The sequence below is a fragment of the Dipteris shenzhenensis genome, chromosome 15, assembly GCF_047967505.1.
Source record: "Dipteris shenzhenensis isolate YYH24624 ecotype China chromosome 15, Dip_SZ_1.0, whole genome shotgun sequence".
NCBI lineage: Eukaryota > Viridiplantae > Streptophyta > Polypodiopsida > Gleicheniales > Dipteridaceae > Dipteris > Dipteris shenzhenensis.
The window spans coordinates 39,303,512-39,375,600 of record NC_141610.1 but is presented as its reverse complement, the minus strand read 5'-3'; the positions used below and the strand labels follow the sequence as shown (position 1 = coordinate 39,375,600).

The following is a 72,089-nucleotide window of genomic DNA, read 5'->3' as shown; positions in this document are numbered from 1 at the left end:
TCCTACTCCAAATCTACTAGTAGAAGCTGAGAAGGGAATACTTTTTAAAAATTCCTACTTCGAATCTGTTATGATTATGCAAGCATTTGAAGACATTTCACGAACCAAGTATACATGTTCCTTGTAATCTTGGCTCCTCTATCCTTTATCCTCCTCTATTATTCTTTTGGCTTTGTTATAGTAATAATAATTCTTTAATCCAATCAATAGTAGTGGTCCAAAAAATTGAGCCAATTAGTAGCAATGGTCTACTAATTTTTTAGATCTAGAATAGGAAGGTAGTACATCTCAATTGCCTGTGTTTGTAGATACTTAGAGGGTGAGTTTGAGTTAGGACAAAGTCACTCACTCACTCTACCACTTGATCAAGTCCTCTTGTTAGGATCTGCGTAGGCTAGAAGGAGTTGAGTCTGGCTACTCTCAATGGGTCTATCCTTAGCCGAGGTGAGTCTTTGGAAATTAACTCTATAGCTATGGCTGTTGTAACCGAGTGGTTCTATTTTTAATACAAGTACCATTTTACTCATTGTATTGTCTTTACTTACATACTTGTATCCACGATATACACTTCATCACCCAATATGATTTCACCCACACATCACAAACCCCTACGTTGTGTTTCCTTGATGTTTTATTCTACAACCTAGACATCGTAGAAATCCTACACAACTAGCAACCAACAGAGTGCAAGAGAGGGCATCTTCCTACAAGTATTGTGCAGACAAATCAACCGGAGCATTGGTCACTACTCAAGGAGTGAGAAAGAGACAATCGACATTTGGCGATTTTGTTGCATCATCACCCGTTGTTGAGAGTCATTGTAAGCTCGGAAGTACAGATCAGACCATTGCTTCCTGATGTGCCAATGCTAGCGCTCAGCCTAAAGTCAGTGTGTGTATCTAGCTTGGCTTTTGTCTGTTGCTTTGCACTACCAATCTTACACTTTACTCTCAACCCTGGGTGATGATGCAATAGGAGCAACAACTCAAATCCCTCACCAACCTGGTCAACTCTGCTACTAAGCTACAACACATTCGAGAAGAAAATAATACTACATAGTAAAGTTGTCACTTTGGAAATCTAGGCCTTGCTGTGGTAGCTAGATAGGCACAAAGAATACCTGAGCACTCAAGAGATCCTAGTGATGAAGATGATGTTTCTGGGTTGAGTGATAACGTAATAACAATAGAGCCACTCAAGTAGATGGGCTAGGCCATGCAAACAGCTAGTATCGAGACTCCATCTAAACAACAAGCCTAGACCATTACATAGGCAGTGAGTACATACTTAGAGGACCACACAACGGCACAAGCACTTCTACTATTTAACAAGAGTTTTGACCCCATAGCGGTCATTTGTTGTTCTAGACATTGGTTGGACAGAGGTACATAGACTTCACCTATGCATTATTCAGACACTATAGTTTAAACATCCTAGGAGCATTCTTTTTTGGCTAATCATCTCTTAGATGATCAAAATGACTTGCCATACTTGCCCCTTCATAGCCCAGGTGGCATTTTGGAAGTTCCTCGATCATCTCTTAGATGATCAAAATGACTTGCCATACTTGCCCCTTCATAGACCAGGTGTCCGTAGGTACCTCTAGGGTGGGACCTCTTGTGAATGGGACCTTTTAGACAAGAGTCCCTCCACTTTTCGGGGGGACTTCTTGGGTCTCTACCTATGTAGATCTTAATAAGACAGAACTATAGGACTTGATGAAGTAGCTGAGTGAGTGAGTGATTCTATCCTAACTCATAATCACCCTCTAAGTACCTACAAACTCAAGCAGTTGAGATGTACCCCCTTTCTATCCTAGAACTCAAAAATCACTAGAGTGCTACTGATTGTATTGACTCGTTGGACCACTTCTATTGATTGGCTTCCCTGTGCTGGCCTAAGTTGGCCTTCCCAATTGCTTGGAGTCAGACTGCTTCAACTATCAAGGTTGGTCTCGATTTGGGCTAGGGGTATACTTAACCTACATGCATGATCTTGACCCAAGATAGTTGAGATAACCCAAGGTCAACATCCCATCATGTTCTAGCATGCCCTTACCCTTGCACTCCCTAACATTGTACTCCCTCCTCCTCTCTCCTCCTCCTCCTCCTCCTCGCTCCTCCTCCCTCCTTCCTTCTTCTCTCCCTCCTCCTCCCTCCTCCTCCTCCTCCTCCTCCTCCTCCTTCTCCTCTCTTGTCCCTCCTCCTCAACCCTTACCCCTCAAAGTCATGAAGGAGACTAGCTCTCCACTCCTCAACATTAGACTCCTCCTAAACCCTGCAACACTCTCTGAACCCTAGAACTCCTAGATAGCTCTCTCAACCCTGCAACCCCCTTCTAAAACCTTGAACTCCCATGGAGGTGAGAGCCTCCATCCATCGTTGTGATCAAGCCCTCTTTCTCACCCATCCTTGCATGAGATCTACTATGCACGCCGTAGCCTACACCTCTCACCGGAATATGACCCTAGGACCTATGCCACACTTGTAAACACCTATGCTGCAATGAGCAATGACATGGGTCCAATGACTTTTTTTCTTCACCTAGTGTGCTTCCCTACAAATTGAATAGGTCTTCACCTCGTAGGCACTTCCAAGACATTGCCCTTCTCCTTTTCACTTTTCTTCTACCCCTTCTCTACATGAAAAGAGAGGATAATGCATACATGTATGCAAGAATTAGAGGAAAAACCCGTTTTCAATAGAAAGCAGCTCACTTGGAGTTTCCTCTCTCCACTTGCAGAATGTAATGTCTCCTTGTTTGGAGTTTTTGGTATGTCTCCTTGACCTTACATGGACAAGTATATTCCAATTCTTTAACTCAACAAACTTGGACATGCTAGCATAATGTGCAACAAAAAGTGATTTGGCCAACTAGGGTGAGGACCAACTGACCAAATTACTTTCTTTTTCACAAATTCTAGAACTAGAGTTTTCTCTTTCTTAGGTACAACATTAACAAACCTTAGTGACATCTTGAGGGGAGTTTCTGGCTAGGCTCTTCAACTTTTTGACAAGTGGATACCAATGTAAACAATCAACAATAATGAATATAATATGATGTTTTGCAATACAAAGCGATTTGGCCAGTTAGAGTGAGGGCCAACTGGTCAAATTACTTTCTTTGGCATAGAATTAAAAATTATGCAAGAAAGCAATTTGGGCAGCTAGAGTGAGGCCAACTGACCAATTGCTTGCTTGTGCACATATTTTAGAATTGGAATTTTCTCTCTTTTAAGAAGAACACTAGCAAAACTCAAGGACAACTTCAAAAGATTTTATGGTTGGCTCTTCAACTTGGCATTCACATTGCAATGTAAAAAACACTATGATGCCAAAAATTGATATTTTTTATTTGGCATTGGTATTGTTTTCCTCTATGTTTGATAAGAGTTTGAGTATCAAGTGATAGCCTAGTGGCTCTCACTTATCTCTATTTTCTAAAATATTGTATGGGATCGAGAGGATGAGTGGAATGGATCACTGTAAATACCATGTGTATGAATGATAAATACCTTGGTATGGGGTGAGAGTTATTTGTGTATGGGATATTATGGGGTTTTTAGAAAATAGGAAGAGTGAGTCATATAAAGAGGTGGGCTCATGTCCATGTGTTCCAATAATATAAGAGAGGCCACATGCCAAGTGTGTGGAAAGCATGTGGAGGAGTGTGGAGTCAAGAGGAATCCTTCTAGAATTCCTATGTGGAATAAGGAGGACGTGGACATATGGAAAGGAGAGGGTCCCTATGGGCTCCATGTGGGGAGACTCTTGACTTTCTCAATATTTTAAGAGTCTTGAGCATCTTTTGATGGGACCCATGGCAAGAGTATCCAAAAAGGACATGGATGGTGACATATGGGCTTATGTGATTGATGGGAAAAGGAATCTACAGGCAGCAATTGTAAATGGGTGAAGGAGGGTGACAAAATCTCTATAAAAGGAGCCCTACTCTCTCTTGTTCAACATCTCTTCTACCATTAGGCCTCATGTTGCTGTAGCTCTAGTCTCCTCAAGCCTCTTCCATGAGCCTTCTCTCCCTCTTGTAGATATTCTCTTATGTAGACTCTTGAGTCCATCTCTCTCTAGTTCATTCTCTCTCTATGAGTAGTCTTGGAGCTTCCACTCCCTCTTGTACGTATGAAACCTCTTCTTCTCCCTTGTGTTTATAGTATTTTGAGTTGCATTGGAGTGGAGTCTCACTCTATTGGTAATGAAGGCCACTTCAGGTTCTCTCTCTTGAGTGTCTCTTTCCTTTTTCCATTGTTTTCTCTTCCAAAGTGCTCAAAAGTGTTGTCTATTCGGCCGCTCATTGCGCATACATGGTTTATCTATTTCCCAAGCCACAAAGGGAGCTCTTCCTTCCCTCCTAGGTGACCTCTATGGGACTTGGATCATTGATGAAGTCTCAGCATGGAGGTAGTATTCTCCCATGTCGGCACCAGTAGAAGGAGTAGGTGTTTTTCATGATAGTTTGACGCCCTGTCAGTATTTTGCTCATAACTTTTTGCTCTGTTGTTTGATTTGGACGAAGCTTATATCAGCGCGAAGTTCTCTTTAAGGAGCACCATCCTATGTCTTCAGTTATTGTATTAGATTTTAGACCAAATTTATTATTGTATTGTGTTTGAATATTTTATATCGTGTCTCTGCTAAAAGTTATGGATCTCTGTGTCTTATGACAATTTGGAGAGTGTTTTGAGCTAAGTGTAAAGGTGTCTATGAAGGAGGTGCAATGTTTCCTTGGAACCTACCCATCTAACCTAATCAGCCCCTTCAAACTCCTCGATATATATTAGTTCATGTCATGTTGAGCCATAAGATCTTCTTTCAACAACGTATTGCTCTTCTCTTTGGCGCAGACCGGCTTGCTGAGATTATGGCCTCCGCTGATCCTTTCCTTCTCCCTATGCTTGAGTACAACATCACTTGGGATGTTACCAGCTTCATTCTCATATAAGGGAGGATAGTATGGTGTGGTCTCTTGGTATAAAAGCTTCTTTTAATGTCCCCTTCCCAGTGATGAATATCTCTATCACTCAGTTCGAAAGTAGTAGGAAGTGAAGAGGTGCGTGAAGTTTATTACCCCCAACTTCATGTCACATATTTTGGTGGAGACACCGGGTATGTTTGGTATTGGATTCATCCCACCTTACTAAATGGTCTCGGGTGTACTTGATTGCATGTTATGCCTGGTATAGGCATGTGTTTTCTTATGTGATAAAGAAGATGCCCGGAAAAACTCCGTTAGAAGAGATTGCAGCCCATTTAAGAGAACTAGAAGATTGTGAAGGTGATGCTCAAGCTATTCGCAAGGTCATTATGATCATATCCTTCATGTCACAACACCAATAATGTCTATATTACCACAACATGCAATAGAAAGTGATTTGGCTAGTTGGTAACCGGCCAAATTGCTTTCTATTGTGCATTTGTGGGAGAAATGTATTTGTTGCATATGCTCCACTGACACTTTTGAAAGAACCTATAGTAGGCTTTGTTAAGCTCTTTCTATGCTAGGGATGATGGAAGGAGGGAGGTTTGGGCCACAGGGATGAGGGTCAAAGAGAGGTAGGGTTTGGGAAGATGGTGAAAGGGGGGGAGGTATATGTTAGAGGGATGAGGGTGGAAAAGGGATAGGGTTGGAAGATGGTGGAAGGTTTGAGAAACTAGTGGAAGGGGGGGATGATAGACCTTAAGAGGAGGAGTGGGAGCCAAAAATCTCAAGATTGTGGAAGGTGGGGAGCCAAAAATGGTTCAAATCTCAAGAAAGGTATAAATATTAACAGTGGTAGATACGACACGTAAGGCCTACCTAGCTATGACACATGCCAGGTGGCACTCGAAGTCTAACTAAATTCCACACGTGGAAATTACGGCATTTAACGACAATATACATGCTTTTTGAGGAGGTCCTAAAGGTGGCCTAGTTTCAGAGACCCATGCTATTTTGTCCCTTTGTTTTTAAAAGTTCCTTTGTTTTCACTACTAGTGCTCCCTTGTTACTTTCTTGCATGTTGTTACAATCTAAAAAGGAGGTCCAAAAAGCTCCATTAAGATCACCACCTTTGCATGCAACCATCCTACCCACTAAGTTCAACCACCAAAGTCGTTCTAAAGGAGACTCTTCTCTAAACTAGTAAGCATGTCTATTTCTACTATAGCTAAGCTTTGTTCCTTTATTTTTTTCCATTCATGGTCTTCCAAAGGAACAAGTTAGAAACATTAGCAAAAACTTGCATTTTTCTAAAAATGTGTGATAGGAAAGAATTTACTTTGTTGGGCGATTTCCAAATTGCCCAAATCACTTTCTATTGCACAATTTCTCCAAGTGAGCTTTTTCCACATTTCATCCTTCTAAGTCTCCTATTCTACCCTGTTTTGTTGTTTCTCTACTTGTCAAAAATGGAACAACTTAGGCACATAACCAAGAGTGAGATAAGTGCAAAAGTATGCATTTCTCTATGGTCTTTGGAAAATTATGCTATAGAAAGTGATTTGCTTTGCTGGGGATTTTCCAACTCCTCAAATTGATTTCTATTTCCTAATTTATATAACTAAGTTTTTTGAAGATTTTCTCCTTCCAGGTCTCTATTTTGCCCTGTTTTCTTGGTCCTCTACTTGCCAAAGTGGTATTTGCATAATACTTACAACTACATGGAAGAATTTGGATCGGTGTGAGATAGTGCATTAGAAGTAATTTGGTAGTTTGGGCATGTTCCAACACCACAAATTGCTTTCTTGTGCATATATTATATTTATTGACCAATTGTCTCTCTATGTAGGCCTGGTGGTTGTCTAGAGTAATGGCAAGGACAAAATAAGCTGCAATATGAAAGGGAGAAGGACTAGGTGTGGCAAAAGCTACCACAACACCATCTTCTTCACCTAAAAGGAAGGATAATAGAGAGAGAAATAGGATAATGCACAAGGAAGCGATAGACATGGCAGAAAGGGAAAGCCCATGCACATCCTCCAACAAGAAAAGACAAGGATATTCAATAGAGCGTGAGTATTTTGAGAGAAATCAGGAAATCTCAAAGGACAATTGGATTCGCCATGCCGAAGGAATCCTTCTAGAGGTTGGTGAAGGAAGTGTGTGACAACTAGGATTTCATTATTACATCCTTTCAAGACACAATGCTAGTTGTTGTTCATGCCCTATGGGTTATAGTGATGGTCAAGGGTTGTTGCTCATGCTCTATGGGTTGCTCATGCCCTAAGGGTTATAGTGATGGTCAAGGACATAGATCCTCTCAAAAGAGTACATTATAGATATGACAAGCTATTGAATCCTATAGATTAGATAGATATTTTCCCCCCCTTTTTAAAATTATTATTGTTATAATTTAAGATAAGGGACATACTATATATACCACCAGCAAGGAAGCTAGTAGATGAAGAAATTAAAGTACAAGAAGGTTACACATAGAAATAGGTCTACCTAGTTCAATAACACATTTGGGTGTACTGACCAGTTCATTGAGAACATGTTTCACCTTATTGAGTAGGCTATTATAAAGAGATTTCAGCAACATGGTATTCAGCATGAAGAGATATTAAAGAGGCATTGCAGTGGTACTTCTGCATTTTGAATATTTAGCATCAAGAGGGACCAGAACTTGAAGATGAGATCTAAGTTCTAATTCAAAGAGATCGTCTACTATTAAGAGAAGACTATTTGCAAATTATGAAGAGGTGATGCAAATGCAGAAGTAAAAGAGAAAAGCATACACAAGATAAAGAGACAACATAGGATCCAGAATAGGATTTCTGCCCATTCAAGGAGGGAGTGTCATGACAAGAGGAATACTAATCTAGGATTAGTAGACATTAGAAAATTATTATATATTATTTGCCGATGTGTAGCATGTATTTGTATTTATGATGGTCATCATTGACCAAATTGTGATGGTGGTGGAGATAGGACTAGTTGAGTTGGAGCCACTTCTTTATATGGCATCAAATTTGGACATGTGACACTTATATTGCTAATAAAGATGTGCACCCACATGTCTAGGCCCTAGGGGAAATAGGAAGGGAAGGGAGCATTAAGGTCCATTGAATGGTAGATGCATGTATCATAGGCTAAGGGTAGGTGTAAATGGGAAGATGGAATTTGAGTGATCTTAAGGGACATTAATGAAAGGGTATCACCCTTTCATTGTGAATGTCATGTAGCATTCTCTCTATCCACCTTGCATTAATTCGACATCTCTCTCCCACCTTGCATGTAGGTCAAAAAGAGAAACAAGTATTCTCACGAGGGTGCTCTTTTGCCATTGGAGGGCCAATTGGCATTCAAATTCTGCATGCTTTACACACACCAACAACCACCATCAAGTAAAAAGTGCATGTGTATCTACTAATGTGCAGCTCATAGAGGAGGCCGGTTCTCAGTCAAAGGCTGTTCTTGCACTAGAGGTTGAACATTTGATGTACCTAGATAATTGTCTGAAGTATGCTCACCACTTGGATGATCCTCCTCTACTTGCTCCTCTACCATATCCTCATCCTCCAATACCTTTTGCTCCTCTTACCTTCTCCATTTGCACCATCTCCTTGAGCATGACCTCTTTATTTGATTTTGATGTTTCTCCCATTCTCTTCACTCTTGGAATAGGAAAAGCATACTAGAGAAGTTTTGATATGGGTCTAGCTCTAAAGTAGTACACATAGTCTAAATTGTAGCTATCCTCCTTCAGCTATCACAAAAAATAATGGGAAGTCAAATTTTTCATCTTGTATCAAACTTTTGTACATAAATTATCCAAGGTGGAAAGCTTATGGTTCTTACAACATCTGGTGGCTTCTATTGGAAAGAATTGTCCAGTATGTACTATGCATGGATCAATGCTCTCTACCCATAAGAATGTGCATCTTGTTGCTATGGTATCTGTACACATTGTAACAAACTCCCTTTGGGTAAGGTTAAAATACTAATTTTCAAAAGACAAAGAGGTCAATTCTTACATCTAAGTGAGTAGGCTCGATAGGCTCTAATAAATTGATTCGATAGACAAATCCAAGTTCAGGGTCTTACATCCAGCTGAGTAGGCTCAATAGACTCTAACAAATTGACATTTGGGGGGCAATGATGATCCAAAGCATCAAATAATCCCCTTAGACACCTACAATTGAGTCTCTTCTTGTAAAAAGTTGGTTTTAAACAAATCCTCTACAAAATTTCAAAGTTGATGTAACAAAGATCACATATAGGTCAATCTCTCTATGAATCCCCACGGGGGAGTTGAAACATAAACTATTTTTGCTGAATGTCAATTACTGCCAAACTCTATAAAATTTCAAAGCTAATGTAACAAAGATCACATATAGGTCAATCTCTCTATGAATCCTCATGGGGGAGTTGAAACATAAACTATTTTTGCTGAATGTCAAATAATGCCGAACTCTTGACTACAACAAAAGATGCACACATAGAATAAACTTTCATAACTTAAATGAAACTTAAAAGCTTGTGTGTAGCATAGTTAAATACTCACTTACTTTGACTGGTAGCAGATCCACTAAAGCAAAATCACAATATTAAAACCACTTGGCAATTTGATCAGCTCGTTCTCTTGGATTCCTAAACTTGAGGAAGATTGTATATTTATAGTATGTTGAATTGACTCTAGAAACTTGAACATGGTGCAAAAACAATGAGCTACTAAAACATGATATAAGAAAAACATGGCTAATTCACATGCTGCAAAATAAGGAGGGAATTACTAGAGAGCTACAAGGATGATGGAATTCGAGACTTCCCCATTTATATACATTAATGCCTTAATACCCTTGCCCATGTCAAGCTCTCTGATTGACATAAATCTTATAGATTTATCACAATCCTTGACCCTAGTTCTATTAATCTCAACAAAATCTTCATATGCTACCTTGGCTTTAGTGAGAAGTTCAGTGGAAAGCATTTATGGTGAAGCTTCTTTTGGGTTCTCTACACATCAATGCTAAGAATTGCTCACCTATCTTCCTAACTTTAATATTTGAAATTCCACTCAACCAACTTAGATGTGCTCAATGGCTTTCGCCGATTGTATGTTATGTTCATATGTCACTCTTGTTGCACGCTTATTGTTCTCTTCATTTGTTTCCTTTTCTGAGCAATTCTTTTCCATTGATTGTTACAAGAGCATGGCAGATGCAGTTGCAACCCATCATCGCTTGATTTCTCGTCACAAATGCTTGAAGGGTATTGACCTCAATAACCATGAGTGTGATAGAGGAGTGTAATTAAACATGATCACAAATTCACGATTTACCAAAACCATAGAAACCAAGAACAAGGAAACAAATGGGGGAGAGAAGAGAAAGAGAGAGCGACACTACATGGGGTCCAATCTGGCCCCCCTAGATGGTGGCTTTTACTTCCCATCTACAGTATTTATAATTGCGATTCCAAAAAGCAAAGAGCCAATAATAGTACATCCAAAAGCATCCCTTGTCCACAATTAGAGGGATTGCTCAACATAGCTCCACGAGCTTAAAATATCATAAGGCTTAATATGGCCTCATCCACAATTAATAAAATAAATTAGCCCATGGCTTACTATTCATTACTTTACAATATGACCCATGGCCTTTGGCAACCATTTGATACTTTGATCAATCCAAATCACCTTCATCATCTCTGTTCCTCGTTATCCTACTCATCATTTGTACTCAAGCCACCAATTGTGTTAGTTATTACAATCCATTGATGAATCATCACACCAACTAATCCCAACATAATTGTATGCTCAATATACAAACATCAAAATACACACCTTGTGACCAATTGCAATAACACCAGTAACACTAGCGACATTAGTATTAACGTGGAATCACCCACAATATTAAGCATCTAGCCTAGCGAAATACATGTAGTTAGGTATCCCCAACTAAACCCCACAAAGCATCCACTAGGACTGTCGTTGTGGCTGGTGCGCTCCTATGGAATACTTTGCCATAGTTACACTTGACTAAAATAAAATAATTTCCATAGCAAGAAATATTGGAAACACAATTCCATAACATCCCTCTTGCTTGGATTGCAACTACGCTCAGTTGTGCATCTAACTTTTTGGGTCAATGAGTAGAGATGTGAAGAGTACTCTCTTGGATGCTCATCAAGTATCATCATGGTCAAAAAAAAAATTTGAGAGATATTAAGATCTCATTAACCAAGAGATAATGAATCTAGCCAATTCAAAACTTATGAAAGATTATTTTTATTCTTATCCTGTACCAAGAGAAAGTACTATACCGCATCCATTCATTGCTTATGTTATTTTGGTACAGGTCCACAAGCACTATTTTTGTCTTATACCTCAATATCTATATCGTCCCATACCAGTATGATATTGAGAAATAATAACAACTTCTTTTTCCTTATGATGTGATAGCAATAAGTGACATATACTATTTTGTAATCAACAAAAGGGTATATGTATGTCATTGTCTAATCACACGTCAAAGTTTCTGATTTAACATGGTAGCTAGTAATGATCCAATATGTCTTTTCTTCACTACTAGAAAATACATAGAAGATATTATCTGACATACCAACTATTTTTCATTATCTATAAAAGCAATTTTTGTAAGGAAATTACTATAGCAAAAAGCTTGCCAATGAACAATCATGCCTACCCTCTTGCTTAGCAAAAATGTCATATGCCTTTTCTTCTCTTTAATTAAGTAGTAATTGTATTTCTTATTTCATACATACCACATGACATACGTCTTCTCATCCTTATCAATGTACATAATCATGCTTATTTAATCATAAATAACTCTTAGCTCACCTAGATTATCCTAGATCCTATATAGGCTATCATATTTTATTCTCCTTTTCAATATGATCTATCACTCTTCTTCAAATTCAATTATTCCCTTCCGTCACCATATCATTCTTTCTTATCTCTATATGAGTACTTCTATGAGAGTAAGAAAAATGAAAATATGGGAAAACAAAATATGGGAATAGATATGTATCTCCTTTGTCCTTCCAAATCTTTGCTTGCTTGGTTGAGCCCCATTCAACTTTATTTTGCTTCTCGTTCAATTGTCGATCTGATAACTTTGTGGTTCAAAAGAGATTCCTCTAGAGTCTCTCTTTCATCGTGACCTCATCATATACAACTTAAGAAAAGCAATTAAGTAAAAAGAAAGAAGAAGGATAAAAGATCTAACTAGACATGCCTTGGTCGTTGTGTCACAATGCCTACTAAGCTGACAAGAGAAATTACCGATTGTTGTCAAAGAAATAACATGCATATAGTGCATCTATTTGTCCTTGTTTCATCTGCAGCTCTCAATTCTTGATTTAGTCCTATTGCTTTCCTTCAAATTAAAAAGTCGTGTTCTTTTGCTTAGGAGAGCGACATCCTTGTTGTGATTTTCATGCGACTTCCATTCTTGAAATCACATGATGCTACTATTATGTCAAATACCATTCATTCTATAATAATATAGATCTTTAATGTCCTCATGCCCTAAGATTAAGTCATGTCTGGTCATGGTTGCTCATCTTTCTATCCAAAGACTGCTTCTACCAATTTATTGATAGTAGGCAACCAAAAGAAATAACCATTAATTTCTTATGTCAAGTCAAAATATAGTGATCCAACCACTCAAAAAAACCGGCGCATACCCTTTGAACAAGCTAATGCGAGTCATTTTTGTCAATTGCAATTGTAGCATCGATTTTCAAAGAATCTGTGATAACTTTTGCATATGAACTCAAAACCTAGCGATCAAGTAGTCGAAATGACCAGGAAGAACATTTTGAGAATAAAAGTGTCTTTAGATTGCAAAAAAATCATGTTGCTTGCCTCCCACAGTTAGGCTAGAGCGTAGCTAGGCTCTAATACCACTGTTACAAAAATCAAAATTAAATATGATCACAAATTCATGATTTACCAAAACCATAGAGACCAAGAACAAGGAAACAAGTAGGGGAGAGAAGAGAAAGAGAGAGTGACACTACATGGGGTCCAATCTTCCCCCCCTAGATGATAGCTCTTGCTTCCCATCTAGAGTATTAAAGCAAAGAGCCAATAATAGTACACCAAAAAGCATCCCTTGTCCAAAATTAGAGGGATTTCTCAACATAGCTCCATGAGCTTAAAATATCATAAGGCTTAATATAGCCTCATCCACAATTAATGAAACAAATTAGCCCACGGCTTACTATTCATTACTTTACAATATGGCCCATGGCCTTTGGTGACCTTTTGATACTTCAATCAATCCAAATCACCTTCATCATCTCTGTTCCTCGTTATCCAACTCATCATCTGTACTCAAGCCGCCAATTGTGCTACTTGTTACAATCCATTGATGAATCATCACACCAACTAATCCCAACACAATTGTATGCTTGATATACAGACATCAAAATACACACCTTGCGACCAATTGCAATAACACCAGTAACACTAGCGGCATTAGTATTAACATGGAATCACCCACAATACTAACCATCTAGCATGGCAAAACACAGGTAGTTAGGCATCACCAACTAAACCCCACAAAGCATCCACTAGGACCCCCGCTGCGTTCGATGCACTTTTATGGAATACTTTGCCATAGTCACACTTGACTAAAATAAAATAATTTCCATAACCAGAAATATTGAAAATACAATCCTGTAACAATGAGAGACTCTTTCAATGATACCAGTAAACGAAAAGCACATACCAATTCAATAGACTCAGCGAAGCACAATGACATGCCTTGCTAGAAGGCAAGACAACATTGCATCCCAGTTTGCTTGAGCGTCTAGCTCTGGATTCACATCTTGGAAAGTGATTCTCCTCATTTCCACATCCCTCATGGGTGTCTTATGCATCTTCTTCTCATTAAAGACCACATCATGGCTTTGTATGATTTTCTTTGCTTCTGGATCCCAGAGATGATAGCCCATCTCTTCACTTTCACCATAACCCAAAAAGATGCATTTCCTAGACTTAGGATCTAGCTTCTTCCGAAGTTTTTTGGCGCATTTGCATATGCCTCACACCCAAATATACGCAAATGAGAGTAAGAGGGCTTCTTGCCACTCCATGCCTCTTCAGGAATACCACCATCCAAACTCTTACTAGGTGATCTATTGATCAGATCCACTGCAGTCTTCATGGCCTCAGCCCAAAAACCACTAGAAAGACTTGCATTAGAAAGCATAAATTGCAACCTTTCTTGAATGAACGGTTGGACTAAGCTTGACTGTCCGATTGAGATATATCCATAATTGTAAAGTGTAATCCAAATGTTAACCAGCTACTTTACACGATTTCCTACAATCCAGTTAAAATCGACCGGCTACTTTACAAAATTCCCTAGTCGGACTATGGACGTAGTAGAGTAGGGCAGATTCGCGCGGACTAGCAGAGTAAACCAACACCCTTAGATTGCATCTAGATCTAACTGTTACATTTTGATCTTGATTCTTCGACGGACAAATGGCACTGCTCATGCGTTGTTAGAGCAAGTTTTCGATCGTGCAGCTAGAAAGAGGCGCGCAATGCACGGCATCAATCAATCCATTAGAAAATCCCATGAGCTGCCGGGTGTAATGCCACCTTGTGTCAGGACACGTCTGCAAGCCATAGACGGTCCGAAGTCGTCGCTGGGTGGTGGTCGAAAACTGGGGAAACCAGCTCCGGCCTACTGCTCAATTCTGGGTTGTCTATACCTGAATTCCTCGCCCCTCCATCATAGTCTAGACACGTGCTTGTCTTCATTCTTTGAAAATCTTCACTTCCCATTGATTTCTTTTAAGAGGCAAGCGTTTAGAACTATAATCGCTTTGAAAATTTTCACTTCCCATTGATTTCTTTTAAGAGGCAAGCGTTTAGAACTATAATCGCCAACAACAAATTTTATCACGAAACCATGGGCCTCCAGTTGCTTGGCACTTCTTTCGCTGCAAATGTTGCACCACCGTCCCACATTGTTGCGTTTTCAAATCCAACATCTGGGCGTAGCTTCAGTTTCAGCTCAACTCGCCAACCTTATAACGCGCGGAAAGTTTTTAGCTCCTACAGTTCTCACATTGCAGTCCTAGAATTTTCTGCCTGCTGCTGTTTCGTCTCCTCAAATGGTCTATCTCTGAAGCAGCGGAGAGTCAGCCACAGGTGGAACGCTATGACGAACTTCGAGGTGGAACAAGAGTCAGCTTTGTACGATGAATTCGTAGAATTCGCCATTCGGGAAGTTGGCCACTATGCACAGCTTGTGTCCTGTCCATTTCAGGTAGGTAATAACGTCATGCAGGCCAAGAAAACTGTACGTTTAAAAATATTCTTTTGTCCACAGAGACAATCCTTAATGTGGCTGTCAGTATAAGGTCGAGGTTCGGAGCCTTTAGGCGAACCAGACTACAGGACCTAATAAAAAAACACAAGTATCGTCCAGAGGCTTTCTCCTTATCCCAAGCTGGGGGACCATGAGCAAATTGTCCAGAGTGTGGTGAGTGAAGAAAAGCCAGTCTGGAGAACCTTATTATAGATCACTTTCAGTGATGACGGTCAAAATTTGAAAACTATTCTTTATCAGCAAGATTTTAGACATGGTCTTAATGCTAATCGCTGCTCTATCATGGGAGCATAGTCTTGGTAAATCCCTCCCTAGTCCGGCTGTTCCTGTTCTATTACCGGCTGGTCTAGTGGTCAAGCCAGCTTTTCTAATCAAATAGACTTTGCGTGACATCTACAACAGTGGAAATGGTGGTATAAAAGGAGGAGCAGGAAGAGATTGATTCGGTGCATTATGCCCAACAGGCTTATGAAAAGGAAGCAAAATAATGACCTTCCTTTGAAACTGGTCAGATCTGGCATAACTGCAGCAGACCAGTGGGGAAAGAAAGATCTTCAGGAGGCCTTGTGGCCCATGAGACAAAGTACGATCCAAGAGTAACTCATACAAGCCATTGTGGGCTGAGGCAAAGGGCTTTCTAGGGCCCTTCCTGAGTGGTAAGCTAAGAAGCTCAAAAAGAAACCCCCCCCCCTCAAAAGTCAAAACTAGTACTCAAAATGCATAACCAAGCTCCATGGCGGCTCTTTGGTAAGAGGCAAAGATATCTCGTATCTGTATCTGTTAGGTCGTCTCACGCTGTGGGGGAGGCATGGTCTCCGTGATCTTTGTATGTGCTGAGCCATATCAAGAGTGACACCTTGGCTCGGGCGGTCTCCTCTAAGAAGAGTTGGGGTGGGCTGAACCTCCATCGTGCATGCTTTGGTCGACCTTTGCATCGAGCGTGGTCTCTATGTCTCTGGCTCCACCACTTTGCGTCGTCTATCCCCATTGACCTATGCTGCCCTCATGTCAGCTATTCCTCCTCTATTCCACTATGTCCCGGGGCTGACTCAAATGCATAGAAATCTGAGACATATGGCTGTGCTCAATCTATCTCTGTCTCTTGTGGCACTGTCGATTGGTGTTGTCTGATCTGGCGCAACATGATCTTTCTATGTCGCCACATCTCCATCAGATGGAGACCAATGTAGAGTTGGTCCTGAAAGTGGATCAACTGAGAGAGTGGCCCAAAACCGTGTCCCTCCCAAAAGAGACAGTGGTACTGTCCTTGAATCTCATAGTAGACTGGCCAGGTACATTGGAAATGCTCCTTTGTCTCCACCTCCGCCATTGTTTATAACTTGCAGATTCGTTGCTCTTTAGGCATGCCAATGGCTCTCCTTGCCTCGATTCTTGGCTGATGGAATGAGACCTGCATTTGTCGGATGGCAATCCTCAATGCGTGTTAAACCCATCTGTCCTCCAGATAATGGGATTTGATAATCACTTCATCCTCTAATACTCTCAAGAAGTGGTTGTGGTAGAAGTGAATCTTGTGGGAAATTCCTGGTCCCCCCCAAGACTGGGATGTATAGAGTTGGAGTAGATCCAACCGTATAATATGGTTGATCTCATCTCGCGGGATCAGGAGAGACAGGGCATCCAAGCTGTACTGGAACGGGGAAGGCGGTCCATTTGAACGCGCTGATTGATAAACCATTTGAATATGCGTGCAAAATAGGCCATGCTAACCCCTCTCTTGGCAAGCCGTCTGAATGACTAGTGTGTCAACATCGGTAGTCTCCAACTAGGCAAAGTCCAAACCTATTGAAGATATGCTACGGCCTGGAAGATGGCATCAATCTAGAGTGGTGTCATGGCGAACTTTGTCTGTACAATTTGATGAGGGACCGAGGGCTTAGTCTGAATCATCTTGGACCCTATAATCTATTGTAACCTTTTGAATCTCGGTCGATAGGTCACTCCCCTAGAAGGATGCTTCATACATGGGTGCGGGTCTCACAAGTATATCAAGTAGCCATCCCTTCGTTTGAGGGTCCTAGAAGTGTGCCTGAAAGCACTGTCGCTCTAGCCAACCCAGAGCTCCCTGTCCTCGTTAAGTTGTGCCTAGGCTACATGAGTCATTGTGAAATTTGGCCCTGTGAAGACTGCCCCTAGCTAGGCGTATGACTACACAATCTCCATCGGCTCCCCTTGGTAAGTGAAGCTGTGTCGATGAAGTACTGCCCTTGATGTGTTGAAAGTCATAATCTTGGTCCTACCAAGGTAGACTGTCAGGTATCTTTTTGCAAAACCCCTCTAGGGCCTCTAGGTGTCTCTGTAGGCTTGCCGCTGATGAGGATATGAGAACTATGTCATCTGCGTACAACTGCATGATTGAACCTCTGCGTTAAGATCGAAGCCAAGTCTTCATGTCGATGTGCAAAATGCTCAATCCACAACCCCTCAGTTGTGGAGCCGGCACAAGGTAGCTCGCACATTTTGTGTAGTGAACAAGATGGATGTGGTGGGTTTGGGTAGAGAAGACATATTAGGTGATGCATGGATCGAGACGTCGTAGCACGATGTCGTGTATGTGCGAGACCCAGATTTGTGATGGGGGTGGGTGGCTTTCCCTTAGAGAGAAGGCCCCATGCAATAGTGGGGTCTCCTTGAAAAGATTGGGTGACCTCATCCATCATATGCGAGAGGAAAGCCCATCTCTTACGGCGTGTCAAGTGATGTGCGATCCACTGCACCTTAGGCGTCGTAAGGTGCCCCAACGCCAGCTCACGTATGAGGTGAGATCTCATCTCTCGGCACTCATTATGAGATTGTGGGTTCTAGGACAACTTCCCAGCCAGGGGACGTGAAACCGGCCTTCGGGATCTCCAAAGGGCGGTGAACAATTATTAACCAACAAAAACCATGATTTCAGCAGCTTAGAGAAAGCCAACCAGAAAATAATAACAACCAACAAGTAAATAGCAGAAACCAAAATCAGGAGCTAGATCGCCCCTGTTTGCACCCGACACCAGATTGGCCCTAAACTTAGTGCCCCTTATCTTTATCTTTTATTCAAAGGCTTGCAAATGCAGGAATAGCACCGCGGTGCATTAGCCAACAGACAGCCAACTGAGTAATCCGATCATAGGCACTTCCATCCTGATATGCAATAACAGAAAAGGCATCCTAGTCCAGTGCAACATTCCATGGTAGCCCTTGTTCCGAATCTGGCTGAGGGTTCTAACGTGGCAGCTCTGATACCCACTAGGGGAATCCTGGCAGGAGAGAAATTAGTGCAATCTGACTTGGTAGCTCTGAATACCCGTCAAGGGAGTCCTAGCAAGTCAGAGGCCAGCAAAACAATTCAATATGTCTTGGTAGCTCTGAACACCCATCAAGGGAGCACAAAGCAAAAGGATCTGAAGGTTCTGGGAAAGCTCGGGAAACCCTGGAAAAATCAGCAAGCATGGAAAAACGAAATTCCCTGGCAAGATCTCTGGCACGCTGCCAGGTGAAAATCAGCAAAAGCAACCTGGAAAACCTGCTAGAAGAGAATCACGAAGTCTGGAAGCAAATCGAGTTGCCTGGAAGCTCCAAACTGCTTAGAAAAGTGCGATTTTGATAGGCACCTAGCCTGGAAAGCTCCTGGAAGAAGTACGAATCAGATTTGGGCCTCTGGGAAGGCATGAACAGTAGGCATGCTGCAAAAACGAACTGATCTGGAGGCTCCTGGCACAAAAACGAATTTTTGAGCTTCTGGCAGCCATGGCAGCCTACCAACAGCCCCTAGACTGCCTTGGTAGTCAAAAATCAACAAACTGATGTGATAGAATGGCCCCGGAGCTCTTTCCCAGCCTATGACTTGCCTCTCCCTGTTCTTTTGTGGTCCCAAAAACAGCCCTGAAAGCAAAATTCGACTTTTCTGCTTGCTTCCAAGGCAGCTAGCCAAACGTGGCTGCTAGAGCTATTTTTAGCTAAAGGGATTTTACCCCTCTCTAACCTTCAGTCCCTTGCCTTGGCCATGGAATTAATTGCACTGAAGCGTCCTTTGAACTGTTTTAATCAGTTGGAGGCTAGGGTAGTCACCGTAAATTCCTAAAACTTAGAAATTCAGGTCCCCGTGACAGACCCTCCTTGAAACATTGCAAATGTCGCCATTTGCACTGAACTTTTTGCTTTGTTCCGTTAGAACCTGTAGCAAAAGTCTCAAAGCAAGTAGAAGGTCAAAGCCTCAGTTAGTTCAAAAACACAACCAGGCATCCTTCCACAAATAGTAGACATACAGGCTCAGACAGACAAGATGCTCCCTATGGCCATCCCGTAGGACCCACATAGATGATTTATCCTCTCATGAACATCCCGTATGACCCAAAGCACGAGGTACATCAAGAGCATACACAAACACTCAATGCATGCAGACATATAGTCAATGTGTACCTTCATATGGCCATCCTGCAGGACCCATACATGTTTCTCTCGATGTACTACCCACTTTCATATGGCCATCCCTCAGGACCCACAACTAGTGGTGCATCATGAGTATACACCAAAACACTTCATGCACGTAGACAAACATCCCTGCTTTTCACACATGTTCCTTTCAATTATTTACCCACTTCGTCTTATGGCGGACTGTCCAAATCTATCTTGGTAGCTCTAAAAGAGTCTTGGCAGGAAAGAAACCATCCATAATCCGTGGTATATCAAGAACATATCACACAAGTTCACAAGCCAAACCACTCATATTCACAAGAATTTATTGAAAGTGAACCAACCAGTTTGGCATCAAGTGCCATCAGAATCATGTGGCAATGACTGTAGTTTACCACTTCCTGTTTTTGTTCTAGCAGGTAGGCCATCTTGCTTCTCGACAATAGCAGTGACCGCAGAATGCTATAGGGATATTCCCTCCGATGACATGTCATGTAAGAGCGGCCATTACAAGAATGTGCCACGTGCACGACAAGACTGGTGTTGCAGTTATACATGATTTGCAAAGCCATGGATAGCAAACCATATCCAAGCACAAAACCATCTCAATAGATTTGGCAGACTATGCCATTTTCTTACATGTACCTGTTTATTCAAGATACAAGATAAACAAGATATACATGCAATATATGATTTGATAGAGCTGCAAGTAACCAACTCATATACCATGTACGGATAGTCTGACGGTGACTAGCACATTGATCTAGAAGTCCCACAACAGATATACTGTCAGCAAGTGGTACCTCGAGTGAGACTGACAATGTCACCAAGCGACTTCTAGATATTAGGAGCGGTCTGAACCAAGGGAGTGGAGGTGCTACCGCCCTCTTGAGCATCAGGCAATGCTCCAGAGGCACGCTCTGCTGAGCTTGAATGAGCCCCAACCGAAGTCGGCTCAAATTGAAAAGCAGAGTTGCATCAACTGAGGTGAATCTGCCAGTTCACCCTCCTCCATCCACATCACATCAGAATAGCAACGAGGAAACTCTACCACTGTGTGCCAATAACTGTTTTTGAATCAGCATGGAAAAACGAAATTCCCCGGCAAGATCTCTGGCACGCTGGTAGGTGAAAATCAGCAAAAGCAACCTTGGAAAACCTGCTGGAAGAGAATCGCCAAGTCTGGAAGCAAATCGAGTTGCTTGGAAGCTCCAAACTACTCAGAAAAGTGTGATTTTGATAGGCACCTGGCCTGGAAAACTCATTGAAGAAGTGCGAATCAGATTTGGGCCTTTGGGAAGGCATGAGCAGTAGGGATGCTGCAAAAACAAACTGATTTGGAGGCTCCTGGCACAAAAACGAATTTCGTTTTTGAGCTTCTGGCAGCTGTGGCAGCCCACCAACAGCCCATAGACTGCCTTGGTAGTCAAAAATCAGCAAACCGATGTGATAGAATAGCCCTGGAGCTCTTTCCCAGCCTATGACTTGCCTCTCCCTGTTCTTCTGTGGTCGCAAAAACAGCCCTAAAAGCAAAATTCGACTTTTTTGCTTGCAGTTAGCGAAACGTGGCTCCTAGAGCTATTTTTAGCTAAAGGGATTTTCACCCCTCTCTAACCTTCAGTCCCTTGCATTGGCCCATGGAATTAATTGCACTGAAGTGTACTTTGAGCTGTTTAATCAAGTGGAGGCTAGGGTAGTCACCGTGAATTCCTAAAGCTTAGAAATTCACGTCCCTGTGATAGGATGTGCCATAGATCGAGTTGTGGGGAAGGATCTGGTGGCGGCATCCTAAACCACTGATACTAGAGTGATTGAGGCATGGGTGAGGTTTGCATCATCTTCAAGGGAGGTCGTTAGCTCACACAGCAAGTGGCTCATATAAACCACATCAAGGGCATGGTCAAAGTGTTGTTGAACACGAGTGGGGATAGGAGGGTCCTGTCCTGTGGTTGGCATGGTAGTCAAGATGCTGAATGCCATATAGGAGTGGTCAGCACCAGTGGGGGGAGGAGGAACAATAAAGTCATGTACATGCAACATAAAGGGTGGGGAGCCCATTAGGTAGTCCACTATACTCGTTCCCGCCCCATGTCAGAAACAACTGGGCCCTCCGGATGATGACCATCTATGAAGATCGTTATATATGATCAAGTCGTGCACTAGTGTCGTCCATACCGTGTGACATGGGGGGCATTCTCGCTCTCCCAAGCTTAGTTGGATCTATCTTTGGTACTCCGAGGGTATCAAATCCAAAGTCAAGCAAATCCACATGTCTGCTCCTCGTACGCACTTTAAAGTTACCTAGGAGGAGGATCTCCCCCTGCCTAGATATCACCATATATCTTCTTGCATGGGCTATTACCCTTTTTGGTGTCCTCGTGTGCATATGATGATGTGCCAGGGGGGAAGTTGTTGGTCACGTGTCAAGCGACTGGACTCGTACCCACATGTGTCATGCATGCTCCTCCTTCCGCATCACAAATATAAGCTGTCTCAGATGTGATCTAAAGAGAACTGCCACTCTGGAGCTCGTATCCTACTGTCTCTCCTCATCTCCTTTTTGTGAGCTCCTATCTTGTCATTGTGGGTAGTCCCCTCTCTAGGCTCTCATGTGTCTCAGTGTAGAAAATCACATCTTTGTCGGTGTAGGTCTCTAAGAAACCCCCCCGCCTTCCATTCAGTGTTCTTGCTGTAGGACTGTGAAACCGGCATCCAAGAAAGTCCTGATTCCCTTCAATGTTGTTCTCATGCTCATGAGGGTCGACCTGTCCGTTATTGTCCGGAATCTCACTACCAATGGCCTTGTTTGCACATCGGCCTTGCACCCTCGAACCTGCCTCACAAGTAAGGTTGACACCCATCTTGTGAACAGGGCTTTGGCGTCTGCCATTGGGGTATCGCCTCCCGCTAGACCTCCGAGTAGGACATTTCAAGACTTGCTGTTTCGTCTCTTGTCCTCCTCGAGGGCATCTAATATGAACTCCTTCGTGGGGGCTGATGTGCCTTTTTTAAACCAGCTCTTTCCACTCCAGCATCTCCAATTTCCCATTGGTAATTTGCTGCATGAATTCAGCATGTTTCCCTTGAATGGTGGCCTGCATAGCTGCCATCTCTTTTCTGAGTATTTCAGCTCATCCATTGCTTTGCATGTCCCCTCCAGAGTCCCTTTCATGTCTCTGAGTGCTGCAATTTGGTTGCCATTTCTTGCATCTTGCCTTAGAGGCTAGTTTTGTCTAATTCTAACGCTGCATTTTCTTTCTCCCATGCCTCTCTCTCGGCCTTCTCCTTTCTCCATTCTTCCTGCATCTTTCCCCCTTGTTTCTTTATTTCGGCCAATGTCTTGTCCACGTGTGTTTTCTCAGCTAGCAAGGCCACATTTATGGCTTCCAAATTTACAATTTTCTCAATCAAGACTAGGCAGATTTTGTTGAGGCTGGCAAGGACATTGGATGCGGCCTTATGAGGTGTCCCTGTCATGTAAGCTGACATAGCATTCTCCAAGGCTTGTTTCCCGCAAGTATCCTCTATCGGCATAATGCACCATAACCTTCTAGAAGCTTGCAACAGATTTGCAGCAAGGTTAAGGGCAGGGTGGGGCCTTTTACAGGCTTAGATCTGGCCTGGATCTGGCTAGACTAGGTCGGTTATATGGATAGATTGAACCAGAGTTACAGACTAGTCCGTAAATGGCACGTACAGACCAGCCTGTGGAATGGACCTATGGGAGCTTTTCAGGCTATAAAGGCAGTCCTAAGCCCTCATTCAGGAGGACTAGTCAAGGGCATAGCCTCGAAAGTGGTCCCTCCCCACCAGCCCCTGCTGACCTCTCAACCTTCAGCTCCCAGTCAGATTCAGCCATGAGCAGCCAGCTGTAGCCTCTTCAGCCAATAGATCCAGCCTCTTCACTGGGGTTAGAGATGTTGAATTCAGCCCCTTCATTGAAGGAAGCCTACAGTTATAAGTGGCCCGTTGGTGATTGCCAAGGCCTACTAAATAAAGATAATAGTTAGCGTATACTCATTCTTCTGCTGTTTTAGAATCATGTGCATTATATGATGATATACATGCCAGCTCTCTCTCTCTCTCTCTCTCTCTCTCTCTCTCTCTCTCTCTCTCTCTGTTACGCTCTAGCCGAGGTAGCATGACCTCGGAAGAATCAGTTGACATTTCCCTTAAAGGATCTATCTTTGTAATATATTTGTTTGCGCTTCATGTAAATGATCGGGAGGGAATTAATGTCAAGGTCCTAGGTGAGGGCTGATAGCACCAGGCTAGGTAGATCTAAGGCCAAGGGCCTAATGCAAAGGTTGTGCCTAGGGGCAAAGAATTTAATGCATCCCAAAAGAGGGGTGAAATGTTGCATTAGAAAGGCCCTATATGGATGACATGTGGCATCTAGATCTATCTAGGGAGTTGGGGCTTGTTGAGGCTAGAGAGAGAGAAGAGAAGGATTTTCACGTATGATTTGTATCGGGATTTCTCTGTCTGCTCGTGAGCTTCAACAAGATTTGGCTGGGAGGTTATTCATGGTGCTGCTCCCGTGATCTGCAGTAGAAATTAGATATTAGTGCCTTACATTTGGTATCAGAGCCCAAGGCTACGAAGTGGAGGGGATTGCACGACGATGACGAAAGGGCAGCGTGAGCTCGAGGTGCAGGCCTGGACAGCCCTGGTGGCTGACGACGGATAGGCAAGGAATTAGACCTTCACGTGATGGACAGCAGGACTGGAGCATAGGTGGCGAGGCGACGGGCTGACCGCAACGACGCTGCGACGTGACGACGAAGCTGTTGACGATGCCCGTGATCGATGACGCTCCCGTAACTACAACGGAAGGGGGGGCGTAACAGTAATTCGAGAATTAGGCAGGCCCTTCGACGTTGACCGACCTCAGATCAACGGAGATTCCATGCGGTGTTAGAATTATAGATATAATTCAGCAGTGACCAATGTAATATAATAAGCTAGTTAGGGGCACTTTTCCCTCTTTAAGAGGTTTTTCCCCCTAACCGCAGTTAGTTCACTAACTATGGTTAGTGACTACTAAGGTTTTGTCACTAGGACAAAACCTTATCTTTCTCACTTTGAGTTGTACTCACTTACTCTATTCTATTGCAACTACGTCTTCAGCTTCCAAGCTTCCTGCTCTCTCAATCTCTCTTGCTCTCACTCACTCCCTTCTCCTTCATTTGGTATCAGAGCGGGTTCAAGAGCCTCTGGCTCCCTGATCCCTCAACGTACTCCCCCTGCTCCAACTTGTCCGTACAGTCCGTATGACTGTACGGAATTCGCCGTCTGCCTCCGTACGTGTCGCCGTCTGCCTCCGTACATCGTCACCAGACTGTACGGTTTACCGTACAGTCCCGTATAGTACTTGCTCGCCGTACTGTACCTGCTAGCCGTACCAGCCGTACAGTATCTGCTCGCCGTACCTGCGCAGGAATCTGTACATTTCTACCGTACAGCGCCGTACATCGCCGTACTTGCGCAGGAGCACCTGGACAACCTTGCCGTACTGCCCGTACAAAGTGTACCGTACAGTCCGTACTGTACCGTGCCACTTGTACCCTTCCTAGTTTTGCGTGCACTTCTGTACTTTCAGATCTGTGCTTGCAGATCTACACCGGTTGCCTTCAGCCACAGGTGTTCTTGGGCAGGCTCATCTTGTAGAAAACCATAGTTTGGTGCAGCTGTCTTGGAGTACATTTGGGGCATTTTGTATATTGCAGACATTGCAATCATTGTGCAAGTTTGGAGCTACATCTGGAGCAAAATTGCAGATCTAGTCTGAAATTTGGGGCTTTTGTTTAAAAATTGAAGATTTGGGGCTTTTAGTAATTTTGCCCCTTTCTGGCTGCAATTTCTAGCCACAAATTGGGGCTTTTGTGTTGAGAGAGCATTTTTTGGAGTATTCAGTACATACTGCCTTTCTTGGAGTGTTTGGAACACTTTTGGCAGATTTTGGAGAGTGTTTGATGCTTGGACAGATTTCTGACAGCTCAAGTACAGAAATCTAAGTTGCATATACAGCCCGTGCTTGGCTGTGTTTTTGGGAGTTGTGCATTTTATTCCCAGTAAGGGAATTCAGCTTTGTATCTGCTTCAATCTCTTTCTCAGATATGGCCCATCAAAATCAGAATGAGTTCCAGTTCGGTGGTCTTTCACAGGAAGACAAGTTGGATGGTACCAACTACTCCCTCTGGAGTTTCATGGTACGTAATATTCTGATTTCTCGCAATTTATGGGATTATGTCAATGGGGATGAAATCCGACCAGCAGATATTGCACCTGCTACCCCTCCTCAGCAAGGAGGTGGAAGAGGTCGTGCACAGGGTGCAGCTGCAGGACAAGTTGTTGGTGCAGCTACAGTCAATACTCCAGAGCAGAAGAGATGGGATTCACGGGATGCCTTAGCCTTGTCATGCATCTTTCTTTCAGTGAAAAGATCAATCATTCCGCATATCCGGTCGTGTAAGACCTCCAGGGCAGCGTGGGATATTTTGGAAAGCATGTATGCAGCACGGAATGATGCCAGGGTATCTTTCTTAAAAAGAGAGTTGAGCAATACACATATGGAGGAGGGTGACTCCATGTCAGTCCACCTCACAAAGCTACAGGATCTCAGAGAGCAATTGTTAAACATAGATGAAATTATTCCTGATTCAGAGATGATTACAACCACTCTGAATTCTCTTCCTGAGTCTTATCTCAGCTTTCACACTTCGCTGAATTTATCATTGAGGGGGGGTGCAAATCCTCTCACTTTTCATGAGTTGATAGGACTTCTGCTTCAGGAAGAGCAGACCAGGAAAAATTTGGCTTCACGTGCAGGTGAACAAGCCATGCTCTCAAAATTTAAATAAAAAACAAAGGGACAGGCAAAGACAGCAGCAAATCAGCCTTCTAGTGGGTCAGGACAGCCTTCACAAAAGGCTAAAAGTGATGCAAGTAAGCCCAAAAACAAGGGTTTTTGTCACTACTGCAAAAAGCCAGGTCATCACATAGCAGAATGCAGGAAAAGGATTGCAAAAGAAAAGAAAAACAGCTCAGGAATGGCTGTTTCAGATTCAGCCCCTTGTGCATCTGACAGTGGGGATGCTACAGGCAACTTTGTTGGTCAAGATTATGCCTTTTTATCTTGCATTTCAGATTCTAGGTTGGCTGTTCCAGATGCTCGGGATAGTACAGCCTCTTGCAGTGATGATACATATGCATTTTTGACTTGCAGCTTTGACTCTTCTACAGATGCATCTGCTTTCAGTGTTAATGAAACACTGAACACATGGTATTTTGACAGCGGTGCATCCAAGCACATCACTTCTAGGAAGTGTCTTTTTACTTCCTTGCATCCACCTCCTGTTGGTAAGAAAGTCACTTGTGCCAACAACTCCTCATATTCAGTACGTGGCACAGGAGAGGTTGAGCTCACTGCAATTGATGGCTCAATTCTCAGACTTTCAGATGTCTTATATGTGCCTGGCATAACCAAAAATCTTCTTTCAGTGTCCACTCTTAACAGAGGGGGATTTCAGGTCATCTTTGAGGATGACAAATGTGCTGTCCGAGACAGGGAAGCTAACTATGCCTTAAGGTTATCTGGTACTTTGCTGCGTGGGCTTTTTCAGCTTGATATTTTTTAGAAAAGAGCAGCCCATGCTCTGGCAGTTTCTACCCCTACAGCTGCCATGCAAAATGCAGAATTATGGCATGCTAGATATGGCCACATGCATTACAACAGCTTAATGACACTTCAAAAATTTTCAATGGTTGATGCATTGCCACCTCTTGAGATACCTCCTCCACATGCCTGTGAAGGGTGCATTTTAGGTAAGTAATGACACTTCAAAAATTTTCAATGGTTGATGCATTGCCACCTCTTGAGATACCTCCTCCACATGCCTGTGAAGGGTGCATTTTAGGTAAGATGCATAGATTCCCCTTCAAAAAGGATGGTTCAGTTAAAGCTGTTCGCAAATTACAGCTTATACACAGTGATGTCTGTGGTCCCATGAGGACTCCGTCATTGGGTGGTCATCTCTACTTTGTCACATTTATTGATGACTACTCCAATTTTACTTGGGTTTATGGGCTGAAAAAGAAATCTGGGTAGGCAAGTATAAAAGGCCGCGCAAACATAGACCAGTGTTGAGGGACATCCAAGGCTGTGACTGCGGACTGTTGGCGGGATTTGCATGGAACCAAGAAGTGGCGAAATCGTTGATGACCAGGGAGCTTTCTTTGACCTCCATTAGTTTCGTGTTGTTTTTTTTTCTTCTCGATTTAGTCGGGTGATGCTCTACTTTCATACACAGGATCTCGTGAATGATCAGCCTGGATGAGGCTTTGATGATGTAGTAGGGACAGATTATGCCTGTGCATATGCCTGTGTGCTTCAGTCAGAGTCAGTTTGTAGGAATTTCCCTAGTATAGGGAAAAGCGCGGTCTAAGATATATGTTTGTGTTAAATGCCCGATCAGTGTGAATGTGGGATTGCAGGAATTCCCTAGTATAGGGAATTGTGTCAGAGTGTCAGTACACTGAATTGTGTCAGTTTGTAAATACAGTTTTCTAGCGGTGTTTAAAAAAAACAAAAAAAGAGGGAAAAAAAAAAAAGAAAAAACAAAACAAAACAAAACACCCATTGGACTGAATGGAAGCAGAAGAAGGGGCTTCCAGGAGGGACCCTGGTGAGTCAGGAGTCCGGCCGACCCAGCAGGTGTCGCACCCAGTAGCTCATACTTTATCTGGCAGGATTGCATTGCTGGAGGATGCCTTGCAACAGTTGTTAGCGCAGCAATTACAGGCCAATGCAGGGCAGTCCGAACTTAGGAGAGCGATACATAGTATGTCTGCCAGACCTTCTCGAGAGGAGAAGGGAAAGGCTCCAATGGAACCGGAGTCTAGTGTCCATACGGTTGAGCCTAGGAAGGCTAAAGTGCCAAATATTGCCAATTACAGACCGGAAAAGTATTCTGGTCGGATGAACGACCGTAGCTCCGATGTCATTGAGACCTGGTTACACAAATGGGACGAGGCGTTCGCCATTTGTGAAATCAGAAATGACATCAAGAAGATCCGTGAGGCCACCCACATGTTTAGTGAGGCAGCGGATCGGTGGTGGATTAAACAACAAAAAGATGGTATAGCATCCACTACCTGGGAGGGGTTTAAAAGAGAGTTCAGGAAGCACTTCTTACCTCCTGACGAAGCATCCCGAGCTTGGGATCAATATAGGAACCTTTGTCAGAGAAATTTATCAGTGGCAGAATACACTGATAAGTTTCGAGAGAGTGTAATGAAGGTTGACGAACCCCTGCCTCAATCAATTCAAGTGAAAGATTTCATATTTGGATTGAATGATCGAATAAAAATGGAAGCTCGGGCTAAGTACGCGAACACGCCAGATGATGCAATAGCTATAGCCCTGAACTATGAAGATGCCAAGGGCAGCAAGCCAAGTGGGTTTGCACAGCAGGTCGGAACCCAGTATGGGTATCCAAAGAAATCTGGGTTTAAGAAGAAATGGACTAGTAGAGGGAGTGGTTCTCAGCCGAGTGGTCAAGCCAAGCAGGCGAAACCGGCTGAAACTCCTAAACCAAGTACCACCATTGGAGTGAAGAGGAAAGTAACCCCAATGGCAGCCCGGGCTTGGTCTAAGTCTCCCTTGAACCCAGAACAAAGGGAAAAAGCGAGGAGAGAAGGCTTATGTTTTGGTTGCCTTCAGCCTCATCAGTGGAAGGATTGTCCACGTAACAAAGATCGTCGGATGGCTGAGATGGTGATCTCAGAATGCGACGTGGAGATGGAGGGAAGTCCCAAAGCGGAAGAGATGCAGATTTAGCTAGCGGGATCTTCTCAGAGGTTAGTACCTTGTTTGTTATGTGTGTCTGTTGCTAAGCTAGTGACGAGTGCACCTGATAACATCCTATCTAAGCCCGCAGCAACGGGGTATACAGCCTTTAATGATACGGAGTTAATTAAAATGAAAGGGCAAGTGGCCAATCATGATGTCATTGTGTTGTTTGACTCGGCGTCAACTCACAATGTGATTAACTCCAAGCTCGTGAAGAGGCTGAAATTAAAGACAAGTCCATCTGACTATGCGTATACGGTCAGGATGGCAGATGGAAGTTCAACTGAAGTATGGGACCAAAGGGTTACCCAGTTGGAGCTTCGGATTCAGGACTATGCTGAGAAGCTTGATTTTGAAATGACCAAGCTTGCTCATGCAGATATAGCCCTGGGTATGGCGTGGCATTCTAGGAAGAATCCAGCCTTTGATTGGAAAAAGCACATATATCAATTCAAGATGAATGATGTGCTTTACGTCTTGCGAGGTGAAAAAGATATACCTCAGGGACCGTTGGTTTCCGTGATGGAAATCCGAAAAGCTCAAGTAGAGTTTTTATTCCTTTGCATAGCATCAGTAGAGCCGGTTGATGATTGTTCGGCTAGCACTGATGTTATGCAAAGTGGTGAGATGGCCAAGCTGGCTAATCTTCTAGCAGAGGAGTTCTCTGAATGTTTTAGGGATGAACTACCTTATGGGTTACCTCCAGAGCGGAATGTTCAGCATAAGATTGAGCTGATCCCGGGGGCAGAACCTGTAAATAGACCTCCCTATAGAATGAGTTTTACTGAAGAGGCGGAGGTGCATAGACAACTGGAAGAATACCTCAAGTTGAGGTAGATTCAACCAAGTTTCTCACCTTTTGCTTCGCCAGTGATATTAAAGAAGAAAAAGGATGATACGTTTCGCCTCTGTATAGATTACAGAGCATTAAATAATATCACTGTTAAGCACAGGTATCCGATGGCTCGGATTGATGATTTGTTAGATGTATTACATGGAGCCGTGATTTTCAGCAAGATAGATCTTAAGTGTGGCTACCATCAGATCCGGATTAGAGCCGAGGATGTGCATAAACCGCTTTTAGAAGCAGGTTTGGTCATTATGAGTTTTTGGTAATGCCCTTCGGACTTACCAATGCTCCGGCTACATTCGTCATGCTTATGAACGATTTACTACGTCCGTATATCGGAAAGTTCGTAGTACATTTTATTGACGATATCCTGATATTTAGTAAAAGTATTACTGAGCATCGTGAACACTTAAGAGTAGTGTTCAGTACTTTGAGGAAAGCCAGTCTTTATGTAAATAAAAAGAAAACTATACTGTGTATGGTTAGGCTTGAATATTTAGGGTTCATATTTACTCCACAGGGGATAGAAATGGATCCGAAGAAAGTGGCTGCTATACTAACTTGGCCAATCCCTCAGAGTCTGACCACGTTGCGATCATTCTTGGGATTTGTCCAGTTTTATAGAAGACATATCAAAGGATATTCCGGAATAGTATCGCCATTGACTGATCTGACCTCAGATAAAGTACCTTTTATTTGGGGACAGAATCAACAAGAAAGTTTTAACACCATAAAACAGGCTGTGGTCTTAGGACCGGTGTTAAAAATAGTTGATCCCCAGAAACTGTTGTTCCTAGAAACCGATGCAAGTGGCATTGCGGTAGGAGCAGTCCTCCTTCAAGAGGGAAGGCCAGTAGCCTTTGAAAGCAAGAAGCTTTCTCCCTCTCAAAGGAATTGGCCAACTCATGAATTGGAGTTGTATGCTGTTATCCATGCCTTGAAAACATGGAGGCATTATTTGTATGGTTCAGAGTTTTATGTGGATGTGGATCATGATACTCTAAAACATTTTTGTAAACAGCCTGACTTGAGGGGCCGCCAAGCTAGGTGGGCAGAGCTCATGCATGAGTTTAATTTAACGATTCGGTACCGAAGAGGAAAAGATAATAAGGTGGCTGATGCGTTGTCTCGCATTATGCACAACCTAAGTTTCACGGTATTAGAGAGTGCTCTAATGACCGAGATTAGAGAAACTCAGAAAGTGGACGAGTTTGTCCAGAGCTTATGGCCTAAGGCTCATGTGTTAAAACCCGGGGAAAATGAAAAGGATGACCTAGCATCCAGAAAAGGCCAAACTTATGCAAGATATACCATAAGGGATGGTATGCTAGAAAGAAATGGCAAGGTTGTAGTACCTAGTCAGAATGGTCTCAGGCAGAGAGACATTCGACAGTGTCATGATAGCCCATGTGCGGGACATCCAGGGGTCGAGAAAACATATGATCTCGTAAAGCAAGATTTCTTTTGGCCAAAGATGAAAAAGCATATTCATGAATATGTGACACGGTGTTTCTCGTGTCAGGTAAGCAAGGCCGAGCGGGTGAAGCCACCCGGACTTTTACAGCCCTTGGAAATACCACTAAGTAAGTGGGATAGAGTAGCAGAGCTCAACTACCAAATTTCGCCACCAGTGAATCCCTTATTCCGAGGAAGCTCAATCTCAATAGTGACAGGAAATAGAGCATTTAGTTTGGCTAAACCAGTTTGAGAGTTATTTTCTTATGTGCTGACAGAGGATAACAAAGAGTGCATTCTTGCTTCCATGCACTTGACAGGAGAAGCCATCAGTTGGTGGGACAAGGGCATCACCCTTCGAGCATGAGGTTAGTCAAGCATCAAGCCATGTTTTTGGCCCATACCACAGGCAATCAGGTGTTTGGCTAGACTAGGTATAGGCTTGCTCTAGGTCTGGGTCTCCTAAAGAGTCGACCCCGCACGATGCCCGTGAATGAGCCCTCAGCACATATATATAGACCTACACATAGGGGTGTCCCTAACCTAAGGGCACCCTTACACTGGTATAGACTTAAGGTCACAACAGAACCCCTTTTTAGAGGGTAACCTAACCTAATCACAATGCCAGCTCATGCTATGACCTTGAGGTCATAACAATGGCAACCATTGAAGAATGCTCCTTAGATCTGGGCTTTGTCGTAAAGGTGTAGACTGTCGTATGTTCCTCAGTCATCGGACTTAGAGAATGAGGTGAGCACCACTAAGATGAAGGTGAAGGTGGGCATTCTGAAGTGTAGCCTGATGAGCTAGATGTCAGAGTTCAGACTTATATAGATACATTGCATTGGATGATACTCCAGGGAGGCTCCTAGTTAGGAGGCTTCTCCATCATGGCCTAATTGTAAGATGATGGAAGTTAGAGGGGGTGGTCTGGCTGAAGCCTTTTACGTGGAGACTGGGGATCCTCCAATAGATTGAAGGAGTCTGCATATGCTCGTGGGAGATCAGGGGATGAGTTATCAGGTCCAAAATTAGTTGGATGGATTCATGTCAGTGCAGATTTATGTGGATGCAAGGTTTGATTATGGATGATGCCGGTCCATTGACAGGTTGAAACAGGCCGTGAATTCATGATGCTTGGCAGGATCCAAGCTGTTCTAAGTTTCTGAAAGGGACAATTGGATGGTCATTTGTTATTTGGAGGATGGGTTCTCATTTGCAGAGTTGATGAGACAATGACTTCATGGATGAACATGTTGGAGATACCTGGAGTGCTCAGGGATGCTGGCATGTTCATGACCGGGAATTTGTGGTGCTATTGGTTGTAGGTGCTGCATGGAAGATACTTGTGTACGAGGGTGCCTTACCTGTATGGGGATGGGGTTGGAGAGGAGCAGGAGCTGTGGGTCCAAGGACCAAAGATTGAGGATGTATTGAAATTGTTCCAGAGAGCTCTTCTAAGGACCTGATGGAGCATCTACATTGACGAGTGGGTGTTGGTGGCATTGGGCTTGTGAGAGGGGGTGTTGAGATCTAGGGGTGACCTCCACACTAGTGAGCCCACATATGAAGAGGTCATTGGGGAAGATGAGCAGCAGCATGAGAATGAATCTGAGAGAGGCCATGTGGGCAGAAGAGAAGAATGCCATGGGGGCTGAACTGAGAAAGAAAGAAAGATGTGTTAACGTCTGCAGAAGGCCTTACGGGACTATAATACAAAGTACATGCAACACAAAAATGACGACTACATCAGGATAGTCAGAGAGTCGAGGGAGTGCTTAGTGCAACAACTACTCCCGAGTTGTTATAGGCATAGCTACATTCTAGTATCATAGTAAGATGACCTTATTTACATCAGTTTAAGACTGAGAGTCTTTAGGCTTAGATTTGAAATCCCGGATCAGTGCTTGTCCATCGCTGTAAACCGTCCACTGTCGTGCTTTCCTTGCTTCCTTCACACTTTAATGAGTTCAATGGTTCTTTGTTTAAGTTGGTTCGGAGTGAGCTCATAAGATATCCAATCCGGAGAGAGAGAATAGGTGAGAAGTGGCTTTGTTGTGGGTAGCCTTTCTTGTTGCGGGTAGCAAGGAAGGCTGCACATTGGCAGCTCATGGAGCCAGAAAAGGCAGCCAAAGGGGTGGAGAAGGTATGTGCTGAGGCTGAGGATCAGCCATGTGGGCAGCGATATGGACTGCCACAAGGGCTACAGAACAGTCAAGCCGCTTGGGCTGGGATAGGGCTGGAGCAGTCCTGCCAAAAGGCAAGGCATGCGGGCTGAACTCTGAGAGAGAACAGGTGAGTTTTGTTGGTTTGTTGTAAGGAAGGCTGCCACATGGGCAGCACATGGATCCAGAAAAGGTAGCAAAGGGCCTGCTGTGGAGAAGGGGGTGCTGAGGCTGAGGCTGAGGCTCAGCCATGTGGGCAGCCTTGTGGGCCGCCACAAATAGGTTAGAACCTTAACTTCGTTACTCGTCTTTGAAGCTCAAGCAAGAATGGATATTCAAAAATGACTCTTAACATCAGTAGCACCTAGTAGTGTGCCAACGTTCCCTTATGGTGAGGGCACTTTTGTCTTGAGTAGTGGCAACAGAGTTTAGTCAAATCACCCTTATTTAGGAGAAAGATAGGAATAAATAGAATTTTATAGGTTGAAATTGTCTAAAAGTCTTGGAATTAGCTCACTAAATTACCTTTGGGGTGATTTTGGGGTAGGATTAATTAAAGATAAAAAGAGGGGTAGGTAAGTCTTTCTCTCTATTTTTCTACATGGTATCAGAGCCCCAAGGTGTTCACAGCACTGAGTTCAGCCAGTTTCTCAGAGCCTGCTCCGCTCTTCTCTATTCTTCTATATTGGAAGTCTATGTGGAGTGTAGGATATCTCTTTGGCAGATATGACATTGTCTCTTGCAGGTCTGAACTTCACAGAAGCAAGCAAGCTTGAGGCAACAAACTATCCATGGTGGAAGCTCAAGGTAAAGACTCAGCTCATCACCAGGAAGCTATGGAAGGTGGTGATCGGTGAGGAGAAGGCTCCTGCCTCTACTTCCATTACCTCAAAGAAGAAGATCCTCAACTATGAAGGTGAAGATGACAGCGAGACGCTAGACTGGGAGGAGAAGGATGCACAAGCACAGGTTCCATTGGGATGGTGGTAGTGGACAGTGTCGTAGTGTGATACCACTTATCTAGAAGCCACAAGTTACAACTGCGGCAGAGGCCTGGGAGATCCTTTGAGATCACTGTGAGACCTAAAGTTTGACTCATGTACTTAATCTTCAGTCTCAGCTTCTCTCTCTATGACTTAGTGACGGAGATCTAGTGTTGGGTCATCTCACAAAGATCAAAGAGATTCGGGATCAGTTGGCTATAGTTGGCACCAATGTGGATTCTCAACAGTCAGCGGTAATGTTACTGAATCAACCCCTCATCTTTACCAGAGTTTTCATCATGGTGCTCACTCATGGTAAGAGGAGTAGAACATGAACGTTTGAGGAAATGACTTCCTTGTTGATTCAAGAAGAGATGAGGCAAAAATTGTATTGAGTGGATAAGCTTGGATTCTGTATTTTCCATGAACATGTCACTCACTGCTGAGTGTGCAAACGTTACCTAAGAGATGCTTGGAGTAAGCACTAAGAAAAGCTCTTCAATCACCACATTTGCAATTGCTGTGCTAGATTGTGTCATCTTTGACTTTCCCTCCTTTTTTCATTGATCAGCCTTCTTCTGCTTGCAATTTCTTGGTTTCACCATCTAAAGAGTCCCTGGTTATCCTTTGATAAATCCTTGGCATCTTTCTTTTTCTGGGGCTTACCCTTGGCTTTAAATGCATTCTTGTTACCACGCTCTTCTTTGCTCCTTCTCCTAAAATAATAATGGGCCTGTATCCTCGAAGGTAATTGGCTTCAATCATTCTCTAGGTGTAATGGTTTTGATACCAATCCATATTATCTTCTTGGAAGCTTATCGAGCGAAAGCATGGGCCAACTGGTGGTTGTTCAGCTTATTACCAACTGCCAACAGTTAATCCCTTAGAGCCTTCACTTTTACAAGGAAGTCATGTATAGACTCACCTTCCTCCATCACCATTGTGAACAATTGAATGTGGAGCATGATGATCCTCCTTCTATTTTTAGTTTCATAGAGATCCTTCAAGATGTCCCACGCTTCCTGTGCCATCTCTGCTAACTAGATATGGGGAATTACCACATCGGTACTTGTTCCAATTAACATGAGAGTGCAACTGCATCTTGCAGCTTCCACTTCCTCACCTTGTTTGGATTTCCCAAAATCATAATCTTTGTAGTCAAATCCCTGGCATCAGCAGGTCTCAGCTCGGTTCCTTCTGTTAGCTCCCATGTCTCCCTGGCCACTAGATGGCTCTGAATCTTCAATTTCCAAATTTGATAGCTGGTTCTGTCCAACTTTCCACGCTCACTAAAATTTGGATGCCATGGTAGGGTGTACATGACCTGAAGTCCATAGATCCTTCCTGTACACACTCCAAGCTTTGACTAGAGACACACCTAAATGTGGAAGCTCCTTCCTTCTTGGCAAGGCCACCAGATCTTCTGGGCTTTGGTACCATGTCTGAGAAGCTAGGCCTGCACAAGCTACTAGATTGTGATACCATGACATAGAAAGAAGAGCTTGCTTGCTACAGCAAACTTGAAGACTTCCTGAAGATCACCAAACTTTAACAGAGACCACACTCACAAGCTAAGATGTGAAGAAGTGCATAGCATGTAGTACAGCTGAAAACGTGTATATAGTATGCTCTGAAATAGTGCGAACCCTGGTACTACATGGGGACTCAGCTTACTGTAACTCCTTGCTGGAATATATGCCAAATGGGGGCAGAAGGCCCCTTTATATAGGTGAGGTAAGGCAGCCCCCACCCCTCCAAAATTGGCTGACCAGGCCTGGGATCATCCTGATCAGCCAGGACTGATCTGTCGACCTGGCCGACAGGTGACCCCACCTGACTAAACCATGTGGACCTCGATCTGCTGTAGCAATTTGGCTGTCTAGCCCTGCTGGCTGACCTGCCTTTGGCCGATACAAGGATGTGGCAACTCATATGGCTTGACACATGGCTCTTCTTCTGCAGCATAAGGCTTCCCTTCATCCACTAGCCCCTTCTGATTTTTGGATCCATGTGTTGCCCATATGGCAGCCACACACTCCTCCATCTCATCTGCCCCTGTGGCAGGCTGCTTCTTCTGCCACATGGCTTCCTCTCACCCTTTCCCATGCTGGGTCATCCTCCCCATGTCCTCATTTGGGGGCTCATAGGTGAGCGACCCCTAGATCCCAACACATTTTGTGCTCGGTTTGAGGAGCTTATTCCTGTCCCAATTGTCAATGTCTTGAAACCAAGGAACTTTGCCCAAAACAAGTAAATTCTGCCCAAAAAATCTAGTGACGCATGAAATGTGGTCTTGCAAATGGCTGATGTTCCGAAATTGTGTGTGTGTGTGTGTATTCAATCCTCATAGATAGTAGAGACAACGGATGTTGGTTCACCCACTTGTTTGTCTGATTTCTAGCAACGCCCTGTTAGGTATAGCTGGAAATAAATCCTTCGGTGGTAATCTACATAATATCTTTCTACATGTCTTGCAAAAATACTGACTTCTAATAAAGGTTTCTAGCTTCAATTATGCACTATTGTCTAAAGAGCAACGAATTTATAATTTATGTTTGTATGCGATAAATATTTTCGTGTTATTGCAATTTATTCTAAGACTGAGGCAATTTATTCTATACTGAAGCTTATTTGGCTGCGTGCTTTTATATATTTTTAAAGGAAGAATTTGAGAAAATTGTGGCGGTGGATGGAAAGACAACTTTATGCAATAGTGCTTTTGAGTCCTTAAAGATACGTCTCTTTCGTATTGCAACAATCAATGGTGGCAACTCTATGCAGGTATCCACAAATTGTACATCTGGCTCACCAAAGATTGTACTTGTCTTTATCATTTCCATGCCTATGATGACAGCCACCTTGGATGAAAATTCTAATTGCAAAAGTTATCATCCTTATCTTTCCCAAATAAAAGTGAGAATTGCTAAATTATGTGGTGTTTCATGGTGTCATGGTGTATATCTTACTGGCTTTTGTAGGTAGATTAGCAAGTTGGGATGAATGTTAGTCACCCACCTGGTGGGGCTGTATAAAATACCTTGATTAAAACAGCAGTTGTACATGTTTAGGTTTTATGCTTTGCCTCTCATCTCTAAACCTGAAGCTCAGGTGATCTAGTTTGCAGCAAGCTGCAGCCTGCAAGTACTCAACTTTGAATGTTGAAATTTAATCTTTTACAATCTAGTCCATGTTTGAATCTTGAGACTTGATGTATGATGTATTCAGGACATGAAATTTGTTGCCTTGCATGTTGTTGAAACTTCAATGCCGCTTCCAATTCCGATTGCACATCATACGTAGATTGGTGCACATTCCAATTTCCTGTGTCCACTATCCAAATTCAAAAATTTGCAAAGCACATTGCACATTATTGCACAATGCATATTGATGAATTATAATTCATGGATGCACATTGCGTAAAGATATTTGTAGTCTGGGAGTGAAGAAGGAAGGGGCATTGGCTCCCAAGAGAAAAGTACGCCTTGGCTCCTACGAGAAAAGTACCTTTATATCAAAACTTTGAAAACAATACAAAAAGTCAACTATTTGTGGGCTGTTGAAAGCAAACGTTAGCTATCTTGCAGCTTGCTTTGCGCGGTCCCTGCTAGAAATAGAGGCCTTAATGCCTAAACCTTTAACACAGCTGATAGGTCTAGGAGACTCTTAATTTAGGCCCAAGTTACACAAATGGTAGAGCTTAAAAGCCATGGCCATGAGTACTGACATCAATGAAGAGGTCGTAAAAGCTCTCCCTCTGCAAGTATGCATAGTCATACTCCTGCAGTACGCATAATCTTACTTGTCCTGCATGCATTCTCGGCCCACCTTTATTTCCTATTTGCAGAACAACATGCTCTAGCAAACAAAATCAACTAAAAACCTGTGCGCATTAGGGTAGGGAAGGAGAAAGTAAAGAATGTGGAACTAGTCCACCCCCTTTCAAACCGAAGTGGGATACGAACCTCTGCAGCCTCAATTAAGCATTTGCCTTATTTTGCTTATTGAAGTCTTTTCCCCCCCCCAACTTTTTCTTGGTGGCTCTCCACTCACTGTTTTCGCAAGGTAGTGGCTTTGGATGACCTTCTCTAGATGCAACGCGCTGACGCTCTCTCTCGACAATGCTTAAGTGTTGAATCGTTTTGTTGTTGAGCATCCACCTATGATCGAAGGATTGCAACTTGAGCATTGGAAACTTCTCATTGAGTTGCTTTATGACCCAATCTTTTTTGGTGTCATCTTGCTTGCAGACATCTCCTTAAATTTGGTCATGAGGAGGCAGTGCATGTGGTTTAAGGCTATCTTGCACTCTGCCTTGGCAAGTAGCAAAGATAGAAAGCCTACTAAAGGCGGCACTTTTTCAATAACACTCGTAGTATTTGATGGGTGAGCAAGAAACAAAATTCTATCACTCTTTCCTCCATTGAGCCTGAGTATATGGCAGCAAATGCAGCAGTATGGGAAGCGATTTGGCTTCAAATATTACTTGGTGACGATTGGTTGTGACAACCAATCATGCTTTGCTTTGGCCAAGGATCCTGTGGGATCATTCTAAAACTAAGCACATTGATATTAGATATCACGCCTTCAAACTTAAGTTCTTGTTGTCTCTTTATAGATTGATGCTCTTCTACAACTATGCACTAGATCAGAGCTGCTGCGCCTGCTGCTCCCGCTGCCCCTCCTCCTCGCCTCTCTTGTCCAGCCCCCCATCACTTTCCGCCTCCCCTCCTCCTCCTTGCTTCCGCCCATCCCGCTGCCTCTTCTCCGCATCCTCCCTACCCGCCTCCTCCCGCATTCACCACGCCACCCCTTTGCCTCCCTCTCCTCCCCGCCTCCACTCCACCACCCCTCCACCTCCTTCTGCCTCCCTCTCCCCCGCCTTCACCCCACATCCTTGCCACCTCCCCTCCACCCCTCTTCTGCCTCCTCCCGCTGCCTTCTTGCCTCCCTCCCGCCTTCTCGCCTCCTTCCCGTCTCCTCCTGTTGGGATATCTCAAGGTATATGCCCCAGGCACACCTTGGTTTCTATGTGTGTGTGCTAGAGGCACAGTTAGGTGCCCATAAGCACTGTTAGGTGGTGGTAGAAGCCACATAGGATGATTGAGAGAATCTAGGAGCAGATTGAGGAGATGATTGTGGAGCTCTGAGGTCATCAGTGATGTCAGTGATCATGTAAAAGGTGCCTACTTAAGGACCTCACCTTTCTTCATTCCATAAGCAAGAATTCTCAGTTTGTGTTCACTCCATGCTTTCCTTTCAGTTTACCAACATGGTATCAGAGCCCTTTGATCCTCCTTGAGCCCATTTGTGCCACATCATCTTCTTCTTCTCCATCTTCTTCTTCTTCATCTTCACCATTTCTTCCCCTTCTTCCCAAATCTTGCTAAAGCTTGTTCTCCTCCGTTTCTCCGCCATTCTCCAAGCCCTTCCAGCTGGAGATACCTCTTGAAGGGGCGAACTTCCACTTGCAAGATCATCGTCGCTGCTAGTCGCCATTCCACGAAAATCGGCGAACCTGTCTTCTACGATTTCTCTGTGTCTGCTCCATCTTTCTCTAATTCCTTTCAGGGGAAGCTTCTCCATACCTTGGGCTATCTTGTGTTGAAATCTGAGCAGCAATGGCTGCATATTCAAGGAGAAATCAAGCAAAAACCAGTCGATTTTGACGACGCTCCAGCCAACAATATCGCGTGCCATTTCGCCCAACCTCTGTGTTGGATCTTCTCTGGTATATGAGCTTTCTTTTGCTTCAGAAAGTCCATTTTTCTTTGCTTTGGAGAGTAAGATACAAGCCCTCCAAGTTCAGGCCTCTGTTTTGGACAGTTTGTGAGTGTGATGCTACATTAGATGCTACTTTAGCATTTCTAATGTTTTAAAGTGTTAAATAGCATTAGTACAACTGTGGCTACAGCTTTGCTTTAAGTTGCTACACCTGGATTTGCTTGGAAAGCTTTCATTTAGCCACCTCTGTGAAGCATGCAAGTGAAAGCATCATTGATTTGTAGTATGAAATTTGGTCACAAGTCTTTGCTACATTAAATGCTTATACTTTGAAGCTTTTCAGTTGTTTTTCTAGCCTTGTAAGAGAGAAGACACTGCCCAATTCTTGGGTTAGACCCTCTCATGGCTACCATCTTGAATATGGATAAGTTCAATGGTAAGGGCTTTCACACATGGCAGATGAAGGTTAAGTTTGCATTGATGAGGGAAAACCTCTGAGGCCTTGTCAAACCGGCTTCAACTTCTTCTTCAACAGTCTCCAATGCTGGAGAATCCTCAGCTCCGACACACCCGGCAAGAGATCCTGCTAGAGAGGAGAAAGCCTATGGCATCATTGCTCTTGCCTTAGGAGATGACTATATTCATCACATCTCTAACTTGAGTCTCCTTCAGAAGCTTGGCAGAAGCTTGACATTATTTTTGGTGCTAGCTCTCACATCTCAAAATTGTCACTTAAGATTGCTTTCTTTGAATTGAAGATGGTTAGTGGCACTCCTTTGGCTGCCCGTGTCAATTACATGGGGAGTCTCACGACTCAACTTGCTTCTATCAACTCTCCTATCACTACAGATGATGCAATGGCAGTGTTGCTCAAGAGTATGCCTGAAGATTATGATCATGTTGTTATCACTTTGAAAAATCTTCGTAATCCTAATCTTGAAGGTCTTATCTCTGCTCTTCAAGAAGAAGAAAGGCACATGGAACTCCGGAAAGGCAATGAGCCTATGCCATAAAAATCCAGAAGGGCAAGTTTTCACCTTGCAATCATTGTGGGAAGACTAATCACCTCTCAAAAGACTGCTTCAAGATCAATCCATGCAAACACTGTGGCAAAAACAATCATCATAAAAAGTTTTGTAGAGCCAAAAAGGAAGTTAGAAAGTGCCAATCTACTTTTAGTTTATGTGCCTCCACAAGATGAGGCATCCTTTGAAGATTATGCTTTTTAAATCATCTCCATATATGCTTCAGATCTCTCTTATTTTGAGTCAAGGTACTCAGCCTAGATAGTCCTCCAAAATGAATGAAATAAACTATTGTGTGTTTTGTAAACACCTCTGGTCACCATATGATGTAGGCCATGTGTATGTGTTTTGCTCCATGGTACCTCCTGCGGACATTGTGTGCATGTACATGCAGGGGAGATAACCATTGGAAGGTCTTTTTTTGTATCCCTTTTGTTTACCTTACACCCATGGGAACCCTTGCTAGCTTGAGATCCTAGCCATTGATAGATCCATGACCACCATGAGATGGCATGTGACACCTTGTGCTAGCTGTATCCTTAACATAGCCTGAGGCATTCCCTTGAGGGGGGGTATGTTGGGATATCTCAAGGTGTATGCCCCAGGCACACCTTGGTTTCTATGTGTGTGTGCTAGAGGCACAGTTAGGTGCCCATAAGCACTGTTAGGTGGTGGTAGAAGCCACATAGGATGATTGAGAGAATCTAGGAGCAGATTGAGGAGATGATTGTGGAGCTCTGAGGTCATCAGTGATGTCAGTGATCATGTAAGAGGTGCCTACTTAAGGACCTCACCTTTCTTCATTCCATAAGCAAGAATTCTCAGTTTGTGTTCACTCCATGCTTTCCTTTCAATTTACCAACACCTCCCTCCTCCCTTGCCTCCCCTCCGTCCCCTTTTCCGCCCCTTCTCCACCTCTTCTCCTTTCCCGCCTCCTTCTCCCTCTCTTCTTCACCCGTCCTCCCCTTCCCCCTTTGCTGGTGATGTTGCTCATAGGCCGCGGGTTCCCTTGGCTCCGTGGGAAGCCCTTTGGTGCTGTCCGTGGAGCCTGTGTGTAGTGTAAACTCGCCTCTTTCAGGCGGTGTTTCTTGTTAAGCAGCTAGAGCTGCTCTTAGCCCTACATTGGGTTGGCACTGGATCTCGTGACCCTTTGGAGCAGCTGCAAACCAGTCCCTTTTTCCTTTCTTGAGTTTCTTGGAGTTCCTAGCAATTGGCTCATGGCTCCTTGAGACCTTTTTTGAGGCCCTCCCTCCTTTGTAACCAGTTTTTAGTGGCGGGTAGCAGGTCCCTACTCCTCCTTTGGCTGGTTTTGCCTTTTCCTTTTCCTCCTTCCCTGTAGCGGTGAGTTTTTGCTTTGTTTTGGAGAAGAGAAACCTTGGTAGTGACCCTTGGTCTAGCCATAGGGGATCTATGACAGCACCCTTGAATCCCACAACCGTTAAGGTCCTTCTTTCTCCAGCCGACAGACAACAGGTGCAGCATGAAGTTCAAGGTTTGGCCATAGAGGCTCTATGGCAGCACCCTCGAATCCCACAACTGTTAAGGTCCTTCTTTCTCCAGCCGATAGACAACAGGTGTAGCATGCAATTCAATCACTTCAAGATAAGGCAGTCGTGGGCAGAATTGTGGGCCTCACACCCACAAGGAGACAAGTGAGAGAGTGGATCTAGGCGAGCTTGGCACCAGAAGGCGACCACATTCAGGAGGTCACCATCTATTTAAGAGGTCTTTTTCTAATCCGGCTGAGCTCCCCTGCCACCACCCTGACACTTGTGGAGCAGAGCCCCATCCTTCTTGGTCCGCATTTGGTGTACCTTTTCCCTTGGTACCATGGTTTTATAGTGGAAGACATGAACATGACACACCATGTTTCCCGTTTCCCATTGACGCTCCACTTCCCAGGGCTCCCAAGGTAATACATAACCATTCTCCCCTCCATCGGTAGAGTGTTTGGCACAGTGCTGGAGTTCCCGCCAGATTTGACAGCATCAGTGGTGGTAGACGACGGGGTCCCCAGGATCAGATTGGTGGTTGAGAGCCTAGAGTCCCTCCCAGGGTTGATCCTCCTCGAGACCCTTGAGGGGGGTACACTCCGTTGGAGAGTGGAGCTTTCTGGTTTACCATACCAGTGCCTTCGTTGCAAACAGATGGGCCATCTAGCCCAAAACTGCCCTCGTGGTCAGAGCCGAGCTCTTCGCTCCGCTCCCCTGCAAGATAGCCAGAGTCAGCAGGCCAAGGCCCAACACCCCCTCAGACAAGAGACAGCAGGAATCTTAGACCAAGTGGGTGACACCTTTAGAGGGAGAGTGGACCCAGGTGGGAAAGAAAAAGAAATCAATTAAATTGGCCCAAAAGCGCTGAAGGCAACGGGCTAGACGCAGGGAGAGAAAGAGAGCAGATCGAGAGGCACCTGCGGAGCAGCAGCTGTAGGAGCCCTTGGTTGGAGACCCCTCTGTCCCAGTGGTAGGGGCCACAGTTCAGACAGGTGATCCTCCCTTGGTGGAGGTCCGGCGACCAGTCACCCTTGCATCAGCAACACGCCCAGGAGCTTTTGATGTTGTGATGGAGGAAGCTGCGGAGGGTAGCCTGGCATCGGTTGAGGAGAAGGGGATCTAGAGCCCTGGTGCGATAGGGCGGACCTGTGACTACCCTTATTCCTCCCCACCCCCCTCCTCCTCGGACCCCTCTCCCTCTCCACGCCCATCCCCTCCTCCCGAGCTCCCCCCACACCCTCTTGCCCCCCTCGCTACTCCTGCTATGGCCATCCTTACCACTTGCCCCCCTCCTCCCCCCCTCGCCCTCCTTTCTCCGCCCCGCCCTCCCCCTCCATAGCAGCTTTTCAGCCTCCCCCCCTCCCACCCCCATATCGGACCTGCCTCAGCTCCCCTGCCAGTAGGCAAGGGCACGACTGCATTACCCTCTGCTTCCTTGTCTCAATGTCCTGCCCCCATTCCTTCTCAGTCCTCCCATTCCGGGTGGGATTCGGAGGGAAGGGGCTTGTCCTCTCGGTTAGTAGCTCCCAAACTCTAGCCTGGGCGCCCTTTTCCGAGGGACTTTTGGAGATTGGCGCCTTGGAATTACCTAGAGATCTCAGATTCTTACTCTCTGCCACTGGAGGTGACGCTCATGATCTTGTAGCCCCGAAAAGGGGGTTTGATCAACGTACTGGGCTCACAGATGCATCCAGTTTGGTGATTCTAGTGCGCCTCCAGAGGGTTGGAGAAGTGGACCCTAGTGGTGTTTGATGCTATGCATGATAGACAATTGGATGGGTCCATAGGGACTATATCTTTGGCACGCCCATGGTGCTGAAGTGAATTTCGAGTTCCCATGGTGCTGAAGTGAATTTCCAGTTGAGCTTCATGCGGGTGAAGCCAATCTATGGATTGATGGTAGGGGCTATCAGATTGCCGCCTCAGGCAAGGATAGATCATGCACATTGCTGGCCACTACAGAAGAGTGTTGAGATGTTTGCAATGGATGTCTCCTTCATGTTGCATTGGGCACGGAAGACTGGTGTTGAGCTGGACCCCGGTGTCCATCTTGGTACGCCGACGCACAAACATGGACTACTCACCCTCTAAACCCCCCTCAAAGTCACAAAAGGCAGTTTTTTTGGAACAAGCACCCACTCACATGAGAGTCTTTTTTCTTGCTTCCCCGTCCGCATGATGCATGGGCTCCACGACCGTGCATGTAGTCAGTGGGAGAACCTGATCCTTTGGCAGGAGTTGCAGAGGGCAGTGGTAGAGCAGATGTGGGTGGAGGGGCAGTGTCATTGCTGCTCTCCTGGAGACGATCCCTCACTGTCTTTGGAGTTGTTGTAGCGCAGTGAGGATCTGGATGGGAGCCCTCAGGATTATGACCCGCATGTAGAGCCTTCAGAGGGACTACACCTGGGGGATGGTGGCCTGGTTGACTGAGGGAGGTCACGCGTTCCAGATTGATGAGGTCTCTCCAGCTTGCCGGATACAGGTTCAGAGCATTCAGAGGATAGAGCTCCGTGAGTTGGTCCCTCCCGATAGCCTGGATCCTCATTCCCCTCCGGAGGATAGTGTGTGGGAGGTAGTAGCTAGTATCATGGCGTGCAACATTTGGGTTGCTTGCTCTAGTCTAGTGATGGGTGAGCATCTGGTTCCACCCTCGCGCCTTGCGCTCCACTTGGGAGTGTGGGACCCCAAGCTCTAGGGCGACTGTCGCGAGGCGCGCACGTTTCTGCAAGGCTGGGCCTGCAGGTTTTTTCTACATGTTCACTTCACGAGGGATTCGTTGGTTGTAAAGTCCCCCTACCTTGCTGTTAGCCCCTGTACCAGAGATTCCCTAGGCAGTGAGCTGGGTTTCTCTGGAACTGTCTGGTTTTCTTCTTTCAGCCTTGATCAGTTTTCCCCATACTCAGCACCTTCGGGGCTGCTATTTTGTATGAAGTTTTTCAAGCATCAATAGAAGGTTCCTTTCTTTGCCAAAAAAAAAAAGATATCACGCCTTCTAGGAAAAGGTGGTCTAGATGATGATTGTTCTACCAAGGACAAATATTCTCCTATAACCATTTTGCATTATGGGAGGGATTGTTGGGCTTATGCTCATCATGGATAGGATAATGCCATCATTGTTTGTGAATGAGTTCAGATCTCTAATTCAATGGAGGAGTCTAGGGTTCTCAAGAGGATAGTGCAATAATACATTACCATAGATGTTGCTACAAAAGCCATTGCTTATTTGTATTTTAGTGTTGTATGTAGTTCATTTCAAATTCCCAAGCTTTCTCCAACATTATGTTCTCTCTCTGCTCTCATGAACATAGTTTGGGGAAGAGATCATGGTGTGTGGCTTCTTTCTCTGCAATGCCTCTGCAATGCCTCTTTGTTCGTAGCGGCTCATGAGAGCAATCCATTGTTTCCATTGGGTGTGGACCCCTTGGAGAGAGGCAGAGTTTACTAGGATAGCGAGAGCCTTTGCTACTCTTTTGGCTAGTGCCACCACGATGGACTCTTGGAGAGAAGGATAGGTTCTATATCAGTGAGTGGGCCTTACTACATATCTATCCTTGCAAGCGCGATGATGTCAAATCAATATCCTATTGTCTTACGCCTAGAGTAGCCACACCAGGGGCTCCTCTAGAGGAATACCAGATTCCAAATGCGCTTTATCAAGAGGAGGAGGTTTAGTAAACTATAGCATAGATCTACTTGTGGAGGATGCTTTTCCACCTTATGGATGGGGTAGGTGGACAATAGATGCTATCCAGAGTAGTAGTGCGAAGATGCAAGCTTAGGTACATGATTCTTGATTCTTGATGATCAGTTATTGCTCCCTAAGCCCCATAGATCTATGGGAGCCAAAACATGCCTAACATGGGCTGGTTCCTTACATATGAGGGATGTCACGCTCCTACTAGATGGATGAAGGGCCTATTCAAGGATAGACACGCCGCTTCAATCATAGGCCTGTGGCGAGATATAGATGGGGATGCCTTGGTCTTCGGTGTGCACACTTGGGGTAGGTTATCCAAGTTTGTGGATGAGGATATCCTCTTGGATGCATGTTTTTAGGTGGTCAGGATTGTGGGTCACGTAGAGCAGTGTTTTTTGGCTTTGTCTGGTATTTAGACCCCCATCTGGAGGACATCCCTCTTGGCTCCTGTAATTAGGGTTTATGGGGGGTTCCCCATAAAATACTTACAGTGGGACCCCGGGGAGGGGGGGTCGATTGATGCTGGAAATGTGAGAAGGGCCTCTCTTTCTTCCACTACACTGTTGGCAATCCCAGGAGGTTCCAGCTCAGTGTTAGGGGTTGGAAGCCCTCCAGAGCTTCTCATTGGGAGGAGTTTGAGATTTCTGCAGATTTGTAGGATTTTTTTTGGGAGAAGGCTCTGGAAATCTCTTAGGAGTGTAAAACACTGCTTGCTTTTAGCTTTCTGTTCATGGAGGGGCTGCAGTAAATTAGTGGAAGTCCAAGTTTGGGGCTCCCTCTTCCTTCCCGTGTTGCCTCTCGGTTGAGGAGTCCCTCTGGGATACAGTTGTTTGGAAGGGGATTGTATGACTTTTAAGTAGATTTGCTCCCTCCCCCTTCTTCATAAGCTGGGACTCAGTTTATTAGATGCATAGCTCCTCTTAGGCTTTTTTGGTTCGACGTCATTTGGTTGAGCTCTGCTCTCTGGCCGTTGTTACCAGGATTTTCAGAGTCTCATAAACCCATCGGTCTTCTGAAGAATTTAATAAACTTGATGAATGCAAAACCCTTAGGTGGACACTAATTGTGCTTTATGATAGATATCCTTAGTCCAGATTAGAATTTTAACATATAGGGCAGTTTACCACATACTTAACAATGATATTGCAATATTTTGTTGCAGATTTTGAAGATTATAAGTCGATCGTCTGCTAAAAAAGATTGATTTGATGCTGCTCAAGCAATGCATTTTGTAACATAGTCAGCTGGAAAAACTGGTAGGTGCAGACAAGAAGGTACCCAAGGTTGGTGCTTCCATGAAAGTTTTTGGCGCTTCCTGAATGGGGCTAAGGCTCCTTCCCTTCAGATCAATGCTGTCTTTTTCTACTGATGATGAAGCTTCAGAGCTCTTATCATCTCCAACTTTAGATTTCAAGCCTAACTTGCAAAACTGTGGATGCTCAGCCCATGATGTATCCCACCCTTTCTCATGGTGCCCTAAGGGGATCGAGAATCCCATATTTTCCCAATACATCAAAATTTCAACTTTGTACCATGGTGGTACTGTGAGTACCGGTGGAGGTAGTCCATGACGTTGAATTTCTGTCTGGGATAGCCTGGTTTCTAGGTTATTTAAAGCTGTTCGGATATCCTGCTCTGAATACGTTATGTGCCCTTAGTAGCAAGGGTACTTTTGTTAAATTTCTTCGACAGAAAATACTTGTGTAGGGATCTTCCTCTGATGGTCATGCTCTTACTTGCCTCTCTAGAGTCTTTTTTAGTGGCCTTGGGGTAGTGGGTTGAGAGAGCAATTTACAAAAAGAAAAGACACTGTTAAACATACTATTTAATTCGCTAGTTCATCGTGGCTACGCTTGGGACACCATCTTTTGTTTTGAGTATAGTATGATTCCCATAGTTTATTCAGAAATGGTAAAATGTTATGCTTAGTGATATTCTGATGGTTTGAGAGGTGGTTTTTCAGGTCTTCAATATGGCAATACTTCCGAGGCCAGAACTAGACTTGCCGATTTTTTGTGCAGATTTTTTTTCCACCAATACTAAGCACATAATAGTGTTGTGAGTCATCTCAAATCCATGTTGGTGTCTTTTCATGCTCTGTCTGTGTCTGATTCTGAGCATGTAGGAGGAAGCATTTTCATTTCTGCCTTTTCAGCTTAGCCTTAGCTTAGAGGGTTTTGGACTGTATATTCATTGGTTCACCTTTTCATACAATTGCTTTGATATTGTATTTGTTTGGGCTCTTGGTTCCATTGAGTTGATCCAGGCTCCAGGAAAAGATTGGTTTAACAAATATTCCATCATCTGTGAGAGGCTAGGAGCTATGCGAGTACTATTTTTGCTCATGTTAGATGCTTTCAACGGTTTTCATGAGGGTGTCTCTTTCAAATAATCAAGCTTCAGGGTGACGAATTGGATAACGAAGCAGATAATTTCGATACATTTAGATTGGATTCCTCCTGATCTCACAGATTCTTGTATGGTATCTGGCATTCATGTGTGAGATGTGACTATCATGAGATTGAAACTGCACTATGTTGTGTTTTTAGAGGATGAGTTTGGGAATGTTCCTCGATTCATCTAGGTATATTCATGTGTGAGATGTCCAAAATCTCCCTCATCTTATTATCCTAGTGGGCTAGAAATTGCTTTACAATACAGTTAGACATATGAATCCTCAAAGGTTGCATAGTAATGGATTGAGGCAGGGCACCAAGAGAAGAACCTCCCCTTCTTTTGATACACAATCAGTAATTCCAGGAAGTTTCAGCTTAGCTTGAGAGGCTGGAGGCCCACTAGAGCTTCTCATTGGGAGAATTTTCAGATTTCAGCTGATTTGCAAAAATCGTTTCGGAAGAGACTCTGGAATCCCTATCGAATCTAAAAATTACTCTTTTCTTTTGGCTTTCTGTTCATGAAGGGATTGCAATGAACCAGTGGAGCTCTAGGTTTGGGGCAGATTTATTCGTTGCCTTTTTGACGAGAGTCTATTTAGCATTGCTTATGGGACTGCACATAGGCGAAGATCATTTGGTAGGGGATTGCTAGATCATTGAGCACTTTTATGTGTTCTCCTTTTTTCATGACGTGGGGCTCGGTAGCTTGGCTCTCTCTTTCAGGGCCTCAGGTGTTTGATGAGAGACATGACTCTTCCTGGGCTCTTTTGGTTCGACGACACTTGGTTGAGTCATCTTCTCTGGATGACATTCCTAGCCTTCTTTATAGACTTTGGCATGCCTCTGTGGATATCTTATGGGAGATTCTGGTGAGCATATCAGTGTGGCATATTTGGAGATCCAGATTCACAGAGGCTCTGGATGGTTCACAGGTCCACCTTGCACACACATTGCCTATATTTCAGTGGGCAGTTGGGGGAGCAGGCAAGGGTCTTCATGGGTAGTCTCTACCAGGAAGATTTCTTTCTTTAGGGAGTGGAGCAGCCCCCTATTCTTCCCAGATTTCCCCACAGGGTTGAGGTGGCACTTTCAGCTCAACCTTGGATTTTCTCTAGCTCTGATTTGGCCCTGTTAGGGTATTTCGCATGATGTACATTTCTGTTGAGCTTTTCTCTTGGGGGCTCTTTCATACTTAATAGAAGTCTTATTTTTTTCACCAAAGAAAAGGTCATTCCAAAGGGGCTAGCAGTCCTAAGTCAGAAGGAATCATAGAGTAATGGCCTGCTTTATGCTTGACTTACTTTTGGTTATGATTAGTGACCTCAAAGAGCTGGGTGAAGCAGTATCTGTTGAGGAACGCCTCTTGTGATTTTGATGATCAGCAGCATCTGCAGCTGTGCATGAGCTTGCAAGCTTCATAGTCAGGGTAATAATTGCAGAATCTCGCAGCAAGGAAGGTGGTGTTCAATAAGATGTTTTACAGTGTCTTTTTGGATGATCAAAGGGACTACATTATGTGTTGATGTTTTGCAGGGATCTCAATCCTCTCTATGATGCTGAAAAGAATACATATTATAAGCAGAAGTACTACTCTGGATTAATGCCGTTAGTGAACAAGTACATTGAGGTGTGGATCTCAAACCTTTAGGTTATTACTCCCTTGAGCAGTTTTAAATTGTTCTGTGTTTCTAGAATCATGTCAATTAGTCAGATTTCTTTTGAACTTGTTATTCGCCACACCCAACGTCTCTTCAAAATATATTTCCACGTACATCTAAAGTGAGAGCTGCATGCATTCTCCAGGTATGGCCATATCTGTATTGTACCTACATGCCAGGGCCAGGGTGGGTGGCTGATTGAGATCTTGTGCTTGCTTTAGCATTATAAGCAAGATTATTTGACAAGGATGTAGATATTTGTGAAATGATGATTTGGGTTGAAGATGTGGAACTGTTTCCAGAGCAATATCTGATTGAGCATCTACAGTATATCAATATTTGAAGCACTACAATCACACTTTTGAGAGAGAATAATACAATCTTCATTTGAATCAAAATTACAGTTTTCGGTGTGGATGTCTGTTCTGCAGCTGCTTCCTTGGGGCCAGAAGCTTACCACTGAATCGCTTCAATTCTTTTCCCCCCTTGTCATCTGGACAAAGCTTGAATCAAGGCAGGAAGTACGAGAGAAAGTTAAATTGGCATTCAAGGACTATTTGAAGGTGAATAGAACACTTAATTCAATGATGCATTCAGTTAGATGTATCCATGTATCAGCTGACATTGCCATTTTTGACATCATTCCCAGTGGTGGATTTGCCGTTTTTAATGTTTTTGAGCCTTATCTACAAATGAAATTGGATGGATAGGATAAAGTGCACATGGTGGTCCGCAGATACAAGCGCTGCTGTCACTTGCACGCCTTTTATCATCCATAAATTTTACCTGTTAATATGTCAATTTGATAGGCATGGTTGGAGTTGATGGACAAGGCTGAGCTATCAACAGATGCTCTAAAGATATCTGAAAACAAACGGGCTCAACATCGTTACCTTCTGTGGCGTGCAACAAAGGTGGATCTGTAAATCTAAATAAATTACCACCATGAGCAAATGGTGAGAAAGATACAGTTTGCTACAGTACTTGTGCTGGACTGCTTAGTTCCATTGATTGTCTGCAGGACCCCGGTCGGCCTCTTTTGCACCGTTTATTTGGAGAAGATTGGTGTGAGGTATTCTCTGGTTTTTTCTCAAAACTTGACTTAACTTTCTTGGAAGCATCCACTGGAAGGTATATTTCACATGAAGATCTTCACCTTCTTAAGCAGAAATTTCTTGGGTAATCTAGACTTGTGGGAGTTAGCTTTTGTAGACAATTGCAACAATTGAGAACAGCACTCTTTTACGACTCACTAGATGTATTGTATCCTGCAGTCAAGTCCTTGATACAGCTAGCCTATCTCTTGCAGGAAGCATGCTCTGTATATGAACTCCTGTGAGTTTTTAAACCTCTAGATGAGCATTGGTGGACAAGCTTCTGCTGTACCTCAAATGACTTCTGATTCATTAGGCTACAGAAAAGGCTGCTGTGATCCAGTTGGGATGAGACTGGAATGAGGGGTCCATGACACCCTTTATGTATCAGCTCTGGTCTAGCTTACTAAGCTCTGGTGCATCCCAACTGGAATGAGGGGTCCATGACACCCTTTATGTATCAGCTCTGGTCTAGCTTACTAAGCTCTGGTGCTCCTCAGCTTACGATGAACTCAACCACCACCCCAGGCATTTGTTTACTCCTCTTTGGAGCCAGCAGGAAAACATGAAACTTCCAATTAAGGAGGAAATAAAGGAACATGAAAGGCAGAAGCCAGCAAAACCACGAAAGCAATGTGGAGAATTTGTTGAAGGCAACCACCGTTACATAGCAGGAGAAAATCATTTTCTGGTTTGGTGAAATTCCTCATTTCTCAAGCTTAAATGATAAAATAACTGAGCTCGGAAAAATCTAGGATGTTGGGAACAGTTCCAGCTTGCACCTAAAATTGACGTCTTTGGTCCACATGAAAACCTCAGAGGGTCCACTTTGTGTAGTGAGCCAGGATAGGTGCCTTCTACCTACAAGAGATTGGGTCAAATCAATCCCAAAAGGCTAAGGCGTCCTCAACTAGAAAATTCTGCTTCCTCTACTACATGAGTCACCTTTCTTTCCCCATCTTTCATGTAAGGTTGCCAAAGATCTTCCATAGAGTATATTACCATTGGCAAATAAGACATCTTTCACAAAGTATATTACTAATGCATCCCATATCTTTTAACAACGAACGATAAATCTGTCAACTCTCTAAGAAACCCACAGGTGTCCGAGCTTGAATCTTCACCCAGCCAAACACACAAACCTCACACATCCGTTGTGCTCGGGTGTTTCCGTTTCACACATACTCTCTTTGAGTGTGCAGGCTCATGCCCCGAGTTTCCTAGAAGACTCCTTACTAGATTTAGCTTCTTGCTAAGCCTTAGCCCTCTTTCCACCCATTAAGCCCTTTTGGGTTTTCCACTTATTCTCAAGCATAATTCTTGCCCCTAGGCACATCCCCCTAGGTGCGTAGTTAATGAACTAACCCAAATCAATATGCATAGAGGCCTCATAGCCTTCTAGTTGTCTCAAACCCTATCATCAAAAACCTCGACATCTAAATCCTTGACCAATACTTTTAACATATCAAAACGATCAACTATTTACATTATAAACATTTCCATTGGTCTCTCTAAGGACTTTCTGTCATTGACTTTGTGTCACCGACTCATCTGAGGTCATGCCACATTCTAACTCGAACGTAACATTCCTTCCCTCTCCAAGCATCAACGTCCTTGATGATGAAATACAAGAATGCTCTCTGTACCTGATAAAGGGATTCCTAGGTAGCCTCAGACCATGCCAAGCAATCAAAGCCATAGGTATCTTTTGGTTTTGATTAGTCATTTCTCACTAGTCTAGGATTCTTACCGGCTGATGCGTTGCATTTTTCTCTAGTTTGTGTAACATAAAATTTCCATCAATTAATGAATCAATTGGTTGCAAAATTTGTTTTAACAAAGACACATGAAATACTGGATGCACCCTAGGTAATTCTAGTGGATAGTTAAAATTTCCTGTTCTCTTTAGAATTAACCACGGCCAACAATATCTTGGTGATAACCTCATGCATTGTCTTGCGGCTAAGGATTTAGCATGTGAGGGAATCTTGAGAAAAACTCTCTCCTTTAAATTCTTTAAAAGTTCTTTTCTCATCTGCATGTCTTAGCTATACCCAAAGCTTGGCGGATGTTTGATCAAGCTAGTTCCAACGTCCTTTGCATTTGGATTATATTATATACTAGGTATCTGTTGTGGGACTCCCACTGTAATTGGAGTAGCTGGTCTAAATTCATAGTTTAGATTGAAAGGGCTCATTCTTGTGGATGAATGCTTTCTATTGTTATAGGTGAATTCTAGTAGTGGCAACCATTTGTTCCAAGAACTTGCCTTAAGAAAACATATGCTCTCATCATAACTTCTAGAGTTTGGTTGACTCTATTTGTCTGACCATCCGTTTCAAGATGATCCCCATTACTCATTCTCAACTTAGTCTAAGTGCATTAAATACATAGTCCAAAATTGACTAGTAAATCTCATATCCTTGTTTGGTATTATTGATTTTGGTAATCCATGTAGATGAGACATGCTAATTAGAAACAAATCTGCTACTTGCAGAGCACTTACTAACCCTCTAGTCGAAATGAAGTGAACCATCTTGGTAAGATGATCAACCACCACAAGGATCAAATCATATCCTCCTTGTGTTTGTGGTAGATCAACTATAAAATGCTCTCCTATCTTCCTTATGGTATTTCCAATGGCTATAAAAGGCTAGGTGCCTTTGCCCATTTTGCATGACTTACCTGACAGGAAAAACATCGTGTGACATATTCATGCATACTCTTTTTCATCTTCGGCCATAAGAATTCACGCTTTACAAGCTCATATGTCTTTTATACAATTGGATGTCTTGCACATGGGCTATCATGGCACCGATGGATGATCTTTTGCTCTAGATCATTCTGACAAGCTAGTACTATCTTGCCATTTCTTTTTAGCATACCATCATCTATGGTATACCTTGTATACATAGGGCCTTCCCTAGATGCCAAGCCATCTACAATAAAGTGTACTATGAACGTCTTGATATACAAGTCATTCATCAGCATGATGAATTCACATGCAATAGGGTCAAGCCTAGGTGGTAGTCACAACAACTAGCTGCCTAGCCTGCCTGAAATGGCACAAAAGGGCCTGGTCTTATAGGCAAGGGCCAGCAGCTTGGTCAGCCGAAACCGACCAGCCAGTTGGTTGTGCTGGCCCAATGTTGGCTGGTTCCCAGCCCTATACAAGGGGCCTTCAGCCCCCACTTTTCACTTACTCAGCCTTCCTCAGTTCAGGACTCATCTCCAAGCCTCCAGCCAGCATATGTGCGAGGTTTAGATGTCCTATTACCACAGCATAGTTCCATCTCCCGCATGTCGTAGTTAGGGGAGTGGTCTCAGCACAGTTTTGTATGCGGATGTGGCAATCGTGTAAATAAAGCAGTGTACTATATTCTGGTAAATCTCTCGTGTCTTTCATGCTTGAGTTTGACTTTTATATTCATCTATTTTTCCGCATAGCAAGTCTTCGCATGTTACATTGGTATCAGAGCAGTATGGTTCTTTCTGATTTGAGTTAGGTTGGAGGGAGTCCCGGCAGTAAAGCTTAATTTATGGAGACTCAGTTAAAAGAGGAGGGAGCATGTCTGGGATATCATTAATTTTGTATTTTGTCCCTACCCTGGACTAGTGGTAGCACCATACTCCATTAACCTCTCCCTTCCAACCTTCATCCAGCATCGGGACGGCTGCCCGTCTTCACTCGTATGCGTTTACACCTTGCGGTGCAAGGTTAAGGGGAATTTGTTTTCCCCTCTGGCAGTCATTATTGCAGCAGTTGATGGGTCTTCTAGCCTTCCATCATGGACCCATCCAATAGAGTAGCTCTTAGGCAAGCGTTCAGGGAGCAAGATCATCTTTTTTGAATATCGTGTTTGTCAAACTCAATATTATCGAAAATTCTTAATTTTAGTGACATTTTTTTGCAAACTTTTGTTATCACATTTTTCAACTTAGGTGTCTTAAACATTTTTTCCTCATATGTTTCCCTTTTAAAAAAACTTTTTACCCAATTGACGGAATTAATTGGTAGGCGAGACCGAGAGTAGATGCTTGTACAGCACCAACTGTTTCTCATGGCTTGCTCATAGTTCCTCTCCTCATCCGCAGTACCATAGACTGCGCATCAGCAGGAAGTCCTTTATCAGCACTGGAGTCTTTCATCTCCAAGCACAATTTAGTGGACTATTTTGCAGCAGCTCAGACGGTGGTTTCCCTTGGGTCTACCAATCCAGGGGATCATTTAGTTTCCACAGTCGCTACATGCAGTGCCTCAGGGTTTTCTACCCATGGGAATAGTGCAGCAGTGGGGCTTCTACCTTTGGGAACTCAGTTAGCTCCACTGGGGCTTCTACCTCGGGAAATCATGTCCAGTTAGCTCCACTGGGGCTTCTACCCCGGAACTCAGTCAACTGGATCAGCTTTAGTAGGGGAACATATGGTTTTCACAGCAATGAGGGATGGGTCTTCTGCCGTTGGAGATATCTTAGACCCATCAACATTTGCCATAGCTGAGCCTCTTTGGTTCATGGCCCGAAGGAGTTGTCTAACCCCCACAGCTAGTTCTCTTGGGGATTCCACCCAAGGTGATACCCCAGATGTAGCAGATAGGTGTGATGGGTCTTCCACCCATCAAGCCTCTTCATTAGCTCCGGTTAGTTCCTATGGGCTTCCGCCCTTGTAGCTCAGTTGGCCACATCAGTTTTATTCCGCTTGACTCACATTTCACCTTCTCATTCAAAACTAGGGGGCTCAGTTTCGAGTCCCACTGGCCGTGATGCTCAGTAGGAGAGGGCGTCTCAAGAGTTTGCCAGACCAGTGTCAGGCTTCGAAGGAGGGAGTATTCTCATAACTGGAGTCACAGGTATATCTATCACCACTATGGAGGTTGATGATTCCTCCGTAGTTCAGGAGGATACTCATGCAGTTCCCTCCGCAGCTCCCCTTCCTTAGCACTTTAGGGAAGCAGCAATTGCAGTATCAGTTAGTAGAGAGGTTGACGAGGCCTTCCCATTATTGTGTCCTGCGCTCCGAGAGGTTAGTCACACATTTTCCTCTCCATCAGATCATGAGCCACCAGCAGTAGCAATGACTAGTGTCTACACCTACAGTTCCCTTGGTGATGACAATAGTTCGATCGATTCATCATAGGTGTGCTCAGTAGTCTTAGTACTTCCTTAGTACCTCGGGGAGACATGCTTCCCCCATTAGGAAGAAGCTATGCCAGCCATCTCTCCATTCCTTCGAGAGGCATACCAGTCATTCATGGTAGACGAGGTGTTCTCAGTAGTTTTGGATATCTCACAGTTCTTTCAGGTAGCATCCCATTCAATTCAGCCATTAGAGGGGTGCCCAGTAGCTCCTCCCTTCCTTTGGAAAGCATCTAGCACAGTCTCCTCATTGGAGGGGTGCTCTGCATTGCCAGTCGCCGCTCGGCTCCTTGGAGAGACAGCCACAGTTCAATCTCTCTCGGAGTTTCTTAGAGAGACAACTACAGTTTCCACAGCTTCTGGCATCACACACGTTCTTTGGGAGACATTTCCATCCACAGTTCCTGATCTAGGAGGGTGGCATAGTTTTTATCCTTAGCAGAGGAGGCAGGTTCATTCCAGCTTTCCCTCATTGCAGTCTGTAGATAGTAGTATCACAGTTTCCAAGAGTGCATGTGGGTATTCTGGAGTTCCCAAGTTTTTAGTTTTGGCTGCCTAGCCTCAATGGCTTTCCCATCACCCCATCACCCCAGCAGTTCCTGGAGTAGCACTAGCATTTCTATGTCGGTGTATCTTCCGCAGTGGGGAGAAGGCATGCCATAGTTGGTAGCCAGTATCATGCCATTGGACTTCAAGTGCCTCCACATCAGCAGCCCAATCAGTCCTCAGCAGGTCACGAGGACAGCAGGCAGTTCCTATGTCCAGGAGCCTATCAGAGTGCCATACCACCCAATGATCAGGAGTTCGCAGCAATAGCATGGTGGGATGACTGGCCTTAGCAGTTCAGCTTCCAGTGTCCACGGCAATACTGGTTCTCAGGAGTTTTTATTGAGCCGCCGTGTTATCATACCAGAACATTCGTTCCTCAGCCTTTTGGAGCGGTACCAGATCAGTCCCAGTGCTAGACAATTATTCCTCAGTTCTTTGGGGGGACAGTCAAGTTTCAAGCAGTAGTTGGTGGTCAGCACCATCACATTTTCTTCGCAGATTCACTTAGTCCCTCATCAGCTATCATCGTCCAGAATTTAAGCTGGAGGAATGTCACATGCACCCCTACACTAGGGAGCATGGTGACACACAGTCTGACCCATTTGTCGTACGCCGTGCCCCCGTTGTGAGCCCTGGTCCAGGGACGAGTCAGACACAAGCTATGGGGGTCCGTTCCTCGTTCCCAAAGTGACAAGCCACGGCGGAGCAGTTCAGGTCGCCAGGGCAAAGTGTTGCGAGGTATCCACCTAGCAACAAGTTCAGAAGAGGGCAATGTCACATGCACCAGGGTCAAGCCCAGGTGGCAGTGACAATTGGCCAGCTAGTCAGTTGTGCTGGCCCAAGGTTGGCTGGTTCCCAGCCCTATATAAGGGGCCTTCAGCCCCCCCTTTTCACTCACTCAGCCTTCCTCAGTTCAGGACTCATCTCCCAGCCTCCAGCCAGCATATGTGCGAGGTTTGGGTGTCCTATTACCATAGCATAGTTCCATCTCCCGCATGTCGTAAAGGGGATAAGTCTCAGCACAGTTTTTATGCCGATTTGGCAACCATGTACAAATTAATCAGTGTACTATAGTTAGGTAAATCTCTCGATTCTAATGCTTGAGTTTGGCTTTTATATTCATTTATTTTTCACACAGCAAGTCTCTGCATGTTACACGAATGTCGCCAGAGCCTAGCTATAAATGGTGCCATCTAAACGGCTCAATGGCATCATACATAGATAATTTAATTCCTGGCTCCATAGGAGTTGAAATGCGCTTGCAATTTTGAAATCTGAACCGTTCAAGCAGTTTTCCAATTTACTTGGACTGCAATAAACCAATGCCCTTGTCATCTTGTACAAATTGAATGCCCAAGTAATAGTGTAGCATCTCCAAATGAGACATCTCGAATGTCTTCTGCAATTCAGCCTTAAAGTCTACAATTTTTGCAGCATTATACCTGTGAGCAGCATGTGTCATCAACATACATGACCAATCACCCCCTTCTTTCTTGACATAGAGGGTGCTTTCATTCGTACTGTTCTGCATACCCTGGCTGGTAAAAAAAGCATCAAAGGCCCTGGGTGCCTGCTTCAAGCCATACAAGAGGTTTTTTTCAACGTGCAAACGTTGTCTTCCTTGTCAGGTACAACAGAATCAATGGGTTGAGACACATAAATCTCTTCCAAGAGGTCTCCATTCAAAAAATCAATTTTAATGTCCAACTGATGGATATGCCATCGATAAAATGCAGCCATGGCAACCACACACCTAATGTTGATCATATCAGAAGTGGAAGCAAAGGTCTCGTCATAGTCTGGACCCTTTTTATGAACATAGACCTTTGCAGCAAGATGGGATTTGTACCTGTCAGTAGATTTATCTGATCTGCGTATCAGCTTGTATACACACTTTGTACCTATTGCTTTCTTGCCCATAGGCAAGTCCACCAAATCAAACGTGTTTTTTTTCTGTATGGAATCAATCTCCACTTGCATAGCTTGCATCCCATGCACATTATTACGTGCATCTTCAAAACAATAAGGTTAATCCATTTCAAGCAAATTATTGGCCCAAGCTGAATCAAAATAATTGGCATCCTCAGTGTCTTTTATCTGATGACGTGTGCAGCCAGGAAGTGGTGCAGAGAGCTTGCTCTCCTGGAGAGTGCGGAGCAGCCAGTGAGGTATTGTCCTAGCTTCTTGCATGGGTGAACTGTCTTGTGCCACAACATCCTCAACTTCTTGCCGAGTGACAGGACCAGGCTGAATTGAGGCATCAACCACATGTGAATCCTGCTGCAAATTCTGATTTTCAACAGGCATATCAGCAGAAATGGGCAGCAGCCCTTCAAATGCATCTGATGAACCCTGTTTTTTGTCAAACACAGCAAGGGGCAAATCTGATTTCTCAACAAAAATAATCTCTCTACTAGTGATTCTTGGTAGTCAGATTGTAGAGTTTGCAGCCCTTGCTCTCAATGCCATAGCCCACAAATATGTGCTCTCAGCATTCTCATCAAGCTTTCTTCTTAATTCCTAAGGTACATGTGCATATGGTACGTATCCAAATGTAGGGAAGTAAGGGACATTTGGTCTTCTTTCATAACAAGCTTGATATAGTGTCATAACCTTAAGTGCTTTAGTGGGACACCTATTCAAAACTCGATTAGATGACATGGTAGCTTCCATGCAAAACTTGTGAGGCAGTCCTTTGACCTTAATAATGCACCTTGCCATTTCCATTAATGGCCTATTCTTCCGCTCAGTCACTGCATTCTGCTGAGTAGTATAGCAAATTGTGCATTGATGTATGATGCCAAGGATTTTACTAACTCCTTGGACATGTACTTCCCCCCTCCATCCGAACGTAGAGTCTGTACCCTGCAACCAGATTGATTCTCCACCAAAGCAATGAAATGGTTAAATACAACTAACGCTTTTGATTTTTGCTTGAGTACAAATACCCAAGTGAATCTTGAGAATTAACAAAGTAGAAATGACCTCCAAGAGACTGAGTTCTCATAGGACCACAAACGTCACTGTGAACTCGCTGCAATATCTTTGCAGTGTGGACTGTACCATCCTTAGGAAATGAGAAGCTATGCATTAGTCTGTTCAGCCCAAATCCGAAATGAATTCTTTGATTTCTTTTGTAATTGGACTGTTGCGCGCCTAATGGAAATGGATATGGTGTGAGCGTCCCCCTACTTCAAGAGTCACATCTAACTACAAATCTGCAGGAATTTACAGGCGGCATCCTTTTGATAGAATGTTTGGCATAAACTTCATTGGTATATTTTCATTTTGTAGGTTGAATGTGTCTATCCTGGTAACCCTGGCACTTATGCATGCTTTGAATTTCCAGTCTTTTAGATGCTATGCTTCTATAAAGGCTGCATTTCTTCTCAGCCGTGTATTATTCAGGTTGATTCTTTGTGTGGTTGCTTGCCCTCTCGCAAAAAATTAACCTGTCTCTGTGGATTATTTAGTTCAAGTCCTCAATGGGCACCCAAAAAGGCTTTGCAATTTCTCAGAAAAAAGCAAATTTTCCTTTGTTGATCGAACGATGTTTAGAAATATGACCTGTGAAATGTACTGAGAAGATATGTGATGATTGGTCTTGTCATGAAACATAGGTTTTTTTTCCTGAACAAGTTTGTGCTTGCTGCCAAACATATTCGTTAAACGTGTCCCTTTTTGTGATTTTCATGCATCTGACTTGCACATGCATGGATAAGATCCATAGTAGGAGTCAAAATATAATTGTGAACTGTCTGTCTGCAGAAATACATCAGTGATTTTTTGTTCAATGGAGTTAGAAGTATGGGCACAGAGGGCTTTCTGGATTATTTTCCAGAATACAAATGTGCGGATGGAACTATAAACAAAGGACGAAGTATGATTGGTAAATCTTGCACCTGTCGTCCCTGGAACAAGGAAGGGGATTTCATTGGCATGTGAGTCTTCCTAATCCATTCTCAGGCTAAAGCATGTAAGTTACATTTTGAAGAATGCTTTTTGTTTGGAACATCAGCGGAAAATATGGGATGGAAAGTTACAATGTATATATGAGTAAAAGGAAGAGTGTTGAACTGTAATGCCCAATAAGAAATACCATTCCTAGGTTCTGCATTTGCTTCTGAGTGTATCTGCATCCACAGGCATATTTTTTGAAAGGCAAACCTGTTAGTGATGAAAATTCGAGTTCAGAGGACTCCATTAGCCTATCGCCAGCCAATGGCTTCTACAACCCCACACCCACCGCCACGTGTGTGGAGAAGATCCTTCTATATGTTTGGTTTAGAGCAGCTCTGTTGTGGCTTGCCCTTCACACTGTTGCTGCCTCTGTTGCAGCGGTGCTTTCGTTCTTCTATTGTAGATGATGGAAGCCCACAACTCGCGGCTGCTACTCCTAGGCCCATCAAGTCAACGCTTAGGAGAGAATGCTACCCCAATCGTGGACACTGATCCCTTTGCTTATATTTTGTAAGCCAAGCTCTACGATAATCAACACACGTACTGCTAAAAGCAAGGATCAAGCTATAAATAGCCCTCTATTTCCAAAATAGGTATGCTTTTTCTAAACTAAGCCTACTTTCTAAGAAAGTCCCTCCCCAGGGAACTAAAAGGCATCCATGCTAGCTCTAGTCCAAGCTGTGGGTCATTGTCCACTCCTCGCTAGACTTCGTTCGTATCCCTAGATCAATACATATCATGGATACACCTGATCTCAACCTTGAGCCTTGCTCTTACGGGATTAGATTGAAGGTCCTTCATCTTTCGAGGGTTAATTACCCTCTTAGTCTGTTGAGGTTTAATTACCGTGGCTAATATCTACCCAATACTTGAAAAAAACTCATGATACATAGTGCACAGACATTTGGTATGTCAGTTACCTTTCAGTGTGCGTAACCTACATATTTGCTGCTCCCTAGGTGTGCCTTTTGGCTCTCCCCACCTGGATCCTTGACTGGTGGGATGAGACACGCATATGTCTAATGGCAATTCTCAATGTATGTGAGACTGGTCTGCCCTCTAGGAACTGGGGTCTAATAATCACTCCATTCTCTGATACTCTTAAGAACTGATCGTGATAGAATTGGATCTTGGTGGTGAACTCCTGGTTCCCCCCAGGGCTGTGATATGGAGAGCTGGAATAGATCTAACCGTATTATACAATTAATCTCATCTCGTGGGACAAGGGGAGATGTGGTGGGAGTCGATCCATCTGAATACTTGGATCGGCAAACTGTCTGGATATATGTGCATACCAGGTCATGTTGACCCAGTGCCAATCTTGGTGGTCTTGAGAAATACCAAAAAGCGAGCGACAAAAAGTGAGCGAGCCAAAAAAAGAGAGCGATACAAAACAATAAAAGATTTATAAATCCCCTATTTGAGTAGCAAAAAAGTATATTTATTCAAAGGCCCATATGTTTCCTCAATGCTGGATGGTTAAATATGCATATAACTTTAAAGACACTAACCCTAATTTCACATTCCCCATAAGAGAATTGGTACGTTTCATTGCCAAGTCATCATTAGTATCAAAGACAAACCCTATTGCAATCAAGTTCTCTCTTTCTACCATAGTTATTGAGATCATCAATGCAACCTTCCATACAAGTGGGGCATTTCCAAGGACTTCTAGAATGGATTTGTCTACATTCCTTTTATATGTAAATGCTTATGTTTACCCTATTTAGACTTGTAAATTAAAAGATACAAGGATGTGAAAATGTCATCTTTTGGGCCAAAACTGGGAGCGCGTTAACATGAAAGATGACATTTTCACATCCCTGTATCTTTGCAAGTTGTCAAAATTTAGTTGTTTTGGTCCAAAAGACGAGTTTTTGACATCCCTACATCTTTTAATTGTCAAATCCAAATGGCATAATGTTACATATCAAATCAAATGACAAGGCATGATCTAGATGAATATCATGCTTTTTTGTACCCTCTAAAAAAATTATGCGTATCAGAATGTGAATTTTATGAAATTTTGGCCGATTTGTTGCACCAAATTTAAAGCAAGATTTCCCATAATAGGGAGCGAGAAGACACTGTCTATTTTGGCAAAAAAAAAAAGCCAAAATTTTACATCCTCTACCTTTGAATTGCGCTTGGGGATCACTCTTCATAAACCCATAAAGCTTGCGAGCCAGCATGTGTTAAAAATTACCCTATTCTTGCATTTTTACATTTTCTCATGTAATTGGGTTAAATCCCGGTACGTGTTTACATTTTTAATCTTAAAATTGTGACACCCCTACATAAATCTACATATATAAATCAAGTTAAGTTGCTATTTTATAAATCCTCTCATGCACATAAATGGCAATGTAAGTCCCTCCATTAAAAACATACCCCTCAGTGCACTAAAGTGCTATGTTACATGTTTATGAGTGACCCCCTGAGTAGTTGCCAAACCCAAATGGGGCCACTTTAAAATAGTCCTTAACTTTGGACTACTCAATTTCAAGAAATGTGACACATAACCCCCCCTTTGAATACTTTCTACTTCAAGCAATTATTTTATGGGACACTTAGATTCTTTCTTTGCTTGCTTGATTTTCCTACCGCTCAACAAATTCTTGCTTGATTTTTTGGGCATGCTCGCTTTTCCTCCTGGTTCTATCAACTGCCTCGGTGGTCTCCAGCCACTAGGAAAGGCCCAAACCTTGTGGAGATATGTCCCTTATGCTGAATCATCCGTAATCCCATAATGAGCTGTAGCCTCTCAAATCTCATGCAATCAACCGCCTAGAGTCAGTCCTCTAGAAGGGTGATGCATACATGGTTGTTGGCCTCACTAGTATATCAAACACCCACCCCTTGGTCGGGGATCTTGGAGGTGTGCTTGGAAGCACTATTGCTATAGTCGAGCCGGAGTCCCTTGACCTTGTATGCCGTGCCCTAGTTGCGTGAATCATCATGGACACTGGTCCCGTTGAAGATTGCTCCTAGGTTAGTGTAGGACTACATGATCTCCACTGGCTCTAGTGAAGCAGTGCCTATAAAGTACTGCCCATGAGGTGTTGAAAATCATGACCTTGGTCTTACCAAGGTTGATCGTCAAGTCTCTCTTCCTGTAGAACACTTCTAAGGTCTCTAGGTGTCTCTATAGACCTGCTGCTAAAGAGGATATGAGGACTGTATCATTTGCTTGTAATAGTATTTGTATCATCAAATCAGCAAGTAGTGGTCCCTCACCTCGTAGGCGATATCTGAATGTTGTGATCCCATCAATGTAGAGCCCAAAATGTGTCGGTGAGAGGGGGCATCCTTGCTTCACTTGAAGTCTGTAGCAGCGGTCCCCGTAGAAGCTAAGGTTCACAGGAAGGGCGTTAGGTACCAACCAAGTCCTATCCTAAATTTGTGTAGCTGTAAGAGATCTTCTCGGATAACCTGGTTCACCTCGTGATATATGAATAGGACAGAGGAGGCCTTAATGCTATACTAAAAGGGGGTAATCTGTCCACGTGGGGCATCAAACTCTTAAACCATCTGAGTCTACATGCATAACAACACCTCTCATCTGCCTCAGCTGCCAAAGCCATGGAATAAGATAGAGCCATCCATGGTAACCTATGCCAACTTGTGGTACAAGAACCATACTCCCTAACACAATAAAGGTATGTGATAACCTGGAATGTTGAGTCAAGATGTAGTGGGGATGCTCGAACTCAACTAGGACTATTTGATGTGGGATTGAGGGCTTACTGTGGATGATCCAAGCGTCTCCACTTGAGCCCAATCTGTCTCTGAACGGTCTTGCACCCAACAAGGGCTGCCATACATACCCGTTGGGTGGACCAAAGAGTCCAAGAGAAGAGACTTGGTTCGCGAATCCTGGAATGAGAGAGAGAGAGAGAGAGAGAGAGAGAGAGAGAGAGAGAGGAGGAAAAAGTCAAGAAGTAACGCTAAATGACATCACTAGGAAAAGTTACATTTTCCTCGATGTATTCACGTCAAATTTTGATAAAGAGGACACAGAAATAGCTACCAATTGCTACATGAAAGTTTACTTTATATGGCTAAGGCTTCTTTCAGCCTTTCAGCCTGACGAGCAGTTAATACAGTATTTGATTTCCAAAAGGTCACAAAGATATTTCTAGCCAAAAGAATCATTCAAATGAAATATCTTTTAATGGCTGGAATTTCTTATGCATGAAAAAGGAATCTCAACAAAAACTCATTTCTTTATCCTGACATCAAAAGGATAGTAATTTCAAGGGATTTTCAAACGTTTCACTATACCTTGATGTCTTTAGCTAAGTATTTGGTAGTAAACATGCTGTATTCTCAATCCACTCCTAGATTCTAGATGGAAGAGGAGCCAAAGGACTCCAATGTGGAGACGCGGGCTTGTTATCGTGGTCAGGCTGCCTTGGCCTCAAGAGTGAGAGCCTCAAGGTTTTGGTGAGTAATACTTGAGACAGAAGCTGAAAGTGACAATTTGCAACTTGAATCACCAAAGATGAATGACAATTTGAGGGAGGGAAGCCATGACTTTATGGGAGCTGGGCCAAATTGACAATTCAGGTAACCAGTCGTTGGATTAAAGTCTCACTGCTTTTTTTGAAGCCTGCCTGCCCTTCATGTAAGCAATCACATTTTTGCTCAAGGCATCAAATTTCTTAAAAACCAAGCCTCCCCAATATAACAATAAAGAAACATGAATTCTCATCCGATGTGTGAAGCCCAAGGCGTAGCAGAGCTGCAGGCTTGGAAGAAACGCATCTATTGTAATACAAATTGAATATTTCCAAGTGTTGCAATAGTTGCACATTTGTAAAGATGTGTTGCATTGCTCTTGCAAAAAGATATCACATTATATGTATGATACTGCAAATTGTATGTGCACTTGTTGTGACTACTATGCATGAATCTATCTAATTCTTGTTATGGGAACTTGCTCTTTATGTGTGATCAGTGCACTATAGTGCATAAATTTCACATCCACTTTAGAGCAATAGTTCAAATTTTGTGGCAGAAATATTCAAAAAAGGGCTTAACTTGCATCACAGCTGGTTTGTAGAGACTGTTGTGCTTGGTCCTTCTGATGGTAAATGATGGTAACCCAATTTTTGCAGTGAAATCTGTAACATATCACTATGTATGTAATTTTTCATGTTTAATGGACTTGGTTGAAAGGGGCTCGGTGCTTACGAGTAGGTCCCTAAGTGCAGATCAGATCATTTGGGAGCAAACCGAGCCCTCACTGATGTATGACCGACTCCTGGTGTAAATATTTGGTGCACGGGAGGGAGAAGAGGCACCTTAGCCTTCCATTAGTGTTGGTAAGTTTAAGTGAAATCACTCATCTGCTTTTTGAGGTTTGCTTGTCCCTTTGTCTTTTTACTAAGACGTGTTATATGTTCACTTTATTTTTCTGGCAGTTCTGGTATGTAATGTAAGTGGGAAAGAAGATGAGAGATGATACTATGATACTCCTCTAGGTACACGGTTTTTAATTGTTAGAGAGAGCACATTAACAGGCACAAATAATATACCGAAGTGCATTGCACAGATTAAGATCAGGAGGCTATATTGGATTGTTACTATTTTTGTCATTATGCAACAGGAAGGTAAGCATTTAAGTTTTCAAGAATGGTTAAATCAAAAGGAGGCCATCCTAGTTGAAGGCAAAGAACTAAGAGAAAACCTGTACATTCAAATACATACATGGTAGTTCCCTGTCATGATCCAGATTTATTAAGGCCATGGATGGAGAATACAAATCCACCTGATGTCTTATAGTTAAGGAAGCTCCTACATTTTGTAGCGCAAATAGAGCACAAGGAAGTTGGCTAAAGATGGTTAATAAATGGCAAACAAATGTGCATTCAGAAGTTGGTAAGTCTTATTGTTTTGTTAACTACTACTGTATTGTAATGTTACCATGTCCAGATATTGACAGGCGAAGCTGACATGGAGGCTTAAGACTTTGTTTGATGTAGAGAATGTATTAACTATCAACAATACCTTAGCTAACAGGTATATGCCATGGTATGCTATCAGGGGACCTCTATGATATCCTGAACAGATTCCAGATTCTTCAACAGTATTTATTCAGAGCCCTGGCCAGAAGATGTTTCAGCACCAATACTGTCGTTTCTTATGGCAAGAAGGCTAGAAAAGGATATGAGATGCAATGCTGCGCCTAAAATAAAATTGTGGGATGCAAACCCAGAATCAGCGGAATGTGCCCACTTCAAGCACATTTTCATTTCTCTAGTAAAAAGAGGAAGCAAATTTTTATGGCTTAGTCAGCCCCCTAGCAATGTATCTATGTAGGTGGCTGCATAGGAGAGAATTTAAATCAGCTGGCGGAATAGATTGTATATTTTAAAATTTGTCATTGCTTTGAGTAGATAAGGTGGAAGACACAAAGGAAACCTCAGATCATAACTGTTGCTGATACCCCCTGAGCACGTCGAGATCAGAAGCTATTGTTCCATGTTATCATGCAATTGATTGTATTTTTGAAGACTGTGGGGGAAAGTTTCGAATTCAAAATCATAGCATGAAGGACGGAAAGTCAGTGGCACTTTGTGCATCTTGCTGTGGTTTTGTGTGACCGCAGGATGGATGGACAAATGGAAACTGAGCTATTCTGTGACTTCTGCTTTGTTTTAAAGAGCCAGGGGTTTATTTTGCCTTTTTTAATGTTGAGGGATAAGCCCTTGATTATTGTTGCTTGGCTCTCTTCAGTAACGCTTTAGAAGTTAGCTTGGTTGCAAATCTTTGCTGTTTGAAATCTCTCTCTTGTAGCAGAACATTTCTATTTTTTAATATCAATCTGTTCCAGATAAAGAACGCTTCTCTAATGTGAGTTCATGACTTGATAAATAGTCTAGTGAATATATAATTCACCGATTAATCATCTTTGGTAAGATTGCAACACTAATCTATATGTCTTCATCCTCCTCTATCTCCCTGCGCAGTTGTATATTTGCAAGCCTGGAAAAGCTCCAAGAATTACGGTGTGGATTTTATGATATCTGGAAACAAGCCACCCCTCTAAAACACCCTATTATACGTTGTCTCAAGGGTCGGAGGAGCTCTCTTGTGTCTGGCACTTTAATAGTTTCTTGAAACATTTAAACTTTTTATCAATCATTGGTCAACATTTGGGAAGTCTACATCCAAGTGTTTTCTGACATTTGTTGATAGCTCTATGCTAAATCAATTTAATATGCACACTCTCATAATAAAGCCACACGAATAATGCCTGTATTGGGCTGCCAAACTGCCTCTCAGGCCGTTGGGTGGCCTCAGCTGGGCCTTTCACTTCGTGGGTTTCAGAAGTATCTCTAGGCATTTATCCCCAGCTCTCTTAGGGCATGCCAGCTTCTTTTCTCTCTAGATTGGCTTTCTTTGAGCCCCTTCACTGGTCGCAGGCGGCTAGCAAGCCATTTCAGAGAGAGCAAGCACTCTCAATTCTTTAGGTACTGAAAAAGAGGTAATAGAAGCTGCTGTTCCAAACTCTCGTTTGTAGTTTGGTCGACTAGTTTTTGCTTCCCGTTGTGCATCTTGTTGGTTCTTTCACAGAAGGTGCATGGGTCAACTTAGGCGACTAGTGTGCGACTTTTTTTGGGCAACATCCAATGGCACACGAACTAGGGCTAGAGTGGGTTGGAAGACAATGATAGCAGTGCATTCTGAGAGAAGATTAAGGATCCTTGAGCCAGAGATGCAGAGCCATGCCTTCTACTCTCGTGAGATTGAAACTGCACTATGTTGTGTTTTTTAGAGGATGAGTTTGGGAATGTTCCTGGATTCATCTAGGTATAAGCTTATTATGTGTGGCCTTACCCCAAGTTCAAAGCAATAGAAGGTCCTTTTGCAACAAGACCTTCATATTTCAAAGAAAGGGGAAGGGCTCCCCGCTAATGTGGACTTTCTACGACGGTCGAGGGAATCCCCTCGGCATCTTGCAATAGGTCTCATTAGGGCCATCTTGCAATGTAGAGAGAAGCATGCCCGTCGATTATTGGGCACTTGGAGGTTCATGGTCTAGAGGTATTCATGCAAGGGCATGAGATGACCATTGGTTGAGCATAGTGGGTGGCCCACCTTGGTCCATGGGCATGGAGTTGTCTCCCCCAAAATTGGAGACTCTCTCTATCCATTGGATGGTTAATCATATTACAAAGTGTGTTAGGCCGGGATTTGGCGAGACATGCCCTCATTAGTCTTCTATAGCGAGAACTTGGTAGGGTCACTTGATCCCACAACTCTCAAGGATCCCTGAATGATTAGGTACTTATTTCATTACAGTGGAGAACGACTAGAGTGTTGGTTACGCAGGGGAAGCACTAGACCATTGACCTTTTTCTTTTCCAAATAAAAGGACTTTCTATTAATGCTTGAAAAATTGACCATACAAATCAGTCAACCATGGGTTGCTAGTCGTGGAAGAAACACTAAAAAAATAATTGATTGTCCAACCAGTTTGTTTTCAGAAAACCCAACTCATTGCCTAGCAAGCCTTTGAGACAAGGGCCATCAAGGAGGGTGGGGGCTATACATCCATGGAATGCCTTGCCTTGTGATTACATAAAAGACATTTGTAGACCTTGCAAAAATTAGTCCGCCTCAATCGTGCAAGATCTTGATGCCCCACGCTCCCAAATGGCATGCAAGATATAGATGATATCTTGCCAGATGGTAACTAACGTGGTTGTCGACGGGACTGTGGTGACCTCCAATCACAAAACTATAGTGGGTAACCTAGATTTTTCGAGTAGTGATGCTAAATACCGTTTGCCAGAAGCTTACCTTTGGTGATGGCATAGGGTGTTGTCGAGGAGGCGGCGTCACATCTTGTGCCTCTATCCGGAAGGCTCGATGATGCTAGATCTTGTGAGTTGGAAATGCTAGATCGATGGAGAAGGCATGACCCCCCTCCATCAGCCAAGTAGCCATCCCCCAAGTAAAGTCATGTTGCATTTGGGAACAATCAAGAGGCCCCCCATCCAAATCCTCTGTTTTGTGGGACAACTCCAAAGGCAATGTGGGATTGTCTCCTTATCTCTATTCGCACAGTGGCGGTATCTACCATCTACATGCATCTACTCTAGCCATGGACTTAATGGGCAAACCTCTATAGCCCATCATCTAGAAGAAGTATAAAAGCTTTCGTGGTTTGTGGTTGGTCCATGAGTGTGGATACGTCTCCAATTGAAGGTGATGACCTATGCATGTCATATACAAGAAGGGCAGCTCCTCTACCCTCTCCAAGTATCCCCGTGTAGGCCAAAACCACTATATCGAATCCCACTACACCTCCCAAAGAGGTCTTTGCCCACGGCCCTCCCATAACCAAAGATGTCATTGTGCCCCGCTCTTGCCCTATCGAGAGTGGATGGTCCTGTCCTTGCCCAAACGACCCACAACCTTGATCCTTTGCCACTCAAGCATATCCAAGGTCTCGTCAATCTTTGGGCTGCCACATGTCTCAGGTTGAAGCCCCACTCTGTACCGTCTAAAACTAAAGGATCCGAGGGCTTTATGCAAAAACTAGATCACGAGGGGCATCTTGGTCCTTGAAAAAAGGAGAGATTCTGGAGGAGAGATGGGTGGTTTTTTTCCAAAGAGAGAGATGGGAGTTTTAGTAAAGGACGTCAATGTCCTTCCTTACATCTCCTCAAATTTGATAGGTGAGTTGAGAGTCAGGTGAGTATGAAAAATAGGTGAAGTAGATAGAGGAAAAAGATGCATAAGATTAAATTAGTGATTTTGATGATGGGAACTGTGAGTAGTGAGTGGTTTGATGGTCTGTCTCCCATTAGGAAAATCTTGATCTCAAAAAGAGCCTCATAAGGAGTGGATTAGCAAAATGAATGAAGAACTGATAAGGCCTATATGAGTCCAAAAAAGTCAGTCCCCCTAGGAGGTGGTGGTCCTAACATGCCTCTAAATGTGCACCTCCCTCTCCCACTTGGACGGCCCCCCTACTTGGAAAAAGGTGCCCCTCTCTCCTCTGCAAGGTTTCCAAAAAGTAGCTCGTGGGTACCACTTCCCCAAAAATTTGTTTTTTTTGAAAAGTTCCAGAAATGGGACGAAGGCCTTCCAAACCTTTCCCCAAACCATACCTATGCACGCAAAAATCACTTTCCAACCACTAAATCCTTCATCTCACGATAATCACTGTCCAACCCTTAAATCCTATTTCTTTTCACCATAATCACTTTTCACCCACTAAATCCATTTTCTTCTCATCAATTTGTTATGTTCTAATCCCAAACCTTTACTGCTTCCGTGGATCCTATTCTACCCTTTACTTCTCTAAA

General features: G+C 43.6%; 1 protein-coding gene across 8 annotated transcripts; it reads left to right on the top strand.

Moving 5' to 3' along the window:
- Positions 1-14,856: 14,856 nt before the first annotated feature.
- HY2 (phytochromobilin:ferredoxin oxidoreductase, chloroplast / phytochromobilin synthase (HY2)) lies at positions 14,857-68,438 on the top strand. 8 transcript variants are annotated; one of them, XR_015542276.1, is made up of 10 exons: positions 14,857-15,251; positions 37,698-37,817; positions 48,936-49,030; positions 50,902-50,995; positions 51,458-51,589; positions 51,836-51,940; positions 52,048-52,098; positions 61,573-61,745; positions 66,986-67,091; positions 67,813-68,438. XR_015542276.1 is itself a non-coding variant. In XM_087386571.1 (9 exons), the coding sequence occupies exons 1-9, from the start codon at positions 14,892-14,894 to the stop codon at positions 67,706-67,708; spliced, it is 1,137 nt and encodes a 378-aa protein (XP_087242697.1). In that variant the 5' UTR covers positions 14,857-14,891; the 3' UTR covers positions 67,709-68,438. The 8 variants fall into 8 exon arrangements, 1 of the variants encoding a protein (XP_087242697.1); XR_015542277.1 differs by having other exon boundaries at positions 67,702-68,438; XR_015542275.1 differs by having other exon boundaries at positions 67,191-68,438.
- The last annotated feature ends 3,651 nt before the right edge of the window (positions 68,439-72,089 follow it).

Bases quoted from the DNA above. Each gene is read 5' to 3' on its own strand.
- HY2 (XM_087386571.1), top strand. From the start codon at position 14,892: ATGGGCCTCCAGTTGCTTGGCACTTCTTTCGCTGCAAATGTTGCACCA. The intron at 37,818-48,935 runs GTATCCACAAAT...GTGGTTTTTCAG, and splicing joins ATGGTGGCAACTCTATGCAG to GTCTTCAATATGGCAATACT. The intron at 49,031-50,901 runs GTGAGTCATCTC...GATGTTTTGCAG, and splicing joins ACTAAGCACATAATAGTGTT to GGATCTCAATCCTCTCTATG.